The 72,089-nt window shown below is 37.0% G+C and overlaps 3 protein-coding genes, 1 long non-coding RNA gene and 2 other non-coding genes across 7 annotated transcripts in view; 4 read left to right on the top strand and 2 right to left on the bottom strand.

The window, feature by feature from the left end:
* Positions 1–2,083, top strand: part of LOC127120477 (calcium-transporting ATPase 2, plasma membrane-type) — a 5,527-nt gene extending 3,444 nt beyond the window's left edge. For both annotated transcript variants that reach the window (XM_051050914.1, XM_051050913.1), the window contains 5 exons: positions 1–286; positions 404–562; positions 684–855; positions 980–1,278; positions 1,430–2,083. The exon at positions 1–286 is cut by the window's left edge. In XM_051050914.1, the coding sequence (XP_050906871.1) occupies positions 1–286; positions 404–562; positions 684–855; positions 980–1,278; positions 1,430–1,669 (1,156 nt within the window). In that variant the 3' untranslated portion in view covers positions 1,670–2,083. The remainder of the gene's footprint in view (positions 287–403; positions 563–683; positions 856–979; positions 1,279–1,429) is intronic.
* Positions 2,084–2,340: 257 nt separating this feature from the next.
* On the bottom strand, positions 2,341–7,896 carry LOC127120476 (uncharacterized). The gene is made up of 5 exons (XM_051050912.1): positions 6,698–7,896; positions 5,825–6,289; positions 4,558–5,715; positions 4,025–4,202; positions 2,341–3,460 (listed from the first exon to the last, which is right to left on the bottom strand). Exons 1-5 carry the CDS (start codon positions 7,748–7,750, stop codon positions 2,493–2,495), a joined length of 3,822 nt encoding a protein of 1,273 aa, XP_050906869.1. The 5' UTR covers positions 7,751–7,896; the 3' UTR covers positions 2,341–2,492.
* A 20,462-nt stretch (positions 7,897–28,358) lies between these two features.
* LOC127124983 (small nucleolar RNA R71) lies at positions 28,359–28,465 on the top strand. The gene has a single exon (XR_007804452.1). It is a non-coding gene; the product is annotated as a small nucleolar RNA R71 (small nucleolar RNA).
* A 12,002-nt stretch (positions 28,466–40,467) lies between these two features.
* Positions 40,468–40,574, top strand: LOC127124982 (small nucleolar RNA R71). Its single transcript, XR_007804451.1, has one exon. It is a non-coding gene; the product is annotated as a small nucleolar RNA R71 (small nucleolar RNA).
* Positions 40,575–58,340: 17,766 nt separating this feature from the next.
* Positions 58,341–59,339, bottom strand: LOC127120475 (uncharacterized). The gene is made up of 2 exons (XR_007803209.1): positions 58,656–59,339; positions 58,341–58,563 (listed from the first exon to the last, which is right to left on the bottom strand). It is a non-coding gene; the product is annotated as an uncharacterized LOC127120475 (long non-coding RNA).
* Positions 59,340–65,769: 6,430 nt separating this feature from the next.
* LOC127123786 (uncharacterized mitochondrial protein AtMg00810-like) lies at positions 65,770–66,792 on the top strand. Its single transcript, XM_051053974.1, has one exon. It carries the CDS (start codon positions 65,770–65,772, stop codon positions 66,790–66,792), a length of 1,023 nt encoding a protein of 340 aa, XP_050909931.1.
* Positions 66,793–72,089: the final 5,297 nt, after the last annotated feature.

Here is a 72,089-nt window from a genome sequence, read left to right as displayed (position 1 = left end):
ATTGGAAAACGGGTTCTCTGCCGAAGACACCATTCCTGTTACTGGATTCACTTGTATAGGAGTTGTTGGTATCAAAGATCCTGTTCGTCCTGGTGTTAAGGAGTCTGTAGCACTATGTCGTTCAGCTGGAATAACCGTAAGAATGGTTACAGGAGACAATATAAATACTGCAAAGGCCATAGCCAGGGAATGTGGGATTTTAACCGATGATGGCATAGCCATTGAAGGTCCAGAATTTAGAGAGAAGAGTTTGGAAGAGTTGCTTGTGCTGATTCCCAAAATTCAGGTTTTTTTACCTTCTTCTATTGCCTACTTCTTGATTGCTTCATTACCAAATCTATCTTTTAGTTAAAGATGATTATGGGTGATACTTTAAGTAACATAAATGTTTATTTCCTTTTAGGTCATGGCTCGATCCTCGCCTTTAGACAAACATACCTTGGTGAAACACCTGCGTACCACATTTGGGGAAGTTGTAGCTGTAACTGGTGATGGAACAAATGATGCCCCGGCTCTTCATGAAGCTGACATTGGACTTGCCATGGGCATTGCTGGAACTGAGGTGTGTGTCAAATATCTGATACCAAATTAAAAGAAAAGGGGCTTTACTACATTTTAGTCACTGATTAATTTTCTATTGCAACGATAATATCAGAGTCCTGCTAATTACATTATATGTGCAGGTTGCAAAAGAAAGTGCAGATGTCATAATTCTGGATGATAACTTCTCGACAATAGTAACCGTTGCTAAATGGGGACGTTCTGTTTATGTAAATATTCAGAAATTCGTCCAGTTTCAGCTTACAGTTAATGTGGTTGCTTTAATAGTGAACTTTACATCAGCCTGCTTGACAGGTGAGAAAGTTAGATTAATATCTCTACTTTAAATTTGGACTTGATATCAGTTAGCGTGACGGGATATAATTTTAGAAACATTTGATTCCTTGTACTTTATGATATAATACATTTTTCTCTCCAGGAACTGCTCCACTGACTGCTGTTCAACTTTTATGGGTGAACATGATAATGGACACATTGGGAGCACTTGCACTCGCAACTGAACCTCCAAATGATGATTTAATGAAGCGTTCACCTGTTGGAAGAAAAGGGAACTTCATCAGCAATGTCATGTGGAGGAATATCATGGGACAATCACTGTATCAGTTTATGGTGATATGGTTTCTTCAGTCAAAAGGAAAATCCTTCTTTTCACTTAATGGCCCCAATTCGGATCTAGTGTTAAACACACTTATCTTCAACTCATTTGTCTTTTGTCAGGTACTTTTTCTGAAAATGTTGAACAACTTATTTAGGAATAATAATTATTGACTGTTTGAAAAATTAGGAAAGATCAAGTTAAAAAAGCATGTGATATTTTAACTGTCGTATGAATGTGGCTTAGCAGTTTTGGGTTGGTCTGGTTTTGCAGGTTTTCAACGAGATAAACTCACGTGAGATGGAGAAAATTAATGTCTTTAAGGGCATATTGGATAATTATGTCTTTGTGGGGGTCATCAGTGCTACAATTTTCTTTCAAATCATAATAGTCGAGTACTTGGGAAACTTTGCAAACACAACACCTCTCACTCTGCTACAATGGTTCTTTTGCTTATTTGTTGGGTTTATGGGCATGCCTATTGCTGCTCGCTTAAAGAAGATTCCTGTCTGAAGAAAGCAAATGAACAACTCTTAATCAAAATGCAATGAAGATTGTTGTAATTGTTAGTTGTTATGGTTACGGTTGTTAGACCTTAGATTGCACTCATTCGTGTATATTCACTAACTCATTTGGCATTGTTTCGAGGCTGCCTTGGGTTAGAATCAGAATGGAGCAGCAAAGTAGAACTCTAGAGCCTCGCTGCAGTAATCCTTAGGCGACTGATGAATCACCATTTAACAATTTTATGAAAACCTGAACTTGTTGTAGATATTGATGACTCTTGTTGCCTAGAAACAACTCAACACTGTTTTATCCAGAGTTTTGCTTGACAACCTAAGAGTAAAAATAACTATTCTTCAATTTGTGGCAATTTGAATGGACGCATCCTGTTTGTTAATTTTATGTTTAAGTGATTCTGAATCAGTTCTTTTGGCTTCCATTCTTTAAATAGCAGTTACCTTAATACTACCTTTAGTAGCAGTTACCTCATTAATATTATCTTAATCTCAATTAACCCAATTTGCATTTCAAGAATAATAAAGGAGAGTAAAAATTCCAAACAAGTCCTTTGTAACCCCTTTTCAGCAATTGCTGTAGGGAATAATTTTCTGTACATTGGAAACTTCTAATCAAGGAATGAGGAAAAACTCTAGTAACTTTCTGTGAAGAAAAAAAAAAGATGTTAACAAATTGTAAAACTAAATATCGTTGTGTTATACTTTCAGTTGCATTGCAAAAGCATACAGTATATACATCCGGTATCTAAAGGTCTTGGTAAATTGTACTGTCAAATTCCTACAAATAGACATACAAAACAAAGAAAAAACTAATTCTAGACATCAGTCATTTCAACCTTTCTACTTTCATATAGATGGTAGTTCCAGAGAGGTTCAAGCAACTCCTTTGCATGCAATAATTTCTCCAGTTCATCGTCGTTTCTATCTTCTTTCATTTGCTGCTCTATCTTATGATATATTTCTTGCAGAGAAGACAGCATCATGTCACCCCAATCCCTGTCATCGCTGTTAAACAACTTGGAACATACAAACTGCAAGAGTCCTAATGCCAGCTCAAAGTCCTTTCGTTCTAGCCCAACAAGTGAACAAACCAGGAAAACATTTCCAACTGCATCCATTATACTTCGATTCTTTTTTAGTAATATAATCAGCATGGCCAGAAGTTTATTGAATGCTGGGCATTTATCTGTCTGAGAACTTTCAACATCTCCTTCACCTTCATTCACTGCAGAGAGCACAGTTTTGACTACGACCAAAGGCCATTTTGGAAAACGCAACTTCATTTGTTCAGATACAGTTGCATGTTCGCTTTCACTGTCAGTATCTTGTAGAACACTTAGAGACCCCAATGCCAAAATCATATCAGGTAGCCAAGGCCTTGCTGCTGAAACAAGACGTGACGCATATACAGAGCCTAAACATGATTCTATTGAAACAATTAAATCAAGTAAGTTATTGGCAAGATTAAAGGCTTTTGATGCTGTAATGGAGGATCCATCAGAACCAGCCAGAATCACATTGAGTATCTTGGCAGCATAACTGAAAGAGCTTTTTAGGCAAATTATAGTATTTTTTTTATCTTCTTCATGGAATTGAATTTTGTTATGAAAAAGATGGTTCAATGAAGACACTATATGTCGAATGCATTTTGATGTATACTTCAAAAATAATCCTTGGTTATGAGGAGCAAAACACATTGCAGCAGTATCAGCAATGAACTTGAGAACAGCAGTAAGCATCTTCACCTTGCAAAGTACATATTGAGCTTCATTATGTACAGATCCTATTTAAAAAGATTTAGCCAATTAGTCACAAACATCGACTAGATGTATATCCAGAGCTGATATACATAGTTCAAAGCTTCAAATTGTACTAGTAATGTTTAATTAGAGTTAACAAAAAGAGTCACACAAGTGTTAAAACAAATGAAAACGGCTAGATGCATGATTCTATATAACCCTTATAGTGGGGATTAAAAAAGGGTCATAGTCCTTCATAAATGAAATGCCAAATAATGATTGGGAAATTCGATGGTCAAATGTCATAAGAGAAGAAACCAGTAGATAATGGCCAAAAAGCAAAATAGTACTAGAAATCTGTGAGCATTAACAACCATGTGTACCCAATTACCCATCTAACTATTTACTACAACAAAATCTTTTAAGAGAAAATTAAAAATTGACTGAAATGAAATCAATTGAAGCACTTGAATTGTGCTTGAGCTTTTTTCCAACTTTTGCAGTGTGCTAAGTTACATGTATTTGGTCAAAGCAGCGCATTCCATTATCAGACCTAAAATACATTATGACTATAATACATGAAATGAAATATGAATGTATTTTCTTACCTCTTGGGCAGCCAGCATTTGTCAGAGACACCCTTCGCCTATTTGTGGAATTTTGTTTTTTACCTGATGTTGATTTCAAGTTGGATGAACCCACCTTGTGACTTTGTATAGAGTCATCCGATCCAAATAGTTTTTCTAAGCAGTCCAGCATGTGTTCAATTGTCAGATCCAATACAGTCTGATTAAACAAGTTTTTTTATCAGAAGATCAGCCAAGCAAGAACTAAAAATAAACTGGTTATTCTAAGATAATAATATCAATTCATCAATACAATGGAAGGACTCAAGTTAAATGAATGCGTGAGCTAGGTATGTAGGGTTACAATATCATAACAATCATGCTGAAAACCTGAAAATTTCGAGGAAAAAACAATTTAATTTTTTCCCAGACCATTGAAATTTTTAGCAAATAACGAAATTTTTAGAAGATAACTGGGCAAGAGAAGATGCAAATAAAACAAAATTCCAGGAAAGAATATTTTAATCACTAAATCTACATGAAATTAAAAAAATTTGCAAAAAGAGTGTACTTGCCTCTGAAAGTAATGTTGAAGAATCAATGTTACATTTCTTCCTCTTCATGCCACTTTTTACCCTACTTCGGCCAACATTATCAACCGTCATTTGCAGAGCAAGGGCAATATATGCCAAAACAGGTGATACGTCTATATATTCATACTTCCCACAATTCACAATGCTGATTTCAGATACCATCTTAAGTGAAAAAAACAACTTTTCTAAAGGTTGAGATTTAAATATAGCTTTCCTGGTATCCTCATGCTGCAGCAAGTCTCTAATTTGCCATGCTACACCAACAGCTACAACATAATCATCTTCAAAAGATTGCTTTTGGTTAACTGTCTTTGGTTTAACTGAAAGTTTTCCAAATGATTTAGATTTAACACTTGATTCAACTGAAAGTTTTGCAAATGATTTAGATTTAACACTTGATTCAACTGAAAGTTTTCCAAATGATTTAGATTTAACTGAAAGTTTTCCAAATGATTTAGAATTAACACTCTGTGATGGCATGTCTGCACCAAATTTAACGTGACAGCGATAAGCAGCCTTATGCAGTAGGGTCGTTAATGCTTCGAACATGTCATCAAAACCTCCCAAAGAAAGCAACAACTTATGTGCAGACCTAACTTTAGATTGGCGATCAACATCTTCGGGTAAACCACTGCAGTTTGTGACAACACTCATGCCCTCCTCTAGAAGTCCTTCAACGTTATCTGGACAGACAGTGGAGAAAATGTTGAATAAAGATGATTGAGCTTGTTCAGTAGATGCCGCAGTCAGTAAACCTTTCACTTTCTCTGCAGTAATGAACTCTTTGAGGAGATTCTTATAGCATGCTTCACAGGTTAAGTTATCACAAAGGTAGCTAGCAGCGACAAGAAAGCCCTCTATCAGATCTGCATTCAGCTTATCTGGTGACAAAACCAAACTCAGAAATATGTTTACAAGTTCCATAAGACGAGTTTTAGACGCTCCTTCCAAGATGGCATACTTGCAAAATATTGCACCAGCCAGTGGAGCCCTTTTTACAAGTGTAATGCAGCGATTACATGCCTCCTCAAGGGGCACTACTGAGGGAAAGTAAGAAGGTATAAGAAGTTTAGTTATCTTCTGGGCTACAGAAGGTTGATCACTAGCAAGCTCGGATAAAAGCAAATTGAGATCCACCACCTGCAGGGCATACACCACAATGAGCAGCCAACCAGTGAGAATTGATGATATTTGCAAATAAATTAGATACAGAGATTTCTAAAAGAATTATGAGTTTAAGAATATGTACCTTATTAAACTGAAAATTTGGGACATCCTTTAGATGGAGCAAGAGATCTGCCATAGCGACTTGTACCGTGAGCACATTATCCTGGATTAAGTGCCCGAGTCTTGGACAGAGCACTTTAAGTACTTCATGCGAGTGGGGATTCTCAAGCAAATAAATGATGCCATTCAACGTAGAAAGCCTTACCTCGTTGCATACATCGTGAGACATGTCACCAATTATTTTTGAAAGCATCTTCGTAATAATTGGCGACGGGATAACTTCCCAAAATAGCTGAAGGACACGACACGAACCCTCAACAGCAATTGTTCTAATTTCCGGACAATCGTCGACAAGCAACCTTTCTAACAAAAAGAACTGTTTATCGATCAATGTATCCTTATCCCCTTTTGGGGCATCAGGATCTTCAAGGGGGAATACATCCAATAGCAGGTGCAAAGCATTTTGACGAACATTTGAGTTTGCAGCCTATATTGATAAGAAGGCAGAGTAAAATATTGAACATAGAAAGGAAAATCACAAACTATTTTAAATATTATAATTCATACACATAACTGATTATAATTTACAAAGTTGCTAATCCAAAAAAAAAAACTGATTATAGGCTGGTATACCAACCAGCCCTCGAAAGTCATATGCAGGTTTTTTCACCTTGCATACAAACAAGGCTCTATAAAGAGTTGTGAAACTCATAGGCATACAAGACAACACCAGTGTAAATAATCACTCTGATGAAAATTCAAGGACCAATTAAATGATGCATAATCATTTTCGCACCGGCATAATACAAATCTTTATACCAAAAGTTTAACAAACCAACATCCAAACACTATAAAAGGTAGGCTGGAAACAGTTGAATTTGACAAGGCAATTTACCTGTAGAGATCTAAATATGACAGGCTCGGCAAGTCGATAGAGTAGTTTCTCAATCCCGTCAACGGTCCTCTGGTTGATAAAACCTCCCAAAACCCTCCTAATATATGAAGCAAAAGATCCAGAACTTGCATGAATACAACCCTCAACCAAATCCTGCAAGAATCCGTTCTCAATTTCACTCCTTGAATCTTCCGGGGCAGCTTTCCATGCTCGAAACAATATATCTCCATAAGCCTCCAACATGGACTTCCTTCCAAACGGAATCTGCGAACGAATCATTGCCAACAGTTCCTTCCTAAGTTGATCACTCAGCCCAAAGAGAAACGACAGAAACTTTCTTCCATCTTCAGTTTTCAAAAATAAAGGCGAAATCACACTCCGATTCAGCAACAGCTTCAAATCCTCAATGCTATCATCTTCAAAATCAAACAGAGAAAACGCTTCACGAAGCATGTAAACCCTGTGCACATCCACTTTCTTCTTCAAAGTCAACGTCCTCGAGAGAAGAAAAGGAAGTGTCTGAGAAATCAACGACTCCCGACCTACTAAATTCTCCTTCCACCATCCTTCACAGAGCGTCCCGATCCCTGAAGACAAAACAGAATCTGCTTCCAACACAATTAAATTATCATGCAAAGCTTGAACTCCGGGAAGCAAATCGGAGGGACCGAAAACTTTCTTAGGGTGCGAAACGCATAGAGACAAAACGTGAGTGAGAATTTGAAGACGTTGGAGGAGTTTTCCCTTTTTATCGGGTCGGGGTTTTTGTTCAGTGCCGGCGTTGGGTTTGCGAGAAGAGCGGCGGAGAGTGTTGGCGAGAGGGGTTTGAGGGTTGTCGGAGTTGGATTGTAAAAGGTTCTGGAAGGATTGGATGGTGGAGGTGATGGAGTCGCAGAGAGACGGAGGGAGAGAAGAAATGAGATTGGAGGAGGGTTTAATGGAATGGATTAGGGTTTTGAGGGAGGGTTTTGAAGATTTTAGGGTTTGGATTATGGCTAAGGAGATGAATTCTTGAGGTGAAGAGTGAAGAGATGAACGAAGCTTCTTCTCCATTGCGCTTTTCTGCTTCAAACGTGATTCTCAGTTACCTGCGCTGCAAATTTTCAAAATCTATGGACAGTGTTGAGCTGCGATTTTTGAGAGGGAAAAAACAATTTTCAAATTCTTATTTCATGTAAAAGAAAGAGTTCAAATTTTTTTATCATTCATAATCAAAATATTGATCTAATAAACTAATAAATGATATTTTACTCAAAAGTAATGTTTGGATTGATGAAACATATTGACGGAGCGGAGCGAAATGAAATATGACGGATCAGATACTCTTAAATATGTATATTTAAATAAAAAATAGTTAATTATTTTTAAATATATAAATATTTAAATAATAATATCCATGGATATCCGTAAATATGCATGAGTATATCTAAACCCACGTATACCCATCTAGCGAATACTCGCACGGGCATGAGGTTGGCACGAGTATCATATTTACTAAACGGGGTGGGTAGCGGAAGAATAATGGTTGTCTTCATGGGTATCCATATCTTTGTTATACGTGATTACTTAAGGGTGTGGGTAAGAATATAACATATTATCAAGCTTGCCCCTATTACATTTGTTTCGTTGCAGAATCAGAAATGGTGATGATTGCAAAAACTACGATAGAACGGAGCTTCCGATGCACTATGTTGATGTGACCTCGTGGATCAAAGGTTGCGATCACAATGCTTCTTGCACTATAGTTATCGGTGTTGAAGCGACGTCATTTACGATGATGTTATCTCTTATACTATGGACCTAAGGGGGGCACATGCATGATTAACACTTCAACGCCTAAGTCAGTTTATGGTCCAAGATAGTGGAAATGAAAGTGAAATTATAGATTGTGTACCTTAGAACCATTTACGAAGATATTTATATATTGGTCATAGTGGAGTATGTTAGGTAATGGGCCTCGTGGTATTAGGCTTTTGGGCGACAGTGAGCAGTAGGTCCCGGGTATTTGACTGACAAGGAACAGTTGCCCCCAAGACTTGTCGGTCATGTTTGATGTCGGGGGAGTCTTTCAATGATAGTGGTCGACCTTAAAGTAATTTCATATAGGCATCGGTTGACATGCGCCGCGCCGCTTTGGTTTTGCCAAAGTGTGATACGAATGCGAGCATTAATTACAATCTCATCATTTAAATGTTTTGTCATTTTCTCTTTGACATGTGATTTGAAAACGCATGGGGTAACGTGACTCAATTTAAAGTCTAGTTGTCTTCCCCATATGAAATTTGACTGTCGATTTGTCTTCATTTCATGCTTTCGATCCTATCTGTTCAATTGCCTTTGCATATATAAAGATGGAGAGAGAACGTGGATGAACTTTTTAACCTTCTCGCTGACTGAGTTTCCCCTGATTATTTAAGTTTTTCCTTCTTCTTTAAGAGCATTTACTTCCTAGAGTAACTGCTGTCGCACGTTCATAGTTTTAAAGCACTAAAGCTTCGATTTTTCAGCTTTCATTCTCGTTTTAGTGTCTTTGCCTTCCTATTTTAAGGTGCATTCTCTTCTACTCAGCTTTTAATCAAGTTTTATCACATTTTCATTACGATGAATGGTAAACCTATTATTGTCGAGAGTGACTTATAGGGTAGTGTTTCTTCTTCTTCAAAAAGGGGAATGAGGTATAAGTCGCAATCCTTCCTCTTTATTAGTGGGAGTTTTGAATCAGGAAACATCGTTTTGAGTGATGATTCGAAGATGAAAAAGTTGTGTGGAGAAACTCTGACAGATGAAGCTCTATTCATGAATACTTCAGAAGTTCGGTTCCTTGTGAAATTCGATGGGGTGAAAATCTTGTCGAGAGATCGACGCACCCTCCTGTCTTAACTGAGGCAGAAATAGAGAATGCCCTTCAAAGGAGAAATGTGTCAGTCGCTTTGTTTAAAAATATCAGGAATCAGTTGTTTATGACCCTAGAGAAGCGAAGATTGCTCATCACTTGGAGTCTGAAGGGCAGCATGATATCGTGTCTTGGGTCAATCTCGGTGATCATCATAGGGCTAACGTATTGGCCCGTAGGGGTCTTCAATTCATATAGTCGACCAATGCGAGTAGATATTATTTGGTGGACGCTAAAATAGTTGGGACTCATTTGGTCCTGAACATTGTTGAAGTCATAACTCATGACAACATCATGATAAGTGATACCCCATATTTTGTGATTATATTGGTAGGTCCGAGTGATAGGGTATGCAACTCTTTTGAGGGTTGCTTGGTTCCCTTGTACGAGTGTCTCTTCACCCGATTGAGGATACATTTACTCTTCTCTGATTTTGAAGTGGATATGATGAACCATTTGAAAGTTCCCCCTTCACAACTTCATCCTAGAGACTGGGCCTTCATGTTGATGTTTCAGCTTTGTGCTGAGTGCAAGTCTTGGAAACCTTCATTTGGGCTCTTCTTCGGCCTCTTCTATGTGGCTCGTACTTCGCTGGATGATGCTCAGGATAAGGATTGGCCGCCTTTCGTCCCTAAGTACATTGGTTCAACTCATTTGCTTATGATTGGGGAACTTTATAGAGTGTTTCATATGGGTGAAACCCATCACTTCTGAGGGCGCATGTGGCCTTCAGCTTGTCTTTAGATCAGGTGGGAAATGCACGCTCTTGCAAAGGTAGATTTCAGAAATATTGGTCTAGAGCTCATTTCCACCGGTCTGTCTCTTCTTATCACTTTAGGCCAAATTCTCTGTCTCCCGAAGAAGTGAAAGTGAAAGAGGACTTACATGTCTGGTATCAAGGACTCGGATATGAAGAAGGGTTTGACCCATTTGAAGTGTTTTCCTTTTAGCAAAAGAAAATGTGGATATATACTCGTGCGATTAATGCATCTGGACATTCCGAGAGACAAAAACTCTTTGGTGAAAATGGGGATCTGGGCACCCTTTTTTTAACTGTGCAACTTATTCTTTCGCATATAACATGAATCAGTTGAGTCAATTGTTGAAAGCTTTGGAACTCACAGATGAGCAAGGCCTCCTTGTCCGCCCGTCCATCCTGGTGCCGGCTATAATACCCTAATTATGTGACTCAACATTTAGTAAGATAATTCAACTTTAACTTAACATTTAGAGTGTCATGCATGTGTTCACCAAACATGAAAATAAAACAAAATATAATCATGTGAATTAAGTAGCGGAACCAATAGAGTTTGTCATATAACTTATGAATAACAAATGAATAACAAAGTGGTTTAGCAACTTCAAAATGAAAAGACATGTAACAACGAAATATAGACAACCCATCCTCAGTGCTACATATCATAGCAACTCCGCTAAAAACTTGAACCATAAATAACTAAAGAGGCATCAACACCATCCTCTAGCTCAAGCAACTACTCTTCTACATGACTTTTTATACTCCATAGGAGCACATAAACCACAACAAACAAACATGGATGAGAATACGCTCAAAATATGTTAATGGTGTAAAAGTAATAAAAGGTAGTACACACCAAGCATCCACGCAATCATGTCATTCATAACTCTCACTAATCATCAACATATTTATAAAACAATCACAATCATCACCAATCATCTGTACATATGTATATGCAATGTACTATGCATGTGGTACCATCCTACTCACCAATTGGATGTCAGTGTTATGTTACTGAATAATCCAATCATCAATATTTGGACATCAGAGTTATATTACCGATTTAGTCTCATCACCAAATATCACCAATAGGTCGTATTTGAACCCCATTACTCACCATAATGCAACACTATATGATAACATTCACCAATATATATATATATATATATATATATATATATATATATATATATATATATATATATATATATATATATATATATATATATATATATATATATATATATAAAACATATTAATACGCAATAATATATCACTGACACAAATGATGCATGATTTATGCAACAACGACATACAAGGTAACACCACCATTAGTTCTACCTCGAACCGTACACAATACTAATTAAGGCAATCACAATAGTTCTCACTTTAAACTACACGCTTCAATATCAATAACATATAATTATATTCATCAACATGTAATTATAACAAGCCACAACTCATACATATAATTATAATTCACAACATATAATCATGTAAAACATATCAAATATTATTCATCTCAACATAAATATTAAGGTCATATAATTTCTCATCGGTAATCATCTCAACAAAAACATCAACATCCCTTTTCATGGGATAATCATTAATTAAATCAATCACAACAATCAAGACAAAATGTTTTCATTGTCATTAACCATTAATTAACATTACACAACAAGTAACACAGTATAATCACTTTTTTTCAATTACATTATTAGCCTCTTAGGACCTTATAATGAGGTAGTACTACGCGTTAGTTTTCCAATGCTTTAAATTGCGTCTCAATTGGAGTCACAGAACTCAAGTTATGACGAAAATAGTATCTGAACAAAATTAGCCTTACCCGATTCAAATCATGTTGATTTCCTGATTCGAATCAAATGGGTCAGAGGCATTTTTTTTTTCCAAATTGTGACCTGTGATTCAAATTATGTTGTAATATTGATTTGAATCAAACTTGCCTACATCATTTTTTCTGCTAATTTTTTACGAGAATCTCACTCTCATACCTAATTTCTCCAACCTAGACTTATCTCACTTCAGTTTGAACATGAGTAATCACACCTACTCATATAACAATTCAATTACCACACATATTTGGCATATTGACATCAATTTATCACAAAATCATCAATCTATTCCAAATCTAAGAACATATTTATCAAACCAAAACCTCATTAACATAAACATTCAAATTCAGATTTGCACATACACATCATACACGAAATTCATCAATAAAACAAATAAAATAAGGCACATATTTCATATGAATTACATCAAGCATGATAAGTTTCACACAATATCATTTGAAAACTCATAAAACACCAACAATATGGAAATAAATAAGAAAAACCTAGAGGAGGGTGGGGATCCCTCTATTATCCTTCATGCATTTGACACACATATAAGATTAGTCCCCCCCCCCCCCACACACACACACTTCCAATAATAATTCAAAGTTTTGGTTTGTCTTCTCCATCCTAGAGCTCTCTTTATGTTTTCCTTGCCTCTTCCTCCCTTTTTGTCTCTTTTTCCCAAAAGTCACGTAATGACCTTTTAACTCTCCTCACTTTTCTATTTAAGTGATAAAAAACCTAATTCTTATTTATTTTTATTTAATCCCACCAATTACACTCAAACCCCGTTAGTTCTCCCTTCATCCCCTTATTTTCGTTAAACTCTATTTTCACACAAGTCTCAATTATCTTATTCTTTTCTACTATTTTTAATTAACTAAAAGCTCTAATAATTCTACAAAAATCCTAATAACTCCCAACAACACCAAAAATATGCACAACCCACTGATAAAATCATTTAAGCACATAGAATATAATAAAATAAATTAATTTAAAAATTGGGGTGTTACAACTCTCCCCCACTTAAAGAATTTTTGCCTTTGTAAATTACTTGAAATGAATAGTTCCGGATACGAATCTCGCATTTGAATCTCTAGCTCTCACGTCACGCTCCCTCCAGCAGGTCCTCCCTACACTATCTTCATTGAAGTAATCTCTTTACCTCAAGTTCTTTAATTCGTTATCTTCAATCCACAAGGGTGATGCCTCAATAGTCAAGTTCTTTCTAACTTGGTCATCTTCTAATTGGATCACATGAGACGGATCAGGAATTTACTTCCGAAGTTGCGACACATTAAAGACATCATGAAGATTCAAAAGAGACGATGGTAATGCAACTCTAAGGCTACCTCTCCTACTCTTTAAAGGATCTGATACAGACCAATGAAACAAGGCGTGAGCTTTTGAGATTTCAACGTATAACCAACACCAATCATCGAAGTGACCCTCAAGAATAAATGATCTCCCTCTCAAAATTCAAGGGAATTCATCCGCTTATCATGATAACTCTTATATCGAATATGTGAAGCTTTCATCTTCTCCTAAATCATCATGATCTTCTCAATAGACTGTTGAACAATCTCTGGTCCAAGCACGCCACTTTCACCTGATTCATATCAACATAAAGAAGTCCTACACCTCCTTCCATACAAAGCCACATATGGTGCCATTCCAATAATCGAATGAAAATTTTTGTGGTAGGTGAACTCGATCAATGGCAAGTAGCCATCCGAACTACCTCCTTGTACCAAAACACAAGCTCGCAACAAATCTTCTAAAGATTGGATAATCCTCCTTGTCTATCTGACCGTCCGTTTGCGGATTGTAGGAATAACTCAATCTCAACTTAGCTCCCAAAGCTTCCTGCAAAGTCTGCCAAAACCTTAATGTGAACCTCAAATGTCTATCTGATACAATGCTCGAAGGAATGCCATGAATCTTCACAATCTAACTTATGTATACCTCTACTAGATTTTGCAATGGGTAACCGATCTTTATCGGAATAAAATGAGCCAACTTAGTCAATCTATCCACCAAATTGATTGATCAACACTAACTGGTCAATCAATGCCAAATCTGATTTATGGCCCTCTTTAATATCATCCAGAACATTGTTAGTTAACTTCAGCATACCCAACATAACACTTTGCAACGTTAGCTCGCCTACCAAACTATGATCTCATAACTTCTCAATCAAATCCATCTCTCAAACCATCATTAGTGACACATCCAAGGAGTTTCTACTCAAAGCATTTGCCACCACGTTAGCTTTACCCGAATGGTAACTCAACTTGAAGTTGTAGTTTTTAATAAATTCAAGCCACCTTCTATGCCTCATATTCATCTCCTTCTGATCAAATAAATATTTCAAACTCTTATGATCGATGAAAATCTCAAATCTATAGCCATACAGATAATGTTTCCAAACTTCAACCACAAACACCATAGTTACCAACTCTAAATCATGGGTAGGATAATTCCTCTCATTAACCTTGAGTTGTATCGAGGTATAATCTACCTAATAACCCATATTTTGTGAGTTATTATACAACCTAATCTATTGTTTTAAGCTAGTAGGTTTATCATTTTGTATTTGTTTTAATGCATTCTAGTTGTTTTATAGTATTTAGCTGAGAGCATAATAGTTGCTCTCTTTTGTAGTTTTTATATGTTTGTTGCTTGTTTTAAGTATTGTTCTGATGAGCTGAGGCAAGATAATCGGGGACAAAACCTAGGAGTTCAAGCTAGAACAAAGTTGAACTCAACTAAGGAATGAAATAAAGCAATCAGTCGGATCCCTAGGGCATGCATGGAAAAGGAGCTGTATTGGAAAGGAATATTTGTTTATTTGTCGGCAGAATTCTCTTAAGATAAATAGATAATACTCATGGCGCTAAAATATAGAAGAATATACAATAGCACGTCCTCTAAGAAGTGAGCAATGCAAAAAAGGACAGTGTCGCCTGCACCCCTTCCATTGCAGACTGTCACACTATACCTTATCCCCCACAATTATCCTTGTACCTAGTTTCTTCAAACGAAGCCGAAGGAAAGAATATAATATGCTGAAAATGATATTGGGCTTCATGTGATTTTTTTCAAAGGGCTCATGATCCAATACAACAGAAAAGAAACCCTAGCTAAAGGCTTATAAATATACCTTGTTGAAGATTGAGAAGGGAGTTCAGCACCTTAGAGAAAAACACATAGGAGAATAGCAAAGAATAATGGAGTTCCCTTGAGCTAAATGGATAAGACTCATGCCACTAAAAGACAAAAGAAGGTACAATAATATGTCCACTAAGGAGCGCGCCATGCAGAAATGGACAGTGCCTCCTACACCCCTACCACTGCAGACTTTCACACTACACCCTGTCCCCCATAATTGTCCCTGAACCTGATTTCTTGCAAATGAAGTTGAAGGAAAGAAGAGAATATGATGAAGTTGATATTGGGCTTTATGTAATTTTCAAAGGGAAGAGAACGAAAAAAGAAACCCTGGCTAAAGGCTTATAAATAGACCTTCTTGAAGATTAAGAAGGTCATTCAGCACCTTAGAGAAAAACACATAAGAGAATAGTGCAAGGAAGAGTGGAGAGAAAAGAGAGCTTCTTCTTCTCACCATTTCTAGTGCTAACTGCTAAAGCCTGGCGCGACTAGAGTTATCACTTATTGATTATCCATCATAATGAGGCTTCACATTACTCTTAGGTTACTATTTCTTTTTCATCTTTTATTTAAGAATGTTTCATTTTATAATAAGCTTTGTAAGTTGTACTCAACTCATTATGAGATAAACCATTTATTTGTTGAGCAATGAAAAGTTAATGTTATGTTGTTTTTATGTTAAAATGGCGTGATGTTAGTGCCTTGTTTTATTATGTGCTAACATGTTTAAATCTAATTCTTTGAATGATCAACTTAAAAGAGGATAAAAGCTTTTTGTTGTGAGAGATCCAACAACAAGTGGAGTTCATATAAAAGTAGTTAAATGAGTAGGATATAGATATTTACTCATTTATTTTTCCTGGAGATAAGAAACTATAACTATAAAGGAATTGCATAAGAGAAATAGATGTATCTTAGGGTTATAAGTGAGACTTAGAGATTTATTCCCTTTCCCTATTATGCATGCTTTTGATGTTGTAGAAATACACTCTTAGATCACTCACTGGCCTTTCTTGGCACAACACTTCACATCATATACACACATTACTTCATAATATTAATGGATTATATCTCAACTTACACTCTCTTGATATATTCACAACACTCTCTTTGTACTGTTAAGACATTGATTTAAGGAAAATTGAACTTGTGACAATCAACTATTCTTTTTAATCTTGCTCATGCTTATTTCCAAAGACAGTTACTTGCAAAATCAATCTAAGTTACTTCCATTCTCTGTGGCTATAATATCCTTACTTTTTTATCACTTGCTACTTTATAATGAACATGTATACTTGCATGTAACACATTCTCAAGCAACACTACCACATTACTTTTCTTCATAAGCATACCACCCAAACCCATCTTTGAAGCATCACAAAACGCCATAAAGGATTCAATAGCCTATAGTAAAACCAAATCTGGAGTTGTCGTCAACCCCTTCTTCAACTCTTAAAAGCTTTCCTCACAATGGGCATCCCATATATAAGCTTTTCCTTTTCAAGTCAATTGAGACAAAGGTAAAGTTAATCTCAAAAAGCCTTCTATAAAGCTAATGTAATGACCAGCCAAACCAAGAAAACTTCTAATCTTAGTAACAAACTTAGGAGTCTCCCACTACAACCATGTGTTTACCTTAGATGGATTGACCTCTATACCACCACTGGAAATCATGTAACTGATCGCTCGACTTTATGAGTCGAATTGGGGTACAAACTGCAAGTGCACAGTTCTATCGCGTAGTTTTAAAAGATATCGATCCCACAGGGACTTATGAATCGATATACCGTTATCTAAGGTTACTTCGTAAAGCTAAGGCAGGTAATACTTTGATTTTTGGGGGAAAAAACTAAAACTAAAATAGGATCTAAAGTTAATATCTAATAAGCGGATATCGGTACGTAATTCGTCGTAATTAGGGAATCAATTCTTTATTGGTTTCTTGGTTTTAAAAATAAATCTTTTCAGTTAACGCTATTGGTTAAAAGTTTTATCTCAAACTCTCGTTCTGTTGAATAAACTATGATTTTATATTAACGTAGCTGTCACTTATAGTCAAGTCAAAAACCACTTTTTGAAAACAATAGAATCCGTAGAAACTCCTTTTAAGAAAATACTAATCGTTTAAACACCCTTATCTCAAACTCTCGCTCTGTTGACTTAGGTTATATAATTAAATTCAAATGCTTAACTCTCGCCCTCACATTCAATCTTTAAAAATACTTTTTGAAAAAGGTTAGAATTTAATTAACTCTAAAAATTGCTCTCGCCCTGATCTAGAATTAATGTCCAATTTACACTGTCCAGTCAAAACCTCAAACTCTCGCTCTATTGATTTTAACTTCTTTATGTCTTTTACTTTCGTACAAAAACTTTGTTATTAAACCTGTAAATTGAGACCGTAAAAAGAGTGATTTTAATTTTAAACTTAAATAAACCAACTTAGTTTTGATTCCTTCATTCCGCTTACTTTACGTACCGATACCTAAATAAATTAGCCAGACATGCTAAACAGACTTAAATAAATATCATGCATAAACAGACTCATCGCAGGCAAACAATATAAATTAATAGTAAAAACAAGCATATATAAATTCAACAAATAAATATAGAACCTGAATAATTAAATAGCAGTCTTGAACACTCCACCACAGACCGGTTGGATTTGTTCTTGAATTCTTCAATCAGGCAGAAAAAATAAAACGAAGGAATAAAAAAAACTAGATTCTAACGTAAGGTTAGATCCGTTAAAAGGTACACAATAGTTCCCAGTGTAGAAACTATTGTGCGAAAAATTAATTAAGTGCTAGAAGAGAAAATAGAATTGCTAAAGAAACAATATAACAATTATAAAAGAGGTACTATAAGGAATATGCTTAAGCTGCTGGAAAAAGAAAAAATGCAAAGAAAAACTAAAACTGGAAAACTGTCTGGGAGCGTGGAACCGAGGAAGGGTTTGCAAAGCTGGTATTTATATTGGCACTTTCCGTAACGGTCTTCAGAAGTAGTCCGCGTCAAAGGGTCTTCACGTAACGGAGGTATAGGCGTGGAAATAGGATTCAGCGTGCAAATAGGACTCAACGTCTCTGAAGGCAAAAATGTAGGGGAATGGTGTGACGTCCGTCACACCATGTGTGACGCTCGTCACAGGCATGTATACAGCGTGCCGCTCGTCACAGCCTCTGTGACGCTCGTCACAAGCACAACACCTGTGCCTTCTTTGGACTGGGCTTGGCTTTTGCTATTTGTTTCCAAAAACTTCTTTTTGCACATCTTTTTCTTCCTTTTTTTTACTTTTGCTTCAAATAGATACCTGAGATAAATAGAAAGGAAATACCACGTAATATCTGATAAAATGAAATAAATTAAAGTAAATAATAATATAATTTAATTGAATTAAGTCCTAAAATGTGATATAATTTCATGTTATCAAACTCCCCCATACTTAGATCTTTGCTTGTCCTCAAGCAAAATACGGTATAGAACTTGTTTTAAAATTTTTAGCCAGATGAAATTTCAAAACACACATCAATTCGTACTAGGTTGCATGTAAACCTTGTTTAGAAGTGACTTGAGTTTAATCTTGACAACGACAACCACCGTCACAACCTCAGATAATCTCACCTTATGCAAACCAGTTCAAGTAATGCCATTATAGCTGTCCTAGTTCCTTTACTCTTATTTCACCCGTTTTCATTCTAGCGAAATCACATTAAGCCCTTTATCTTTTCGCGCACATAGTGGAGTAACCGGTTAGTGATTCTGATCCCCTTTCAGCTAGAAGTTCTGGTACATAAGTCGGATAACTTCGTTATTCAGTCCATTGCAAATTGCGGGGGATCGGACCGTAGTCCGCCCTACCAAGTTCAGTACCAGATACCTACTGAACCAACTCATAATGGATCTCTCGTATTATGCTTTTGTATGATCTGCAACTTTTAGATTAAATGATCTGGTAAGGATCACCTAACTTAATTAGTGCATTTCCTGATATGTATATATATATATATATATATATATATATATATATATATATATATATATATGTATATATATATATATATATATATATATATATATATATATATTTTGTTACTTTGGGAATCATTCACTTATATTCATCGGTTTTCCACGTAGTTTGCTATTAAGATGGTGTTGACTTCTCGTATAAACTACTCGGGGTTACTATAAAACTAAAAGTTCAAGGGATTGGTATAATAGGTACTTATCCTGATCTAACATGTTGAGGTTCTTAGAGCGTTGTTATGGTAATAATTTTTGTCTTGATTTCACTCAAGTTTTATAAAATAAGCAACTTTTATACTTACTGGGTGTGTTAAATTTCTGTTATGGCTCAAGAAAATTGAGGGGAATAGATAATACAAAATTTTCACACTCGGGACTTGACTTAAAATAAATTATTCTTATTTTTTATATATATATATATATATATATATATATATTTTAATTTTATTTTATTTTATATAAGGGAAATAACAATGAAAAGAAAGGTACATACTTGAAAAGGAAAATGGAGGATAGAAATGAAAAGAAATAACAATGAAAAGAAAGGTACATACTTGAAAAGGAAAATGGAGGATAGAAAGAACATGGTTTTCCCCCATACTTGAATAAAACATAGTCCTCAATGTTTGAAGGAAAAGAAATGAAATACAAAAAAGAAAGGAAAAAAGAAAAGTTAAGGTTGCCTTCCGCCTCTTGTTCTTGGGCCTGGTGATCGCTGACGTAAGTCTAAGTTGTCGAACTTGCTAAACAACTCAGTGAACCGCTGATCGGTTATGGTATTCCTCTCTGCCTGCTGTTGTTGCATTTGGCGCATCATTTGCATCATTTCGAGATTCTGTGCTTGCATACCATCAATAACATCCATGATGTCGTCGTTGGTTGCAGGCCTTCTTCGTCGACGACGTCGGGAGGATGGGCCAGCTGCAGTATCGGAAGGGTTGAGCGGGACTGATTGTTGTTCAGGAGCGTTATCACCTTGCTCCATTTCTTCGAACTCGTCTGTAGACGGGTTTGTATGCGAAGGCTCGGTAGCTTCGGGAGCATTCAGATCATAGAGGTGGCGGTTGGGATTGGTGACATCGGTTAGGGAAATGTTGGGGAGAACAACGCTTGGGACGGCCTGGTTATTCACCATAAGGTAATATTTTCCGCCTATTTGGTTCTTTATTAGGCGGCTGGATCGACAGTAGCCTATATCCATAAATAGGGGAGGTAAAGATTCTAAAGTTTGGAGTCGGTCCCCTAGGTTTAAGTCAAGTGCTATGGTGGTTATTAATCCACCAATTACAAAAGGTTGACGGCCTCTAGCGCATAAGGTGCGGATATGATGAAATAGGAAGGAGGCGGCGTTTACCTTAGCTTGCGGTTCGAAGACGCATTCGAGGAAGAAGAGTTCCTTTGCGTTGACCTTGCTGTTGTTCGGTCTTCCAAAAACGGTGTTTTGTAGGATACGGATAAAGTACCGTATAGTTGGGTTATGTATATGGGAAACAAGGAGCTCTTCCCAGTTGTTGGCATCTACTCCGGATATTTTCCTAAAGAGGTCGAAAGCAACAACTGTGCTCCAGTTTAGGTTAGGAGGGATTCTGGGGTAGACTTGACCTTCTGTGGGAAATTGTAGCATGGTACTCAATTGGTTTTGGGTTAAGGAGTACTCGGTGTTGAACATACGGAAGGTTGTGGTACCGGTTAAGAATTCGTCCTCACCGGCTGGAGTGCTGTACGCGTATGAACTTAAGAATTCTAAGGTTAGGGATGGGTAGGTGGGTTGATTATGCGTATAGAAAGGTTAGATCGGCAAGGCGGAGCATCCACTCGATACCTTGAAGTAATCCTAATTGTTGTAAATAAGTTGAATCAGGATACCTGGTAGAGATGACGCCTCGCTGTTGGAAGCGCTCGAATTGCTCCCTTTGATAGTTTTCATCTCCGGATCGGAAGATGATATTTCCGAAATTCTGATTTCCCACCATACTGATGAATGAATTTAAAGGAGTAATAAAGGAAAGAAATGTATTTGATATTAGAGAGTGGATTGTGGTGAATGGAGGGGGGTTTTGATGGGTATTTATAGGAAAAGAATTTGGAAGTTGGAAAGGAGGTGGTTGAAAAGTGAATAAGTGTGGGTTAATGGGAATAAATGGGGAAGGTAAAAAGTGAAAGGGTGTAACGTTCGTCTCCAACGGCACTGTAACGTTCACCTAGTCAAAAAGGTGTTACGCTCGTCACAGGGGCGTGACGGTCGTAACAGGTACTTGGCATGCCGTCCGTCATAGATTGTGTGACGCTCGTCACACAGTCTTTTTGGCATGGCTTCAGCTAGCGTTCTTCAGAATAACTTGGTAATTTATTTTTATTTTTATTTTTGTTTTGTTTTGCTCCAGATTATTTTATTTTGCTATTTAATTTTCTTGCACGTCATTCTACTTTGCACAATGATGCATAAATATATTGTTCTTTAATAAGTCATGTAGGCAGCAACAGTAGAGAGCATAATAGATATTACATAATAAAATGAATAAATAGCTTCAATAAAATAATCATAATGTAACAATGGAGAAAAACAAAAGTGCGAAAGAGAAACAAATACGAACATAATTTGAAATAACATTAAATAATTAATCTAACTTAAGACTAAATAACTAAGAAAAATAAATAAATTCTATCCGTCTGCACGATCTCTGGCCGGAGGAGCAAAGGAGTTAACACGGTATAGCAACTCGTGAAACTGGTTTGTCATACTGTTCATGTATCCCAGAAATTCGTGCCTTAAGCTAGTGAATTCTTCTCTGAGGGCATCTTGTTCTGACATCAAAGCTTCCATGGCAGTGTTATAATCAGTTCCGGGCATATGATGTCTAAGGTCGGGTATTGCCGATTCTTCGGTCTGAGCAGGTTGAGGAGGAGGATCAATATCATAATATCCAGATGGTGTCTGAGGATCTGATTCAGCATAAGGAATCTGGTCATCATAAATCTCATAGTCATCACAAATCTCATAGTCCTGGATGGATTCAGTGGATCTAGCAGGAGAGGGGGTTTCGTTCAGGTTGTAGAGCCAGTTGTTGCGGTTATGAACACTAGTCCTAGGATCGGGCATGGTGAATAGGCAAAGAACTTGGTTATCAATAATAAGCTCAAACTCATCAGACCCTAGGTTTGCTATAAACAAAGTGTTGAAAAGGAAGGGTATACTCATAGTAGTAATGCCACAAAAAGGGCTTAAGTCAAGCATAGGTTGACGTAATCCAATAGCATTACCTATCATAGTTATCAAACCGCCTATTCGAATTGGTGCTCGCTCATCTTGGATAAGGTGGTCCAAATTTGCTAACATAAAAGTGGCACCGTTTACTGGACGGTTCTGAGAAGCGCAAAATATGATGAAGAGTTCATCACGTGAAACTGTGGTACTGTTTGGCTTCTTCCCAAATAAGGTGTGGGTCAGGATCTTATGGAAATAACGAAAGGCCGGATTATGTATGTTTCCAGAGAGAAACTCATGTTCCTCGGGATCGTCATTTCCAGTCAAGTTACCCCAAAAGTGTTCGAGTTCTCTATATTCGAAAAGTTCCTCTTGGCTCACTGTTAATGTGTCAAAGGATGTAGGGAAGCCTAAAAGGTTGGTAAAATCTTGAATATTAAATTGGTACTCCATGTTAAACATTCTGAACTGTATAAAACCTCTGCTTATTCCTTTTCCATGGCTGGGTAGATAGATCAGAGAACTAAGGAATTCTAGAGTCAGTCTCCGGTAAGTGACAGATTGTCTACGGATAGGAGCGGTTTCCCACCCTATCTGATTCAGCAAATACAGGACACTTTATCTTAGTCCAAGGGCAGTCATTGCCCAGTCATCAGCATACAGGCTAGGTAGCATCTTTCTCGTGGCTAGTTCCTCAAACTTTTGTTTCTGAGCTGTTCCTCTGAATTTAATACCCATACGATCAATATGTCCCATCAGGTTAGTGTTAGCTAGAGAAAAGAAAAACAAGAGTTTTAGTCAGGATTTGGCCAAATGCCGAAAGAAGAGAAAAGTTTTTAATAAATTAAGATAAATTAAGAATGAATACTAAACAGAAATTAAAAGAATAATTAAGGAAGAAATAGAAAAATAATAATAATAGAATAAGGAAATAATAAAATAATTGTGGGTTGTCTCCCACTAAGCGCTTTGTTTAATGTCGCAAGCTCGACATAAAAACAATCAATTATAATCTATAATTTCTGGAGGCATTTCGTCTAAGTGCAAGACTTGCGAATCTTCATTGTTTTCTGCATAGTGATAATGTTTTAGACGTTGCCCGTTTACGGTAAATGGTTCCATAGATTTGCCTTTAATTTCTACTGCTCCATTGGGAAAAACATTGGTGATTTGAAAAGGACCTGACCATCTAGATCGTAGTTTTCCCGGAAATAACTTTAGTCTGGAGTTAAATAAAAGGACTGTATCGCCTTGTTTGAAGATTTTCCTCGATATTCGCTTGTCATGCCATTGTTTTGTTCTTTTTTTGTAAATTCTGGCATTTTCGTAAGCGTCTCTTCTGAGTTCCTATAATTCGCTTATATCAAGGATTCTCTTTTCACCGGCGGCTTTATAGTTTAAATTTAGATTTTTAATAGCCCAATAGGCTTTATGTTCTAATTCTACCGGGAGGTGACAGGATTTTCCATAAATTAGCTTAAATGGGGTTGTCCCTATGGGTGTTTTGTAAGCAGTTCAGTATGCCCATAAAGCTTCTGGTAATTTCAATGACCAGTCTTTCCTTGAAGTGGCGACTGTTTTTTCTAGTATCTGTTTGATTTCTCTGTTAGATACTTCCACTTGCCCACTGGTTTGAGGGTGGTAAGGTGTCGCTACTCTATGTCTTACGCCATACTTAAGTAGTAGTTTTTCGAGTACTTTGGATATGAAATGCGATCCACCATCACTGACTACTATTCTTGGGACACCAAACCTTGGAAATATTATATTCTTAACGAGTCTAGTTACTACTCGTGTGTCGTTAGTTGGGGAAGTTATAGCTTCAATCCATTTTGATACGTAGTCAACTGCCACGAGTATGTATTTGTTGCCGAAATAGGATGGAAAAGGTCCCATGAAGTCTATTCCCCACACGTCGAAAATCTCTACTTCCAAAACGCCCTTTTGTGGCATCTCGTCACGTCTAGATATGTTTCCTGTGCGTTGACATCTGTCACATTTCTTAATAGCTGCATGCACATCCTTCCATATACTTGGCCAGTAAAAACCGGCTTGTAGGATTTTAGAGCAGGTCTTGGATGTACTTGCGTGTCCACCATAAGGAGCGGAGTGACAGTGTTGGATTATACTTTCTGCCTCTTCTTCGGGTATACACCGACGAAAAATACCATCGGGACCTCTTTTAAAAAGTAAGGGGTCATCCCAGTAATAATGTTTTATGTCGTAGAAGAATCGTTTCTTCTGTTGGTAGGATAAGGTAGATGGAACTATTCCGGCAGCTAAATAATTGACGAGGTCAGCGTACCACGGTGTAACAGATATTGCTAAGGTAGTTTCTACCTGTTTATCAGCGTTATTTTCTTCTAAAGTAGCTATAAGCTTATCGTATGAGAAATCATCGTTAATTGTTGTTCTTTCCGGTTCAAGGTTCTCAAGTCTAGAGAGGTGATCTGCTACTACGTTTTCAGTTCCTTTCTTGTCTTTGATTTCCAAATTGAACTCTTGTAGTAACAGGATCCACCTTAGGAGTCTAGGTTTTGCATCCTTTTTAGTTAAGAGGTATTTGATAGCAGCGTGATCAGTGTAGATGATTATTTTGGCTCCGACTAAGTAAGAACGAAATTTATCTAGCGCAAACACTACTACTAGAAGTTCTTTCTCGGTTGTGGCGTAATTCATTTGTGCTTCATCTAGAGTTCTACTTGCGTAATATATAACATGAAGCTTTTTATCCTTTCGTTGTCCTAAAACAGCACCTACAGCGTAATCGCTGGCATCACACATTATTTCGAATGGTTCATTCCAATCTGGTGTCTGCATTATGGGTGCGGAGATCAGTGCTTGTTTAAGCGTTTGAAATGCTTCTAAACATTTATTGTCGAATATGAATTCAGCATCTTTCATCAATAATCCGGTCAACGGTTTAGTTATTTTAGAGAAGTCTTTAATGAATCGTCGGTAAAAACCGGCATGTCCTAAGAAGCTTCGTACTTCTCTCACAGTCTTCGGAGGTTGAAGGTTTTCGATTACCTCTATTTTGGCCTTGTCTACTTCAATTCCTCTATTTGAGATGATGTGTCCTAAAACAATTCCTTCTTGTACCATAAAGTGGCATTTTTCCCAATTAAGTACTAGGTTTACTTTTACACATCGCTCTAGAACTTTCTCTAGGTTTTCAAGACATTCTTCAAAGCTTTGTCCGCATACGGAAAAGTCATCCATAAATACTTCCATGATGTTTTCTAGAAAATAGGCGAATATTGCCATCATGCATCTTTGGAAAGTTGCAGGAGCATTACACAAGCCAAACGGCATTCGTCTATAAGCGAAGGTACCAAAAGGGCACGTGAACGTTGTCTTTTCTTGGTCATCAGGGTGAATTGGTATTTGAAAGAAACCTGAGTAACCGTCTAGATAGCAGAAATGTGAATGTTTTGCTAATCGTTCTAATATCTGGTCAATGAATGGTAAAGGGAAATGATCTTTTCGGGTTGCTTTGTTTAGTTTCCTATAGTCAATGCACATTCTCCATCCCGATTCGATTCGTTTGGTTATAGTTTCTCCTTTTTCATTTTCAATGACTGTTATACCTCCTTTTTTTGGTACTACGTGTACAGGACTAACCCATTTGCTATCAGATATAGGATATATGATACCTGCCTCTAATAACTTGGTTATTTCCTTCTTCACTACCTCACTCAGGATCGGGTTTAGTCTTCTCTGGTGTTCCCTAGAAGTTTTACAGTCTTCTTCTAACATGATGCGGTGCATACAAATAGAAGGACTTATTCCTTTAAGATCGGTGATGTTGTAACCTAGTGCGGTTGGATATTTTCTTAAGATATGCAGGAGTTTTTCTGTTTCGAGCTTTCCTAGGTCAACATTAACTATCACTGGTCGTTCAAGCTCTAAGTCTAGGAATTCATATCTCAGATTCTTGGGAAGTGTTTTCAGGTCTAAGGTTTGGTTTCTTAAGGCATTGCGTAGGGTCCGGTGTTATTGCTAAACATTGGTTAAGTTTGTCTTCTACAAGATAGTCAGATGATTTGTCTTTTTCTAACTCCGTTTCTTTTATGCATTCATCGATGATATCCATGAAGTAACATGTATCTTCTATTGCAAGTGCTTTCAAAAATTGGGAAAGAATGAACTCAATTTTCTCTTCTCCTACTTCGAAAGTGAGTCGTCCTCGTTTTACGTCTATGATTGCACCGGCAGTTGCTAAGAACGGTCTTCCCAGTATAATGGGTGTAACTTCATCTTCTCTAATATCCATAATTATAAAATCCGTTGGAATGTAGAATTGACCTATGCGCACTGGAACGTTTTCAAGAATTCCTACAGGATATTTTACGGAACGATCTGCTAGTTGCATAGACATTTTAGTTGGTCTTAATTCTCCCATTTCAAGTCTCTTGCATATGGATAAAGGCATAACACTAATACCGGCTCCTAAATCGCATAAGGCTTTGTCAATGACAAATTTTCCTATGTGACAGGGTATAGAGAAACTACCTGGGTCTTTAAGTTTAGGAGGCATATTCTGTATTATAGCGCTACATTCAGCAGTAAGTGTAACGGTTTCGCTATCTTCAAGTTTTCTTTTATTAGAAAGAATTTCTTTTAAAAACTTGGCATATGAGGGCATCTGCGTAATAGCTTCTGTAAACGGAATTGTGACGTTTAATTATTTTAGTAGGTCGACAAATTTTTTAAATTGGCCCGCATCTTTGGTTTTAATAAGCCTTTGAGGGTAAGGGATAGGTGGTTTATAAGGTGGTGGAGGTACATAAGGTTCCTTCTTTTCTACGGTTTCCTTATTACTCTCTGCCTTTTCCTTAGGTTCACTTTCCTCAGTTGACCTTTTAGAGTTTTGGTTTTCTATCCTTGGGTCAGACGGTCCTTCCACTTCTGTTCCACTTCTCAGTATAATTGCATGAGCGTGGCTTCTTGGGTTAGGTTGGGGTTGGCCAGGAAATGTACCAGTTGGGGCAGCAGTAGGCGCTTGTTGTTGAGCTACTTGTGATATTTGCGTTTCCAGCATTTTGTTGTGAGTAGCCAGGGCATCTACTTTACTTGCTAGTTGTTTAATTTGTTTGTGTACATTCTGGTTTAAGAAATCTTTATTGGTTTGCTGTTGAGAAGCTATAAAGTTTTCCATCATGATTTCCAAGTTGGATTTCCTAGGGGCGTTATTGTTAGATGTAGATGGGGTCGGCTTCTGATATCCCGGAGGTATAGCTGGGGCTTGATTTGGAGATTGTCCAGGTGCATATAGAGCATTATTACTCTTATATGAAAAATTGGGATGATTCTTCTAATTTGAGTTATAGGTGTGCAAGTAGGGGCTTCCTTGAGCATAGTTTACTTGCTCCGCTTGGATTCCTGTTAGGAGTTGACAATCTGCAGGAGTGTGACCTTGGATTCCACAGACTTCGCAATTCTGAGTTATGGCAACTACGGTGGCTGGAGGTGATACATTTAAACTTTCAATTTTCTGGACCAGAGCATCCACTTTTGCATTAACATGATCAAGGTTACTTATCTCGTACATGTCAGTTTTCGTTTGAGGTTTTTCCACCATTGTTCGTTCGGTTCCCCACTGATAGTGGTTTTGAGCCATGCTTTCGATAAGTTGGTAAGCGTCAGCATAAGGTTTGTTCATTAGTGCACCACCTGCGGCGGCATCTATTGTTAACCTCGTGTTGTACAGGAGACCATTATAGAATGTATGAATTACTAACCAGTCTTCTAAACCATGATGTGGACAAAGTCTCATCATGTCTTTGTATCTTTCCCATGCTTCGAAAAGAGACTCGTTATCTTTCTGTTTAAATCCATTTATTTGGGCTCTTAACATAGCTGTTTTGCTTGGCGGAAAATATCGAGCAAGAAAAACTTTCTTCAACTCGTTCCATGTGGTGACTGAGTTGGAAGGAAGAGATTGAAGCCATCTTCTAGCGCTATCTCTTAGTGAAAAAGGGAAAAGACGAAGTCGAATTGCCTCTGAAGTGACACCATTAGCTTTAACAGTATCAGCGTATTGGATAAATACGGATAAATGAAGGTTAGGATCCTCGGTAGGATTTCCAGAGAATTGGTTCTGTTGCACTGCCTGCAACAGTGAAGGTTTGAGTTCAAAGTTGTTTGCTTCGATTGCGGGTGGAGCAATACTTGAATGCGGTTCATCTTGCGATGGAGCGACGTAATCTCTAAGAGCACGAGCTGGTTCTGCCATCTCGGGTATCGAAGGGAAAATATTTTTGAAATCAGGAAGTTCTACAGGAGGTAGATTGTTTGCAGCACGATATTCCCGAATTCGTCGTAAGACTCGGAGATATAGTTCGATATCGTTGATTCGTAAGTAGAGCGGCTCGCCTTGTGAGCGAGTGCGTGGCATACAAATCAACGAAAGAAAGAAAAGAGAAAGAAAAGCCTTAGTCTCTACAGCGTAACAGGAGAGTTACGATATCGACTAAATAAAAGTCCCCGGCAACGGCGCCAAAAACTTGATCGCTCGACTTTATGAGTCGAATTGGGGTACAAACTGCAAGTGCACAGTTCTATCGCGTAGTTTTAAAAGATATCGATCCCACAGGGACTTATGAATCGATATACCATTATCTAAGGTTACTTCGTAAAGCTAAGGCAGGTAATACTTTGATTTTTGGGGAAAAAACTAAAACTAAAATAGGATCTAAAGTTAATATCTAATAAGCGGATATCGGTACGTAATTCATCGTAATTAGGGAATCAATTCTTTATTGGTTTCTTGGTTTTAAAAATAAATCTTTTCAGTTAACGCTATTGGTTAAAAGTTTTATCTCAAACTCTCGCTCTGTTGAATAAACTATGATTTTATATTAACGTAGCTGTCACTTATAGTCAAGTCAAAAACCACTTTTTGAAAACAATAGAATCCGTAGAAACTCCTTTTAAGAAAATACTAATCGTTTAAACACCCTTATCTCAAACTCTCGCTCTGTTGACTTAGGTTATATAATTAAATTCAAATGCTTAACTCTCGCCCTCACATTCAATCTTTAAAAATACTTTTTGAAAAAGGTTAGAATTTAATTAACTCTAAAAATTGCTCTCGCCCTGATCTAGAATTAATGTCCAATTTACACTGTCCAGTCAAAACCTCAAACTCTCGCTCTATTGATTTTAACTTCTTTATGTCTTTTACTTTCGTACAAAAACTTTGTTATTAAACCTGTAAATTGAGACCGTAAAAAGAGTGATTTTAATTTTAAACTTAAATAAACCAACTTAGTTTTGATTCCTTCATTCCGCTTACTTTACGTACCGATACCTAAATAAATTAGCCAGACATGCTAAACAGACTTAAATAAATATCATGCATAAACAGACTCATCGCAGGCAAACAATATAAATTAATAGTAAAAACAAGCATATATAAATTCAACAAATAAATATAGAACCTGAATAATTAAATAGCAGTCTTGAACACTCCACCACAGACCGGTTGGATTTGTTCTTGAATTCTTCAATCAGGCAGAAAAAATAAAACGAAGGAATAAAAAAAACTAGATTCTAACGTAAGGTTAGATCCGTTAAAAGGTACACAATAGTTCCCAGTGTAGAAACTATTGTGCGAAAAATTAATTAAGTGCTAGAAGAGAAAATAGAATTGCTAAAGAAACAATATAACAATTATAAAAGAGGTACTATAAGGAATATGCTTAAGCTGCTGGAAAAAGAAAAAATGCAAAGAAAAACTAAAACTGGAAAACTGTCTGGGAGCGTGGAACCGAGGAAGGGTTTGCAAAGCTGGTATTTATATTGGCACTTTCCGTAACGGTCTTCAGAAGTAGTCCGCGTCAAAGGGTCTTCACGTAACGGAGGTATAGGCGTGGAAATAGGATTCAGCGTGCAAATAGGACTCAACGTCTCTGAAGGCAAAAATGTAGGGGAATGGTGTGACGTCCGTCACACCATGTGTGACGCTCGTCACAGGCATGTATACAGCGTGCCGCTCGTCACAGCCTCTGTGACGCTCGTCACAAGCACAACACCTGTGCCTTCTTTGGACTGGGCTTGGCTTTTGCTATTTGTTTCCAAAAACTTCTTTTTGCACATCCTTTTCTTCCTTTTTTTTACTTTTGCTTCAAATAGATACCTGAGATAAATAGAAAGGAAATACCACGTAATATCTGATAAAATGAAATAAATTAAAGTAAATAATAATATAATTTAATTGAATTAAGTCCTAAAATGTGATATAATTTCATGTTATCAAACTCCCCCATACTTAGATCTTTGCTTGTCCTCAAGCAAAATACGGTATAGAACTTGTTTTAAAATTTTAGCCAGATGAAATTTCAAAACACACATCAATTCGTACTAGGTTGCATGTAAACCTTGTTTAGAAGTGACTTGAGTTTAATCTTGACAACGACAACCACCGTCACAACCTCAGATAATCTCACCTTATGCAAACCAGTTCAAGTAATGCCATTATAGCTGTCCTAGTTCCTTTACTCTTATTTCACCCGTTTTTATTCTAGCGAAATCACATTAAGCCCTTTATCTTTTCGCGCACATAGTGGAGTAACCGGTTAGTGATTCTGATCCCCTTTCAGCTAGAAGTTCTGGTACATAAGTCGGATAACTTCGTTATTCAGTCCATTGCAAATTGCGGGGGATCGGACCGTAGTCCGCCCTACCAAGTTCAGTACCAGATACCTACTGAACCAACTCATAATGGATCTCTCGTATTATGCTTTTGTATGATCTGCAACTTTTAGATTAAATGATCTGGTAAGGATCACCTAACTTAATTAGTGCATTTCCTGATATGTATATATATATATATATATATATATATATATATATATATATATATATATATATATATATATATATATATATATATATATATATATATATATATATATATATATATATATATATATATATATATATATATATTTTTGTTACTTTGGGAATCATTCACTTATATTCATCGGTTTTCCACGTAGTTTGCTATTAAGATGGTGTTGACTTCTCGTATAAACTACTCGGGGTTACTATAAAACTAAAAGTTCAAGGGATTGGTATAATAGGTACTTATCCTGATCTAACATGTTGAGGTTCTTAGAGCGTTGTTATGGTAATAATTTTTGTCTTGATTTCACTCAAGTTTTATAAAATAAGCAACTTTTATACTTACTGGGTGTGTTAAATTTCTGTTATGGCTCAAGAAAATTGAGGGGAATAGATAATACAAATTTTCACACTCGGGACTTGACTTAAAATAAATTATTCTTATTTTATATATATATATATATATATATATATATATATATATATATATATTATATTTATTTTATTTTATATAAGGGAAATAACAATGAAAAGAAAGGTACATACTTGAAAAGGAAAATGGAGGATAGAAATGAAAAGAAATAACAATGAAAAGAAAGGTACATACTTGAAAAGGAAAATGGAGGATAGAAAGAACATGGTTTTCCCCCCATACTTGAATAAAACATAGTCCTCAATGTTTGAAGGAAAAGAAATGAAATACAAAAAAGAAAGGAAAAAAGAAAAGTTAAGGTTGCCTTCCGCCTCTTGTTCTTGGGCCTGGTGATCGCTGACGTAAGTCTAAGTTGTCGAACTTGCTAAACAACTCAGTGAACCGCTGATCGGTTATGGTATTCCTCTCTGCCTGCTGTTGTTGCATTTGGCGCATCATTTGCATCATTTCGAGATTATGTGCTTGCATACCATCAATAACATCCATGATGTCGTCGTTGGTTGCAGGCCTTCTTCGTCGACGACGTCGGGAGGATGGGCCAGCTGCAGTATCGGAAGGGTTGAGCGGGACTGATTGTTGTTCAGGAGCGTTATCACCTTGCTCCATTTCTTCGAACTCGTCTGTAGACGGGTTTGTATGCGAAGGCTCGGTAGCTTCGGGAGCATTCAGATCATAGAGGTGGCGGTTGGGATTGGTGACATCGGTTAGGGAAATGTTGGGGAGAACAACGCTTGGGACGGCCTGGTTATTCACCATAAGGTAATATTTTCCGCCTATTTGGTTCTTTATTAGGCGGCTGGATCGACAGTAGCCTATATCCATAAATAGGGGAGGTAAAGATTCTAAAGTTTGGAGTCGGTCCCCTAGGTTTAAGTCAAGTGCTATGGTGGTTATTAATCCACCAATTACAAAAGGTTGACGGCCTCTAGCGCATAAGGTGCGGATATGATGAAATAGGAAGGAGGCGGCGTTTACCTTAGCTTGCGGTTCGAAGACGCATTCGAGGAAGAAGAGTTCCTTTGCGTTGACCTTGCTGTTGTTCGGTCTTCCAAAAACGGTGTTTTGTAGGATACGGATAAAGTACCGTATAGTTGGGTTATGTATATGGGAAACAAGGAGCTCTTCCCAGTTGTTGGCATCTACTCCGGATATTTTCCTAAAGAGGTCGAAAGCAACAACTGTGCTTCAGTTTAGGTTAGGAGGGATTCTGGGGTAGACTTGACCTTCTGTGGGAAATTGTAGCATGGTACTCAATTGGTTTTGGGTTAAGGAGTACTCGGTGTTGAACATACGGAAGGTTGTGGTACCGGTTAAGAATTCGTCCTCACCGGCTGGAGTGCTGTACGCGTATGAACTTAAGAATTCTAAGGTTAGGGATGGGTAGGTGGGTTGATTATGCGTATAGAAAGGTTAGATCGGCAAGGCGGAGCATCCACTCGATACCTTGAAGTAATCCTAATTGTTGTAAACAAGTTGAATCAGGATACCTGGTAGAGATGACGCCTCGCTGTTGGAAGCGCTCGAATTGCTCCCTTTGATAGTTTTCATCTCCGGATCGGAAGATGATATTTCCAAAATTCTGATTTCCCACCATACTGATGAATGAATTTAAAGGAGTAATAAAGGAAAGAAATGTATTTGATATTAGAGAGTGGATTGTGGTGAATGGAGGGGGGTTTTGATGGGTATTTATAGGAAAAGAATTTGGAAGTTGGAAAGGAGGTGGTTGAAAAGTGAATAAGTGTGGGTTAATGGGAATAAATGGGGAAGGTAAAAAGTGAAAGGGTGTAACGTTCGTCTCCAACGGCACTGTAACGTTCACCTAGTCAAAAAGGTGTTACGCTCGTCACAGGGGCGTGACGGTCGTAACAGGTACTTGGCATGCCGTCCGTCATAGATTGTGTGACGCTCGTCACACAGTCTTTTTGGCATGGCTTCAGCTAGCGTTCTTCAGAATAACTTGGTAATTTATTTTTATTTTTATTTTTGTTTTGTTTTGCTCCAGATTATTTTATTTTGCTATTTAATTTTCTTGCACGTCATTCTACTTTGCACAATGATGCATAAATATATTGTTCTTTAATAAGTCATGTAGGCAGCAACAGTAGAGAGCATAATAGATATTACATAATAAAATGAATAAATAGCTTCAATAAAATAATCATAATGTAACAATGGAGAAAAACAAAAAGTGCGAAAGAGAAACAAATACGAACATAATTTGAAATAACATTAAATAATTAATCTAACTTAAGACTAAATAACTAAGAAAAATAAATAAATTCTATCCGTCTGCACGATCTCTGGCCGGAGGAGCAAAGGAGTTAACACGGTATAGCAACTCGTGAAACTGGTTTGTCATACTGTTCATGTATCCCAGAAATTCGTGCCTTAAGCTAGTGAATTCTTCTCTGAGGGCATCTTGTTCTGACATCAAAGCTTCCATGGCAGTGTTATAATCAGTTCCGGGCATATGATGTCTAAGGTCGGGTATTGCCGATTCTTCGGTCTGAGCAGGTTGAGGAGGAGGATCAATATCATAATATCCAGATGGTGTCTGAGGATCTGATTCAGCATAAGGAATCTGGTCATCATAAATCTCATAGTCATCACAAATCTCATAGTCCTGGATGGATTCAGTGGATCTAGCAGGAGAGGGGGTTTCGTTCAGGTTGTAGAGCCAGTTGTTGCGGTTATGAACACTAGTCCTAGGATCGGGCATGGTGAATAGGCAAAGAACTTGGTTATCAATAATAAGCTCAAACTCATCAGACCCTAGGTTTGCTATAAACAAAGTGTTGAAAAGGAAGGGTATACTCATAGTAGTAATGCCACAAAAAGGGCTTAAGTCAAGCATAGGTTGACGTAATCCAATAGCATTACCTATCATAGTTATCAAACCGCCTATTCGAATTGGTGCTCGCTCATCTTGGATAAGGTGGTCCAAATTTGCTAACATAAAAGTGGCACCGTTTACTGGACGGTTCTGAGAAGCGCAAAATATGATGAAGAGTTCATCACGTGAAACTGTGGTACTGTTTGGCTTCTTCCCAAATAAGGTGTGGGTCAGGATCTTATGGAAATAACGAAAGGCCGGATTATGTATGTTTCCAGAGAGAAACTCATGTTCCTCGGGATCGTCATTTCCAGTCAAGTTACCCCAAAAGTGTTCGAGTTCTCTATATTCGAAAAGTTCCTCTTGGCTCACTGTTAATGTGTCAAAGGATGTAGGGAAGCCTAAAAGGTTGGTAAAATCTTGAATATTAAATTGGTACTCCATGTTAAACATTCTGAACTGTATAAAACCTCTGCTTATTCCTTTTCCATGGCTGGGTAGATAGATCAGAGAACTAAGGAATTCTAGAGTCAGTCTCCGGTAAGTGACAGATTGTCTACGGATAGGAGCGGTTTCCCACCCTATCTGATTCAGCAAATACAGGACACTTTATCTTAGTCCAAGGGCAGTCATTGCCCAGTCATCAGCATACAGGCTAGGTAGCATCTTTCTCGTGGCTAGTTCCTCAAACTTTTGTTTCTGAGCTGTTCCTCTGAATTTAATACCCATACGATCAATATGTCCCATCAGGTTAGTGTTAGCTAGAGAAAAGAAAAACAAGAGTTTTAGTCAGGATTTGGCCAAATGCCGAAAGAAGAGAAAAGTTTTTAATAAATTAAGATAAATTAAGAATGAATACTAAACAGAAATTAAAAGAATAATTAAGGAAGAAATAGAAAAATAATAATAATAGAATAAGGAAATAATAAAATAATTGTGGGTTGTCTCCCACTAAGCGCTTTGTTTAATGTCGCAAGCTCGACATAAAAACAATCAATTATAATCTATAATTTCTGGAGGCATTTCGTCTAAGTGCAAGACTTGCGAATCTTCATTGTTTTCTGCATAGTGATAATGTTTTAGACGTTGCCCGTTTACGGTAAATGGTTCCATAGATTTGCCTTTAATTTCTACTGCTCCACTGGGAAAAACATTGGTGATTTGAAAAGGACCTGACCATCTAGATCGTAGTTTTCCCGGAAATAACTTTAGTCTGGAGTTAAATAAAAGGACTGTATCGCCTTGTTTGAAGATTTTCCTCGATATTCGCTTGTCATGCCATTGTTTTGTTCTTTTTTTGTAAATTCTGGCATTTTCGTAAGCGTCTCTTCTGAGTTCCTATAATTCGCTTATATCAAGGATTCTCTTTTCACCGGCGGCTTTATAGTTTAAATTTAGATTTTTAATAGCCCAATAGGCTTTATGTTCTAATTCTACCGGGAGGTGACAGGATTTTCCATAAATTAGCTTAAATGGGGTTGTCCCTATGGGTGTTTTGTAAGCAGTTCAGTATGCCCATAAAGCTTCTGGTAATTTCAATGACCAGTCTTTCCTTGAAGTGGCGACTGTTTTTTCTAGTATCTGTTTGATTTCTCTGTTAGATACTTCCACTTGCCCACTGGTTTGAGGGTGGTAAGGTGTCGCTACTCTATGTCTTACGCCATACTTAAGCAGTAGTTTTTCGAGTACTTTGGATATGAAATGCGATCCACCATCACTGACTACTATTCTTGGGACACCAAACCTTGGAAATATTATATTCTTAACGAGTCTAGTTACTACTCGTGTGTCGTTAGTTGGGGAAGTTATAGCTTCAATCCATTTTGATACGTAGTCAACTGCCACGAGTATGTATTTGTTGCCGAAATAGGATGGAAAAGGTCCCATGAAGTCTATTCCCCACACGTCGAAAATCTCTACTTCCAAAATGCCCTTTTGTGGCATCTCGTCACGTCTAGATATGTTTCCTGTGCGTTGACATCTGTCACATTTCTTAATAGCTGCATGCACATCCTTCCATATACTTGGCCAGTAAAAACCGGCTTGTAGGATTTTAGAGCAGGTCTTGGATGTACTTGCGTGTCCACCATAAGGAGCGGAGTGACAGTGTTGGATTATACTTTCTGCCTCTTCTTCGGGTATACACCGACGGAAAATACCATCGGGACCTCTTTTAAAAAGTAAGGGGTCATCCCAGTAATAATGTTTTATGTCGTAGAAGAATCGTTTCTTCTGTTGGTAGGATAAGGTAGATGGAACTATTCCGGCAGCTAAATAATTGACGAGGTCAGCGTACCACGGTGTAACAGATATTGCTAAGGTAGTTTCTACCTGTTTATCAGCGTTATTTTCTTCTAAAGTAGCTATAAGCTTATCGTATGAGAAATCATCGTTAATTGTTGTTCTTTCCGGTTCAAGGTTCTCAAGTCTAGAGAGGTGATCTGCTACTACGTTTTCAGTTCCTTTCTTGTCTTTGATTTCCAAATTGAACTCTTGTAGTAACAGGATCCACCTTAGGAGTCTAGGTTTTGCATCCTTTTTAGTTAAGAGGTATTTGATAGCAGCGTGATCAGTGTAGATGATTATTTTGGCTCCGACTAAGTAAGAACAAAATTTATCTAGCGCAAACACTACTACTAGAAGTTCTTTCTCGGTTGTGGCGTAATTCATTTGTGCTTCATCTAGAGTTCTACTTGCGTAATATATAACATGAAGCTTTTTATCCTTTCGTTGCCCTAAAACAGCACCTGCAGCGTAATCGCTGGCATCACACATTATTTCGAATGGTTCATTCCAATCTGGTGTCTGCATTATGGGTGCGGAGATCAGTGCTTGTTTAAGCGTTTGAAATGCTTCTAAACATTTATTGTCGAATATGAATTCAGCATCTTTCATCAATAATCCGGTCAACGGTTTAGTTATTTTAGAGAAGTCTTTAATGAATCGTCGGTAAAAACCGGCATGTCCTAAGAAGCTTCGTACTTCTCTCACAGTCTTCGGAGGTTGAAGGTTTTCGATTACCTCTATTTTGGCCTTGTCTACTTCAATTCCTCTATTTGAGATGATGTGTCCTAAAACAATTCCTTCTTGTACCATAAAGTGGCATTTTTCCCAATTAAGTACTAGGTTTACTTTTACACATCGCTCTAGAACTTTCTCTAGGTTTTCAAGACATTCTTCAAAGCTTTGTCCGCATACGGAAAAGTCATCCATAAATACTTCCATGATGTTTTCTAGAAAATAGGCGAATATTGCCATCATGCATCTTTGGAAAGTTGCAGGAGCATTACACAAGCCAAACGACATTCGTCTATAAGCGAAGGTACCAAAAGGGCACGTGAACGTTGTCTTTTCTTGGTCATCAGGGTGAATTGGTATTTGAAAGAAACCTGAGTAACCGTCTAGATAGCAGAAATGTGAATGTTTTGCTAATCGTTCTAATATCTGGTCAATGAATGGTAAAGGGAAATGATCTTTTCGGGTTGCTTTGTTTAGTTTCCTATAGTCAATGCACATTCTCCATCCCGATTCGATTCGTTTGGTTATAGTTTCTCCTTTTTCATTTTCAATGACTGTTATACCTCCTTTTTTTGGTACTACGTGTACAGGACTAACCCATTTGCTATCAGATATAGGATATATGATACCTGCCTCTAATAACTTGGTTATTTCCTTCTTCACTACCTCACTCAGGATCGGGTTTAGTCTTCTCTGGTGTTCCCTAGAAGTTTTACAGTCTTCTTCTAACATGATGCGGTGCATACAAATAGAAGGACTTATTCCTTTAAGATCGGTGATGTTGTAACCTAGTGCGGTTGGATATTTTCTTAAGATATGCAGGAGTTTTTCTGTTTCGAGCTTTCCTAGGTCAACATTAACTATCACTGGTCGTTCAAGCTCTAAGTCTAGGAATTCATATCTCAGATTCTTGGGAAGTGTTTTCAGGTCTAAGGTTGGTTTCTTAAGGCATTGCGTAGGGTCCGGTGTTATTGCTAAACATTGGTTAAGTTTGTCTTCTACAAGATAGTCAGATGATTTGTCTTTTTCTAACTCCGTTTCTTTTATGCATTCATCGATGATATCCATGAAGTAACATGTATCTTCTATTGCAAGTGCTTTCAAAAATTGGGAAAGAATGAACTCAATTTTCTCTTCTCCTACTTCGAAAGTGAGTCGTCCTCGTTTTACGTCTATGATTGCACCGGCAGTTGCTAAGAACGGTCTTCCCAGTATAATGGGTGTAACTTCATCTTCTCTAATATCCATAATTATAAAATCCGTTGGAATGTAGAATTGACCTATGCGTACTGGAACGTTTTCAAGAATTCCTACAGGATATTTTACGGAACGATCTGCTAGTTGCATAGACATTTTAGTTGGTCTTAATTCTCCCATTTCAAGTCTCTTGCATATGGATAAAGGCATAACACTAATACCGGCTCCTAAATCGCATAAGGCTTTGTCAATGACAAATTTTCCTATGTGACAGGGTATAGAGAAACTACCTGGGTCTTTAAGTTTAGGAGGCATATTCTGTATTATAGCGCTACATTCAGCAGTAAGTGTAACGGTTTCGCTATCTTCAAGTTTTCTTTTATTAGAAAGAATTTCTTTTAAAAACTTGGCATATGAGGGCATCTGCGTAATAGCTTATGTAAACGGAATTGTGACGTTTAATTGTTTTAGTAGGTCGACAAATTTTTTAAATTGGCCCGCATCTTTGGTTTTAATAAGCCTCTGAGGGTAAGGGATAGGTGGTTTATAAGGTGGTGGAGGTACATAAGGTTCCTTCTTTTCTACGATTTCCTTATTACTCTCTGCCTTTTCCTTAGGTTCACTTTCCTCAGTTGACCTTTTAGAGTTTTGGTTTTCTATCCTTGGGTCAGACGGTCCTTCCACTTCTGTTCCACTTCTCAGTATAATTGCATGAGCGTGGCTTCTTGGGTTAGGTTGGGGTTGGCCAGGAAATGTACCAGTTGGGGCAGCAGTAGGCGCTTGTTGTTGAGCTACTTGTGATATTTGCGTTTCCAGCATTTTGTTGTGAGTAGCCAGGGCATCTACTTTACTTGCTAGTTGTTTAATTTGTTTGTGTACATTCTGGTTTAAGAAATCTTTATTGGTTTGCTGTTGAGAAGCTATAAAGTTTTCCATCATGATTTCCAAGTTGGATTTCCTAGGGGCGTTATTGTTAGATGTAGATGGGGTCGGCTTCTGATATCCCGGAGGTATAGCTGGGGCTTGATTTGGAGATTGTCCAGGTGCATATAGAGCATTATTACTCTTATATGAAAAATTGGGATGATTCTTCTAATTTGAGTTATAGGTGTGCGAGTAGGGGCTTCCTTGAGCATAGTTTACTTGCTCCGCTTGGATTCCTGTTAGGAGTTGACAATCTGCAGGAGTGTGACCTTGGATTCCACAGACTTCGCAATTCTGAGTTATGGCAACTACGGTGGCTGGAGGTGATACATTTAAACTTTCAATTTTCTGGACCAGAGCATCCACTTTTGCATTAATATGATCAAGGTTACTTATCTCGTACATGTCAGTTTTCGTTTGAGGTTTTTCCACCATTGTTCGTTCGGTTCCCCACTGATAGTGGTTTTGAGCCATGCTTTCGATAAGTTGGTAAGCGTCAGCATAAGGTTTGTTCATTAGTGCACCACCTGCGGCAGCATCTATTGTTAACCTCGTGTTGTACAGGAGACCATTATAGAATGTATGAATTACTAACCAGTCTTCTAAACCATGATGTGGACAAAGTCTCATCATGTCTTTGTATCTTTCCCATGCTTCGAAAAGAGACTCGTTATCTTTCTGTTTAAATCCATTTATTTGGGCTCTTAACATAGCTGTTTTGCTTGGCGGAAAATATCGAGCAAGAAAAACTTTCTTCAACTCGTTCCATGTGGTGACTGAGTTGGAAGGAAGAGATTGAAGCCATCTTCTAGCGCTATCTCTTAGTGAAAAAGGGAAAAGACGAAGTCGAATTGCCTCTGAAGTGACACCATTAGCTTTAACAGTATCAGCGTATTGGATAAATACGGATAAATGAAGGTTAGGATCCTCGGTAGGATTTCCAGAGAATTGGTTCTGTTGCACTGCCTGCAACAGTGAAGGTTTGAGTTCAAAGTTGTTTGCTTCGATTGCGGGTGGAGCAATACTTGAATGCGGTTCATCTTGCGATGGAGCGACGTAATCTCTAAGAGCACGAGCTGGTTCTGCCATCTCGGGTATCGAAGGGAAAATATTTTTGAAATCAGGAAGTTCTATAGGAGGTAGATTGTTTGCAGCACGATATTCCCGAATTCGTCGTAAGACTCGGAGATATAGTTCGATATCGTTGATTCGTAAGTAGAGCGGCTCGCCTTGTGAGCGAGTGCGTGGCATACAAATCAACGAAAGAAAGAAAAGAGAAAGAAAAGCCTTAGTCTCTACAGCGTAACAGGAGAGTTACGATATCGACTAAATAAAAGTCCCCGACAACGGCGCCAAAAACTTGATCGCTCGACTTTATGAGTCGAATTGGGGTACAAACTGCAAGTGCACAGTTCTATCGCGTAGTTTTAAAAGATATCGATCCCACAGGGACTTATGAATCGATATACCATTATCTAAGGTTACTTCGTAAAGCTAAGGCAGGTAATACTTTGATTTTTGGGGGAAAAAACTAAAACTAAAATAGGATCTAAAGTTAATATCTAATAAGCGGATATCGGTACGTAATTCATCGTAATTAGGGAATCAATTCTTTATTGGTTTCTTGGTTTTAAAAATAAATCTTTTCAGTTAACGCTATTGGTTAAAAGTTTTATCTCAAACTCTCGCTCTGTTGAATAAACTATGATTTTATATTAACGTAGCTGTCACTTATAGTCAAGTCAAAAACCACTTTTTGAAAACAATAGAATCCGTAGAAACTCCTTTTAAGAAAACACTAATCGTTTAAACACCCTTATCTCAAACTCTCGCTCTGTTGACTTAGGTTATATAATTAAATTCAAATGCTTAACTCTCGCCCTCACATTCAATCTTTAAAAATACTTTTTGAAAAAGGTTAGAATTTAATTAACTCTAAAAATTGCTCTCGCCCTGATCTAGAATTAATGTCCAATTTACACTGTCCAGTCAAAACCTCAAACTCTCGCTCTATTGATTTTAACTTCTTTATGTCTTTTACTTTCGTACAAAAACTTTGTTATTAAACCTGTAAATTGAGACCGTAAAAAGAGTGATTTTAATTTTAAACTTAAATAAACCAACTTAGTTTTGATTCCTTCATTCCGCTTACTTTACGTACCGATACCTAAATAAATTAGCCAGACATGCTAAACAGACTTAAATAAATATCATGCATAAACAGACTCATCGCAGGCAAACAGTATAAATTAATAGTAAAAACAAGCATATATAAATTCAACAAATAAATATAGAACCTGAATAATTAAATAGCAGTCTTGAACACTCCACCACAGACCGGTTGGATTTGTTCTTGAATTCTTCAATCAGGCAGAAAAAATAAAACGAAGGAATAAAAAAAACTAGATTCTAACGTAAGGTTAGATCCGTTAAAAGGTACACAATAGTTCCCGGTGTAGAAACTATTGTGCGAAAAATTAATTAAGTGCTAGAAAAGAAAATAGAATTGCTAAAGAAACAATATAATAATTATAAAAGAGGTACTATAAGGAATATGCTTAAGCTGCTGGAAAAAGAAAAAATGCAAAGAAAAACTAAAACTGGAAAACTGTCTGGGAGCGTGGAACCGAGGAAGGGTTTGCAAAGCTGGTATTTATATTGGCACTTTTCGTAACGGTCTTCAGAAGTAGTCCGCGTCAAAGGGTCTTCACATAACAGAGGTATAGGCGTGGAAATAGGATTCAGCGTGCAAATAGGACTCAACGTCTCTGAAGGCAAAAATGTAGGGGAATGGTGTGACGTCCGTCACACCATGTGTGACGCTCGTCACAGGCATGTATACAGCGTGCCGCTCGTCACAGCCTCTGTGACGCTCGTCACAGGCACAACGCCTGTGCCTTCTTTGGACTGGGCTTGGCTTTTGCTATTTGTTTCCAAAAACTTCTTTTTGCACCTCCTTTTCTTCCTTTTTTTTACTTTTGCTTCAAATAGATACCTGAGATAAATAGAAAGGAAATACCGCGTAATATCTGATAAAATGAAATAAATTAAAGTAAATAATAATATAATTTAATTGAATTAAGTCCTAAAATGTGATATAATTTCATGTTATCAGTAACCAAGGAAGCTCACTTCACATAACCAAAACTTACACTTGGACAACTCGCATAACTTCTTCTCTTGCAAACTCTGCAACGCAACTCTCAAATTTCCTGCATGCTCTTCATTCGACTTCGAATACACCAAGATTCCGTTAATGAATACCATAATAAACTGATATAAATATGGATGAAATATTATGTTAATGTACTCCATAAACACACATGGCGCATTAGACACATCGAACGACATCACTGAGTACTCATAGTGACCATATCGGGTTCTAAAAAAAGTCTTAGGAATATCTTCAACCTTCACTTGAATTTGATGATAACCCGATCTCAAACCAATCTTACTAAAAATACAAGCACCTACTAATTGATCTATAAGGTCATCAATTCTCAAAAGAGGATACTTGTTTTTAATTGTGACTTTATTCAATTGTCGATAGTCAACACATAACCTCATGCTACCATCTTTCTTTTTCACCAATAACACACGTACTCCCCATGGTGACACACCGAGTCTAACAAACTTCTTATCAAGTAGATCTTCTAACTATTTCTTCAACTTGCCTAACTCTGATGCACACTTTCTATATAGAGCCACCGACACATGTATAATATTAGGTATTAAATCTATGGCGAACTCAACTTCACGTTCTAGAGGCATGTCACAAATATCTTCAAGAAAAACATCAGGAAATTCACACACGACTGACATATCACTAGCCGCCACCTTGTTCTCCACTCTCAAAGAAGAGAACATCATAAGTACTTGATCATTCTCCCTCAAGACATCTCAACTCGACCGATAAACATGAATCTCAAATTTGTACTCTCTTTGGGTTTGGGAAACAACACAACCTCAACAACACCTGCACTCTTACAATTAATGGCACACTGAACCACCCTCCACACCTGAAACATCTCAGAGAATCAAAAGCTTCTCCCCCACTTATTTCAATCCCAATTCTGCTTGCAAGCGGTTAGAAAAATAAATGAGCATCGACAAAGTTTCACACACATGTCACATACCAGGAAACAAACAAAATTACACAACCTGACCATATGGACCGACCTACTATGATACCATTATGTAACACCCTAATTCCCCGACACAATATTTAATAAGATAATTCAACTTTAACCCAACACTTAGAATGTCACGCATGTTTCACCAAACATAAAGAAACAAAAAAATATAATCATGTGAATTAAGCAGCAGAAACAATAGAGTTTAACATATAACTTAACAACAACAAATGAATAACAAAGTGGTTCAAAAACTTCAAAGTGAAAAGTACATGTAACAATGAAATATAGACAACCCGTCTTCAATGCTACATATCATAACGACTCCACTAAAGACCCGAATGATAAATAACTAAAGAGGCTTCAACGATGTCCTCTAGCACAAACAACTACTCCTCTACTTGATTTCTTATATTCTAGAGGAGCACAAATAATACAACAAACAAACAGAGGTGAGAATATGCTCAAAATATGTTAATGGTGTAAAAGTAATAAATAGTGGTACACACCAAGCATCCACGAAATCATGGCATTCACAACTCTCACCAATCATCAACATATTTATAAAAACAATCACAATCATCAGTACATGTGTATATGCAATATACTCATCTCCTCATCACCAAATGCACATGGTACCATCATACTCACCAATTGGATGTTAGAGTTATGTTACTGAAAATCTCATCACCAATATTTGGACATCAGAGTTATATTACTGATTTAGTCTCATCATCAAGCATCATCAAACCATATCTCTAATATACATGATGCATGAAAATGCTATAACAATGTAATATAAAAATAATCAACAATAGGTCATATTTGAACCCCATTGCCCACCATAATGCAACACGATATGATAACAGTCACCAATATACATATAACATATTAATATGCAACAATACATCACTGACACATATGATGCATGATTTATGCAATAATGGCATATTGGGGTAACAACATCATTGGTTCCACCTCAAACTGTACATAATACTAATAGAGGTAATCACAGGAGTTATCACTCTAAAATACATTCCTCAATATCAACAATAGATAATTATATTCATCAACATATAATTATACCAACAATCCATAACTCATACACATAATTATATTTCACAACATATAATCATGTAAAACGTCTCAAATATTATTAAACTCATCATAGTACTTTATGTCAACATAAAAATCAAGGTCATATAATTTCTCATTAGTAATCATCTCAACATCAACATCAACATCAACATCCCTCCTCATGGGGTCATCATTAATTTAATCAATCACAACAATCAAAACAACATGTTTTCATCGTCATTAACCATTAACTAGTGTTACATAACAAGCAACACCATATAATCATGTCCTCAAGTACACTATTAACCTCTTAAGACCTTACCATGAGGTATTACTACAAGTTAGCTTTTCAATAACTTAAATTGCGCCTCAATTGGAGTCACGAAACTCAAATTATAATGAAAACAATATCTGAACAAAATCAACCTTGTCTGATTTGAATCATGTTATTTTCCTGATTCAAATCAAATGGGTCAGAGGAGTTCTTTTCTCTCTAATTTTTTACTAGTGATTCGAATCATGTTGTAATATTGATTCGAATCAAACTTGCATGCAACATTTTTCTACTAAAGTTTCACGAGAATCTCACTCCTAAATCAAATTTCTCCAACGTAGACTTATTCCACTTCAGTTTAAACATAAGTAGTCACACCTACTCATATAACCCATGAAGTACCACACATATTTGTCATATTAACATCAATTTATCACAAAATCATCAATCTTTTCCAAATCTAAGAACATGTTTATCAAACCAAAACCCCATTAACATAAACATTCAAACTCAAATTTGCACATACACATCATACACGGAATTCATCAATAAAATAAGTCACAAATTTCATATGAATTACAACAAGCATGATAAGTTTCACACAATCTCATTTGAAAACTCATAAAACACCAACAATGGGGAAATATATAAGAAAAACCTAGAGGAGAGCGAGGATCCCTCTCTATCCTTCATGCATTTAACACACATATAAGAGTAGTTCTCACCCTACCTTAATTTCCAACAACAATTCAAAGTTTTGGTTGACTTCTCCTTCATAGAGCTCTCTTTATATTTTCCTTGCCTCTTTCTCCTTTTTCGCCTTTTTCCCCTAAAGTCATGTACTGACTTTTTAGCTCTCCCCATTTTTCTATTTATGTGATAAAAAACCTAATTCCTATTTATTTTTATTTAATCCCACCAATTACCCTCAACTTTTGTTAATTCTCCCTTCACCCCCTTATTTTCACCTAATTAACTAAAAACTCTAATAATTCTACAAAAATCCCAATAACTCCCAACAACACCAAAAATATTCACAACCCACCAATAAAATCATTTAAGCGCATAAAACATAATAAAATTAATTAATTTAAAAATGGGGGTGTTACACTGACAACACCTATCGTTGTTTGTAATTTTGTTCTAGAGGCTCAGATTCCTGTTGTGGTAGCTTCCCCTGAGATGGTTAAAACTATTGTCCCAATTCAGACACATGAAAGAGGTCAGTCGGTTGTTGTTGCAACTGGTTTATCTGCTCGAGGACCTTCACCTTCTTCTTCCCTTAGCAATAGGAGTCGGGGTGACAATTCGTCCACTCCTTCTAAAGGACATTCTCCTAAACGGTCTCATTTGATGGATGATGATGAGCGAGTTGCTCTGACTCCTTTCTTCCGGCTTCCTGATATTCTCCATTCCCGGGTACCTAGAGCCCCGAAAGAGTTTACTATTGTCGTGGCTGCTGAAGACCTAGATTTCATCAGAGATTTATCTGCGACTGACAGGCGGGGCTTTTTTGCATATGCCTCATGTACTTTGTTTAGGGTTAGGACCCTTATTTCTATTGTAGTTGTTGACCAAGATGATGTTCTGGGCTTTAGTGAGATTTCAAGGGAACAAGATGACTTAGGGGAGAGATGTGAAGTCCTTGAGCAGCAAAATTACGATGCTGAGAAGGAATTATCTGAGCTCTAGGAAAATGCAGATGCTCTTAGCTCTTTGCATGAAGAGGCGGTTTGGTATGACCGACCCTCCATTTTTGCTGCTCGGATAGAGGAGCTGAAGGCTTCCCTTGTCGCAAGAAAGCAACATAATGAGAAGGTTTATACGAATGTGGCTGAAGCATGTTGGGTGTTTAAAGAGGATCAAAAAGTTCTTTAGCGGAGGAAGGAGGATCAGGATAATGTTTTAGAGAGTCTCAAATAGGAGGTGGTAGTTGCTCTATAGAAATCTCAACAATCTCTTGAGCGGGCAGTAGAAGCCTTGGGTATGGACCGAGACAAAATGTTGGAGTAAGCTCGAACATTATATCCTTGTATTGCTATCACTGCAGATCATCTGAACTCTTTATCTGACTCATCTAAGAGGGATACCGAAGATGGTCCAAGATCTGAGAAGCTGAGTACTGACATCTGAACACCATTTTGTTCTTTTCCATTTTCCTTTGCTCCTATAATATTTGATCAGACATTTGTGCCTCGGCTTGTAAACAATATTTGTTACATATGAATTTTAGTTTTTACCTTCGAGTGTTTACGCTTTTTGGTATAATGTTATTCCTTTTTAAACTGACGTAATTTCATGGTTGGGATTTGAGGATAGCTAAGGATTGCTCTCAGAATCCTGCAATTTGTGTTATTATTTGTTGTAAAAAGCAATAAATAATAGTTGCTTAAAGTGTAAATGACCTTAAGTATTTGCCTATCCATGTGAGGTTGTTTCACTCTTAGACGAGTTGCAACGAGGTGCACGCGATGTGGTGGTAAAATGTTAAGGTAGTAGCACATGGTTACGCTCAGAATGAGCTTGAACAGAAGAAGCATTATTGTTGTTTTAAATGTTTGTATGTCAGATTGAAAATGGTGGAACACGAGTTTGGCTCATAGAATTTATGCTCCTAGTTGTACTTCTGTCTATTTCATGCCAAACCAGCTAGACACGATTATGCCTTAATCATGTTTACATTGATTAGGTATGAGTCTGGTTAGTCGTGTCAGTGTTTCGAATTATAATTATAGATGAAGGGCATGAAGTCGGTTATATGTGGGTATGGTTTGAAATGCACTCTTCGCCACAAATGATCTTACCCGTCAAAAGGTAGAGGATCATCATCCCTGCCCCGAGGCTATAGCTTAGATCGAGGTAGACGTCTCCAGACTTCACTACGCTCGCCCTCAGATTGGCTAGATCTATAGGGGGTACGCTAGCTACATGTGAAAGCGTGTATTTCTCTGGTATGGGGTATTTAAATGTTATATTCGTACGTGTAAAGCGTATCCGATAACACCCCTGGGGTAATTAGTTGTTATAGTCGGGCGTGCAAAACGTCTCTGATAGCTCCCCTGGATTCTGAAAGCGCACGAGGCACTGTAGGAAATCAATTATTATAGTCAGAGGCTAGAAGTGTATTCGACAATATCCCTGACTTTTAAAGGCACACGAGCCATTGTGGGAAATTGATTATTATAGTCGGGGTACTCAAAGCATATTCAACAACATCCTTGAGTTTGTGTATGCAAGTTGATCGAAAAAAATAACAAGTGTACTATTTTGCCTATTGTAGTAATAAAGTGGAAATTCCCCAAATGTCGATCTCAAGGACTGCAAGTTAATATCGAGTTCAAATCATCGTTCAATTAAACAAAAACTAATGTTGGGGTTTTTAAATTCAAAATTTTAAAAAATAAAGGCAAAATAAATTAATGCTGTAAAATAAGGGTTTGCAAGGGAAAATGAACAATGTCAAGGAAGATGTATAATTTGTCACTGTAACAACTCCGAGTCACTATTGCATCAACAAATATCAATTACTACAAGTTCTCAAGGGTATTTTCTCCCAAGTCGTTGGTGAGAAAATCTTTAATCATTCAACCCTAATTTCTATGTCCATAGGAAATTATCAGTGAAATTAAGCCTTATTATATCAAGAATGCTCTTATTCATACAGGGTATCCCTAGTCCTAGGTGATATCTATTGCAGAGTAATCTTATGAAAACCTTACCAATGATGGTCCAGCCTAATTGATAACCATCAACAATCTCAATTGGTCCGAAGAGAAAACATTAAACACATCAAAAGATTACCATAAAAACAATATTATAAATGCAATCATAAACTCAAAGTCATTACAGATCTAAGTCAGGGACACCCCCTAGCATTGGGGGATTTAGCTACTCATATTGTTCAAAACATATTCAAGATAAAAAATTCACATTACAAGTAATTGGATGACTTGGATCTTCATGTCCTTTCGCTCATGAAAATCTTCCGCTCTTTGAATTCCTTGATCTCTGTAATTCTCGATTGTCTGACAATTCTTTATGCTCTCCTTGTTTCAAAGTGTCTTCTTCTCTCGTAGAAACTCTCCTAAAATAGTGAAAAATCCTTTGGCAAAGGTTGGAAATCCCCAAAACGTCCTTGCAGCTCAAGCCCGGGTAAAAAGCCCAAAAATTGGAAGATTTTACGCTTGGGCTGACACGACCCGTGTCAGCTGACATAGGTGGTTGTGTCAGCTCCCTGCCTTGCCAAGTCTCTCCTGACACGCCCCAGGTGACCTGACACGGGTGGCCGTGTCAGGCCCCCGTCTTGGCCATTCCTTGTGTTTGATTTGCCTTTATCCTGACACGGCCCGTGTCAGGCCCCCTGTGTTGAGAAATCCTCTTTCCTAGAACTCCAGAACTTTCCACTTTCTCGCATTGAGTCCGTTGGATCTTCTACGTGGACCTGGAGGGCATAAACACAAATAACCAAAGCATAAAATCCCAAAAATATAAAATGAAACTAAAAATTGATAAAATGCTTAAATAACTTACGAAAATGAAAACTAACTCAAAAGGTACCATAATGCATACAATGTGTTCCCGAATCCTTGGTTTCTTATCGAATAAGTAATGAAAACATAGTGAAAATGGTGATCGATCACAACCCCAAACTTAGCTCATTGCTTGTCCTCAAGTAATATTCTACATGAAAAAGTGTTTCACTTCCCAAAATTGAATTCTTACCACAATACTGCTGAGATCTTTCGCCAACGCGTTCATTCTCCCTTTCATAGTCCCTGCATTTCCTAATGAGTTTTCTGTTGCATTTCCACATTGACATACTGCTTCACATGTCAGGTTATATCACACTCTCACCAAGTCTCTCCGGGTTAAAGTGTTTACACTCACATTTTAGAATATGCAATATCAACTCATAAATTTGAATAGTTTCTCCTTTCGTATCAACTACTCATAACACACACTTTTTGAGGTCTTTTGGGTTGTAACGAGGCTTGGGTTACGGTGGGGTAAATACAAACAAAAGGGGAAATAAGTGGTTTGGGTCTAGAGCCAATGTCATTATTCTTTTCACTGTGTTTGTTTTACATCTCATTTCTTTTTCTTTTTCAGTTTGTATTAATTCTCTTTTTTTCTTTGATTTTTTTTTCAACTGAGTGTTGCTCATTCGGTGAGTGCGTTTCTCGTACCACGAAAGATTTTTTTTTCTTTTTTTTCTCTTTTTTTTTTCGATGGTCGTTTTTCTTGATTTTTTCCGCATTCACCTTACTTTCAGATACTTATGGGGTTACCCCAAACTTAAAATTTAACATAGCTTAAAGACATAACATTGACTCTGAACAGGGTAAGGAAGTGTTTGGGCCGTGGGTTATATTTATGTGGTTATATAAACAAACAACTGATACAAGCTCAAACGGGGTTAACAAGGGATAATGTTAAAGGGATGATTAGAAAGGCTCATGGCTATTATTCAAACAACGTGCCTCAGTGTGTGTATATATGTAGTGATATTCCCAGAAAACCTACGCAAAGTCATAGTGATACAGACATACCTGAATATCGCTCATGATGACAAATGTGTTTGGCTTTTTATGCACTTACTATGTTAGGTAAAGCTTGATAGCCTCCATAGTACTTCTAGTATGGTGTGTCTTCTTACTCAACTCGCAATGCACAGGAAACCTACGTTAGTCAAGCTTGAGAAGTTGCGTCTGATCTTTTCTTCAACAATATCAACTTTTTAGGAAGATCCTTCACAATAAGCAATAGTAAGTGGAATGGTGATTTCATCCACTACCACTAATGGTAATCACCTAATCCAATAATAACACCAAGAACCTAAAATACATGCAGCAAATGATACTCAATAGTAAAAACAAACCAAATGTAAAATAGTAAAAAAAAAGGAAATAATAAAATAAAATAAAAACATAAAACAAAAAGCATGATAAAACCTCCCTCACACTTGAACTAAACACTAGCCTCAATGTTTTAGAACAAGATAGAATTAGGGTGACTCACAATGCCCTACTAAGGAGAATGGGGCAAAAAGTGCAACATCAACTATCGCATCATCAGGTTCATCTCATCTAACAATGCCCTACTGATGGAATGACTATTGGGGAGGGGGTACAAACGGATCTTGATGCTGCTTATCTTCATTCATCTGTTCACCTATAACCTATTCACCTGCAACCAGATTTTTAGCATTGTATCCTTCCTATGTATCAGGGTCAACACTCACATACAACCAATTAGCACAATCAACAATACTTACTCTGTCAGGATCCGGAAGTGCAATGATAAACCTTTTATGAATAGAACATAATAGTAATTATGTGCAACAGAAATCATACCTTGCTGGATGAGAGCTGCCATATCTATTTTTGCCTTACCTGTCACCGGGGTGTCTTCAAGCAAAACCGCATGATAACCGAAATGTTCAGTAATCTAGGTAATCATGCCCCCAATAGAAATACCCCTGAAATCTGCCCGGCCAACTCTCCCTAAGTAATTAGCTGCAAAGGCAGCAACATTGATGGCCTGATTTTGTGCCATCGAGTACATGAAGAACAAATCTCGCTGAGTTGCCACGACCATGTTATTACCCCGTCCAAACAAAGTGTACGCCATACCTTTTTAGGCATAGCGGAAGCACGAGTTCTGGATGCCGAATGCTTTTGCGCCTTTTGAGGTGTAATCAGTCATCCCAGTAATGGCAGTCCATAAATCTTTTGGAGAAAACCCATCAGGGACCGCAACTGACCCGTATAGTGGAAGTCAGAGAATACTTACCAACTCCTCAACAGAAAACTCATGATGATTATTAAAAAGGCAGAATCGGAGAGTACCATAGTAGTACCCCGTCGTGTTAATCCACCGTTTCTCCAGTTGCAATTCTAGTATGCTCAAAAATTCAAGTGTGATACGCTCATAGGTCTGCGCTTCGAGGCTCATGAATTCCAACATACCCAGTACATGGAACATCCTATCAACTTCAATTTTTAGGCCTAAATCATTAAGGGTTTGTTCGCACATATACCTGGTGGGGGTGAGCTTCCACTTTCTATGAACTGAGTACCGTTGCTCTTGCTCTGAATTATCGAAGACAATGTTGTGCGGGTTCAGATTCATGTTGCTCCTCTTTCGTGGCCTCGAGGTCTCGGCCATTTGTTGCTTCCCCTGAACAATCTTCCTTGGGGGCATTTTCGTACCTGTAAAATTGAAGAGAAATTTGAAATTGGAATTAGAGAAAATAGACACCGTGGTTGTGATGAGGGCGAAAAATGGAAAAGGACTTGTGAAGGGAGTTTGTGATTTGGGTTTGTTGTGGTGGTAAAGGTGGAAGCTTTATGGTGTGGTTTTAATGGAAGGGGAGGGTTTTTGAGAGAGAGAAGGTGGAGAAGATGATGTTTGTGAGAGATAATAAGTGGAAAATGGAGAAGATGATGTTTGTGAGAGATAATAAGTGGAAAGTGGAGGAAATCAGAATTTTGGGAAGGATAAAGTGGGTGGAATGGGTGGTTAGTGGGTATTAATGAGGGGTGAGTCCCACACAAAATTTAAATTTTTCAAAAAAAATTCAAATCTGCAGGCTTGACATGGGTTGTGTCAGCTGATACAAGCGCCCGTGTTAGGCCCCTGTCTCATCAACTCTCATGGGCATGGTCTTCAGTATTCCTGACACGGGTTGTGTTAGGCTTATGCTAAGGTGCAATTTCCTCATGTCTTTAGTGCTCCTGACATGGGCCGTGTCAGCTGACATAGGCGGCTGTGTTAGGCTGCTGTTATGCTCAATTTTTCAGACTTTTTCCATGGTCCTGACACGGGCCGTATCAGCTGACACTAGAGGCCGTGTCAGGATACTTGTTACTCATCAAAGATTTTCCTTTCTCTTATTCTCAGATATGGTTCTTCCTTCTGGTACGACTTCCGTATTTTATGTGAGTACCTTCACCCTTTTATACAAGGCACTGTGCAAACCTAAAATAACAAACAAACATAGAAAATAATTAAAAATAAACACGTATGGGTTGCCTCCCACGAAGCGCTTTGTTTAACGTCACATGGCTCGATGATTTACCTCACTATCCGTGTGGATAAACATTCTTTACCATGCCAATTCCCCATCCTTGAGGATAAGACTTCTGCTTATTTCCTTGTTCGTTTGGGCTGGAACTAGGAGTTGGAGTTTCTAATAGAGGTGGGGATACTTGGGAAGGCCTTCTTATATCTTTTTCTAATGTTAGTGTGTTACTTTGCCTTCTTACCCCTATCCTGATCAAGCCTACTTGAAAGTGATGTTCTTTTTCTACCTCTAGCTCCTGGTCTTCAATAACATTCAATGTTATTTCTTTATCGTAGACTTTTAAGGTTAACATGCCCTGGTCCATGTCGAGATTGCATCGACTTGTCTGCATGAAAGGTCGACCCAGAATGATGAGTGTTTCTTCATCTTCAGGTATGTCTAGGATCACAAAATCAACAGGAAAACTCAAGTCCTCTATTTTCACCAGCATGTCTTCTGTTATACCATATGCATCCTTTCTCGAGTGATCCGCAAACTTCAGATTTGTCTTTGTATCATTGACATTTTTAATACCTAACTTGTGATAGATTGATAATGGCATCAGACTCACACTAGCTCCAGAATAAGTTAGTACATTTTATAAAATTCTTTCTATAATTGTGCATGACACTGTTACCGTTCCAGGATCCTTCTGTTTGTTTGGAATTTTCTGCTCCAATGAATTTGCACTATACTTTTCCTTCAAGGCTACCGATTTTTCTGCTGTTGGTTTCTTTTCAGCCATACCTCTTCCATGAATTTTTGTACATGGGCATTCTCTCAAGTGCTTCAAATAAATACATATGACCCTCTATCTATTTGAACATTGTCATGAATTTCTCAAAATCTGACTTACTTGGATCCTTCTTTTTCACTCTCTGAGGGTAGGGTAACTTAATCACCGGTTTAGTATTCTTTTTATTTTTCTCTTCAGTTTGCTTTCCAGGTGGTATGATTTTTTTTTATCTTTAGCGGCCTTCTCCCTTTCCGTCATGACAGTATTAACATTCTTATGGTTTCTTGGATTTTGAACTGTTTCACTTGGTAAAGAACCTAGTGTTCGAGAGCCTGCTATTTTTTGTGCTATCTAACCCAACTGAGCTTTAATATTTTTTTATAGAGGTGGTAGTGTTTTTATAATTGTTTCTCGTCTCTACTTGGAATTGCATATTGTGAGCAACCATGTTTTCAATGGCAATCTCCCAGTACGCTTTCTTTGGAGCTTGTTGTTGATATTGAGTCTGATATTGACCTTGACCCTATTATGACACATTCCTTCTCTGATCTTTCCAGGAGAAGTTTGAATGATTCTTCCAACCTGGATTAAAAATGTTGGAGTATGGGTTATTCCGCTTCAAAAAATTTATCTCTTCAATTTGTTGAGGGGTGGCAAAGCAATACACAGTGTGGTACGAGCCATTACAGATTTCACAAGTGATGGTCTGAGCAAGTTAAACTTGAGTTATCTGTTGGGTACATATGTTCATAGCTTTCAATTTCTTTTCCACTGCGGCAGTTACTATATCTTTCAACCAGGTTTTATTAGTTTCCAACTTTAGATCAAGCACTCCATCAGGTTTACTAGTACACCTATCATACAATTCCAGATGCTCATTGGCAGCTATCGCTTCAATAATCTTTTTAATACCGGTGGCTGTTGAGAAATTTGTTAAGCCATGACTGTTGTATCAATCGACTGTTTTGTCTTTATTTTCAGCCCATTAACAAACATCTACATCTGTTCAGTCTGATCCATATTATGGGTTAGGCAAGCTACTAAGACCCTTTTGAATCTTTTGTAGGCATCTCCCAAAGACTCACCATGCTTCTGTTTGAAGTTCAAGATTTCATGCCTTTTTCTTAGAAATACCGATGCTGGAAAATACTCATTTAAGAATGTAGTTTCCATCTCTTCCCATGATGTAATACTGCCTGCTGAGAGAGAATATAACCATTTTTCTGCCTCTCCAGCTAAACTAAACGGGAACATTCTTAACTTCTTTGCTTCGTCAGTACGACACCCAATTTTCAAAGTAGTACTCATGGTCAGGAATCTCTATAAGTGTTTGTTTGCATCCTCATTTACCTTTTCGGTGAAATATTTTTGTTCAAGTTGATTAATTATGCTAGGGCGCATTTGAAAATTAGTTACATTCACCGCTTGGTTAATAATGCTCAATCTACCACCCAACGCATTTGCACCTCCATAGTCACCTAGGAGTCTTTCCGGAGGTGGAGGAGGTGGAACTGGAGGAATTTCAACCATAATCTCTTTTTCTGAATCTGAGTGATCAGAGGGAACTTCTTTTTTGGAATTCAATCTAGCGTTTCTGCATCTCCGGTGAAGGGTTCTCTCAATTTCTGCGTCAAAAAGAAACTCATTTGAGGGCTTTCCTCGCATACACAGATTAGTGAATAAAATTATATAAATGATAGAAAAATAATTTTAATTGAACTAAAATTAAACTATATATTTTAGAAGTCCCCTGCAACGGTGTTAAAAACTTGATCGAAAAAATAACAAATGTACTATTTTGCCTGTTGTAGTAATAAAGGGGAAATTCCCCGAATGTCGATCTCAAGGACTGCAAGTTAATATCGAGTTCAAATCATCGTTCAATTAAACAAAAACTAATGTTGGGGTTTTCAAATTCAAAATTATAAAAATAAAGGCAAAAAAATTAGTACTGTAAAATAAGGGTTTGCAAGGGAAGAGGAACAATGCCAAGGAAGGTGTATAATTTGTCACTGTAATAACTCTGAGTCACTATTGCATCAACAAATATCAATTAATATCAATTCTCAATGGTATTTCTCCCAAGTCCTTGGTGAGAAAACCTCTAATCATTCAACCCTAATTTCCATGTACATAGGAAATTACCGATGAAATTAAGCCTTATTATATCAAGAATGCTCTGATTCATACAGGGTATTCCTAGTCCTAGGTGATATCTACTACAGAGTAATCTTATGAAAACCTTACCAATGACGGCCCAGCCTAATTGATAACCATACAACAATCTCGATTGGTCTGAAAGAGAAAGTATGAAACATATCAAAAGATTATCGTAAAAATAATATTATAAATGCAATCATAAACTCAAAGTCATTACAGATCTAAATCAGGGACACCCCCTAGCATTGAGGGGTTTAGCTACTCATATTGTTCATAACCGATTCAAGATAAAAAATACACATTACAAGTAATTGGATGACTTGGATCTTTAATTGCTTCCGCTCATGAAAATCTTCCGCTCTCTGAATTCCTTGATCTCTGTAATTCTCGATCGTCTAACAATTCTCTGTACTCTCTTCGTTCCAAAGTGTCTTCTTCTCTCGTAGAAGCTCTCCTAAGATAGTGAAAAATCCTTTGGCAAAGGTTGGAAGTCCCTAAAACATCCTTGCATCTCAAGCCTAGATAAAAAGCCCAAAAATTGGAAGATTATGCGCTTGGGCTGACATGACCTATATCAACTGACACAGGTGGCCGTGTCAGCTCCCTGCCTTGCTAATTCTCTCTTGACATGCCCCGGGTGACCTGACACGGGCCGTATCAACTGACACGGGTGACCATGTCAGGGCCCTGTCTTGGCCATTCCTTGTGTTTGATTTGCCTTTATCCTGACACGACCCGTGTCAGGTGACACGGGTGATCGTGTTAGGCCTCCTGTGTTGAGAAATCCTTTTACCTCGAACGCTGAAACTTTCCACTTTCTCGCATTGAGTCTGTTGGATCTTCTACGTGGACTTAGAGGGCATAAACACAGACAACCAAAGTATAAAATCCCGAAAACATAAAATAAAACTAAAAATTGATAAAATGCTTAAATAACTTAGGAAAATGAAAACTAACTCAAAAGGTACCATAATACGCACAAAATGTTCCCGAATCCTTGGTTTCTTGTCGAATAAGTAATGAAAACATAGTGAAAATGGTGACCGATCACAAGTGCCAGGTTTTTTTTTCATGGTTGTAGCCAGGCATTCGAAGCTTATCCGACAGCACCCTCGAATCCTTGGGACGAGTATCAACTATATCAGTTATTCCGCGGTTCACTGCAACATGCATTCGCGTATCAGTGTCCTAAAATGGGACAAGGGAGGAAGCAAATCAACAAGAGCATAATAACAATATACATATATTATTTCAATAAGATCTTGGTCAAAGTGAAAGTCCAAGTTGGAATTTGCCCATTTTTATCCTATTTTTGCATTTTTTGGTCATTTTAAAACCATGTTCAAGGATTAATAAAAAAATATTACTTTATTCATTTTCCTTTTTTATCCTATCCCTTTATTACACATTTGCATTTTTAAAATTTCCGGGACATGTTTTAAAAAGAAATAAGAAAAATAGTGCTTTTGTTTGTCTTACTCCTTAGTTCATGTCATTTTTCATTTCACTTATGCATCATATAAAAAATATTAGTTAGTTAATTACCATCATTTCATTAGCCATGATTCATCATTATCATTTTCCATAACATTGATCAAAAGCAACTTAATTGAAATCTAGTTTGCAAATAAACTTTGAAAATAAAAAAAATGTTACAATTGATCAAAGCGTTTACATTGTATTGAGCTCACATGAACTACACTAGATATTTACATAATATACTTGAAAGCCACAACCATACCATATCATCTATAACATTCCATTCACATGTTGAAAAATAATTTTGATAGAGTAGAGATGAATTGAAAAATAATTTGAACTAAAATGGAGAATTTGTTGGCATTACATTAACATCATGCATTACTTGGCCTCAATTCATCACATACACATCATGACATTACCAGCAAAGACAATTTTTTTATTATTTTTTTGAACAAAATGAAATTTATACAACAACAATGTCACATTTTCTCTAACTATCATACCACATCCATTTCATCATCATAAAACATAAAATTCCAGCCATTTGAAATAAGGAAATGTAATTGAATTTTATTACAAAAAGCATGTTACAAAACAACATCGACATTACAACATCCATATTACATGGCATTCATTCTTCATCATTCATACAAGTAATTTGAAGTGAAAAAAGAAAAGAAATAAGTTGCTTGCTACAAGGAAAGTATGAGAACATCCACAACATTGCATCATCATCAACACATCCACCACATGACATTCATCATTCATCATCCCTACATGACATTAAACAAAACAAAATGAAAAAAAAGAAGAAAAAAGAAATAGTTTGAATCAGTGAAGGACGCGTGTAACAACATAACATGACCTTGACATAGCCATCACCATCTTCCATCATACATCCATACAACTCACACCCTAAGGTCACGCAATTCTTCACTCCTCACGCTTTGCAGCACCCTGCTCACACGATCACGAAGAGATTTACCCGAGGTAGCAACTCATCAGAGTTTCAGACTCCGGAGAGGCTCTATTATTAATTTTTTCTTCGTTTTCCACGCCTTTACATATTGCTTTATCATTCTCGTTACTCCCCTTGATATAATCCCTATGTAATTGCACTAAATAATGAGAAATTTGAGGTTTAGGGTATGTTTTAGGCAAGTCTGATTTGGGCTTAGGGTTCATATTTTGAATGTTTGATTGATGTATTCATGATGAGGGAGAAATTTAAGTAAGGTTTGTGTTTGCAATTTTTGAAATGGTTGAGTTCTAGGAAAATCTGGAAATTGGATCATGGTGTTCATGTGGTGTTCATCACTGAACCCCCATGTAGATCCAAAAATGAAAGAAAAAGAATGTTGGATTGTGTTTACATGGTGGAAAGAGAAGGGAGAATATGGCTTGAGATGAGAGAAAGAGGGAATGGAGATGAGACTCACATGAGTCTTTTGCTGCTTTCGATCAGCTTCTTTTCCTTTCTACTAGGACACGTGGCACAGTTTGTGCCTTTGATTGAGCATACTTGGACCTTGACCCAGGGTCCAGTGTGGTGTCCCTCATTGCATTACCATGGTATCCATCTCATCACCCCTTGATTTTGTGGTATTCTGATCCCATATGTAAGGTTGAGTCAACAAAGTTTAACCCAATCTTTTTGGACCGGGCCAGCGTTGGGCCTTTCTGCTCTTCGCCCCCCTTATTTTCTTTTTGTGTTGTATTTTTTTTTATTATGTTGGGATTTTGTTGTTTTCCCCCCTTATTTAACACATTAAATTATCTTTTTCTCACCTCCTCGCAATCGAAAATCCTTTCACAAACGGAAAATGTTTTATCCATTATACCACGATACAAACAAACGTTTAAGACTCCAATTGCAAGCATTCAAGCAACTAATCGCTAGAATGAGACCCAGGAATTCATTCACTAAAATAAACCAACAAATACATGATTTTCTACTCAAAAATACGTAGCTCTGAATTCCTCATCGTACTTGAAGATATGTAGGAGCAAGACTCATAACCTTGCCAATCACCCTAATAAAAAAACCTTTTTGAGACATTTTTTATTTCCTTTTAACCTTTTAGTAACTTGATGAAAATAAATAATATTACATTAACATTCTATTCACAAATCTAACTAAATGGTTCTCGTTGAGTACAACAGATGTGACAAATGCTAATACTTTCCCCTTGCATAACCGACTCTTGAACCTGAATTTGGTTGCGAAGACCATTTATTTTTTTTCTTTAAGGGTTTTATCGATATTTTCCCTTTCCTTCTGGAATAAATAAAGTTCGGTGGTGAATATGTTATGATCTTAAGCGTGCGAGCGCTCATGTATTTTTTGTGTCGCGACAAAGAGCTCTTGACTTGGAATGTGTCCAACCTCTGTTATGTTTTTTAGTCTTCTTTCAGAGACTGTAATGACTCGGTCTTCTTAGGCCTGAACTTTCTCCTTCGATGCACCCGAGGGTGCTTGTATTGTCTCGGGCTGAAGGGAATCTTATTGGAATTTGTTGAGACATATAACTCTTCTAACATACTTTTATCCTTAAAGCTTTCAGAATCTCCCAGGTAGTTGTTCCCCGACATGCTCTATTAGGTGCGAGTCTCATTCCTCCTCTATTAACACCCTGGACAATCGCCTAGCCCCCATTTTAGATTAAGGATGGGGTATTAGGAGGTTCTCCTACCAATGGAAAGTAGTGTATCCCTCACTTACTCCATTAACGTGACTCTCAGTTGGCTGGATGGTCCCCCAAGTTGCCTTATATTCAGGAATGTCTGTCATCTCACAACTCCCTAATCATTTAGGGGTCCTAAAGCCTTGTTGATTGTCTGGTATTGAGATTTTGTTGTTACGATGATGAGATACCCGATAACGGTTGACCATAATAGTACTAGTGTCGTGCCATTTTTTGGAGGTGGTTTCTTCTTTCCTTGTCAGACCCGATATGAGTTTTAGGTTGGATTTGACGAGGGATGTATGGTGAATGTGGATCCCGCCTGACCTTGCAAATTTAAACCTGAATCAGAGGGAACTCATCGATTAAGTTTCCTGAGCACTTGAGGCCGATGCACCCAAATGATCGGGATGTCCCCAAATGGGACTTCAACCCGAGGCTCCTTTTGGTGTCAATCAGAGGTGGCTCAAAATTGACGTAACTACTTGTCTAACGTCAAATTGTAATTCGGTGGATCCAAACAGCTCAAGTAAGAGATTTCAGTTTCTTGAAACTTCATTTTCTTCCCTGAAAACCACTTTGGAGCCCAGATATGAGAATTGTACGTGAGATCATAGAAATAGTAGGAATCATAAGTCGATTCCCACAGACGGAGCCACTATTCTGTTACGGAGCCATAAATAATGATGATTGCGGAAACTACACTGAAATAGAGCTTTCAATGCACTACGTGTTGGTGTAAGCTCTAAAGGCCAATACTTTTGGTACTTGTATCGAATTATTTATTAATAATAAAAGGCTTTTTCTTTATTATGTTTGTTTAATAGAGTCCCTAGAATAGATAGTCCGTTTTGTATTTTCAAGCTTCTCCAAAATTGCTTAAAGACTTTGTTTTGATGAAGACAACATATTTCAAGAATATCAAAAAGGATGAGCCAAGACAAATTGCATAAGAATCAAAGCTTGCTTACAAATTTCATGAAGAATTAAAGACTCAAAGTAATTGATCTTCAACTTATATGGGTACAAGCTAAAACTCTTTGCATTGATATTTGTTAGTGCTTAAAACATTTAGTCGAATGCATTACCAAAACATCAAATACATACCATAAACACTTACCCTTTTACAAAACACTATTTTTGGTCTTTTAAGTTCATGTAACCGGTTACCAATATCATGTAACCGGTTACATCCCTGGCAGTAGCAAAAAAAACCTTTATATTTGATCATTTTCAATATGATGTAACCGGTTACATCATTTAAGTAACCGGTTACATGATCTAGTTTTTGAATTTCTGGGCCATAACGTAACCATGTAACCGGTTACATCCTTCAGGTAACCGGTTACACCTGAACCAGTGGCACTTCTTCATTGTTATTCAGTGCCATACAAATTCATATCTCTTGCCTTTGACCATTGCATTGTTCCACTAATATGCAGCCTTTCTAAAGGGTATAGAGTCTCCTATATATACTATACTTTTCAGATTTTATCTCTCACCTCTTTCATAAAAATTACAAACTTCAAATATACCAACTTTTAACCAAAGTGTTCATATATACATCAACTTTCATTGAGATATTTTTCCAACATTGTTACATACATATTTCAGAAAAATACTCTCATATACTCATACACATTGAGCACTAATATTATCCTTGTGATTTGTTTTACTTGAAATAGAAGATCAATCAAGTGATTGATATATTTCATCTATTCAAACTCTTATACAAAAATTATACTTGTTGTATATTTGCTTTCTAGGATTGTTAGGAAGCAATATTAGTCACATTGAGAGGATTGTTCTCATAGGGTGACTTAGTGAAAATCCAAGAGGATTGTTCTTGGTTTTTGGTTATTTCTTGTTCAAGTTACCAAACATAGTGAAAATCTCTTACTGCGTAAGGGGACTGGAGTACTCTCGGATTGTGAGGGGAACCAAGATATATCCTTATGTCATTTATCTTTCCGCCTTTACATCTTTCATAAATTTCCAAACCAGAAATATTATCAACTTCATATCATAAAACCGGATAAAATTTTAAAGAACCTAATTAACCCCCCCCCCCCCTCTTAGGCGCACTTCGTTCTTACAATTGGTATCAGAGCAGGTTATAGGTAACCTGTTCCTAAAAGATCCGCATGGCTTCCGCTAGCACGAATCCGGTTTTTAAAGACGGTGGAAGTAGTAACAAACCACCATTATTCTTTGGAGAATATTTTGATTTTTGGAAGATCCATATGAAGGCACATCTAGAAGCCCAAGGAGAACACATATGGGAAGCCGTTGAAAACGGTCCACATAATCCTACGAGTGTGATCAATGGTGTTGGTATTCCAAAGATAAAGAGTTCGTACGATGAAGATGATAAGAAAAAAATCTTAAATGAAAAGAAAGCAGTAAACATTCTTCAAAGTGCTTTAAGCATGGATGAGTTATTCCGCATATCTCAATGCAAGTCGGCACAAGAAATATGGGACACCCTAGTGGAGACACATGAAGGCACCGCCGAAGTAAAGAGATCAAGGTTGAATACATTAAGTCAAGAATATGAGATGTTTAGAATGCTGCCCGGAGAATCCATCGTGGCACTACAAAAGAGATTTGTTCACTTGACAAACCACTTGATTGCTCTCGGAAAAACATTTACAAATGACGATCTCAATCTTAAAGTACTAAGATCATTGACTCGAGAATGGCAACCGAAGGTGACGGCTATCTCCGAAAAGAAAAGTCTCTCAACAATGACGTCCGCATCTCTCTTTGGCAAACTTCAAGAACATGAGTTAGAACTCGGTAGGCTTGAGAAACATGAAAGCCAAGAAAATAAATCTAAAGGGATTGCCTTGAAGGTAGACGCAAAAGAAGATAAAAATGATGACGCATTGGAGGAAGATGAGAATTTTATGCTCCTTGTTAAAAGGCTCGGTAAGTTCTTCAACAAAAATGATAAACCCTTTAACGCTAAAAAGAATAGACATTTCAGGAAAAAGGAGGCCACCACATCTACGCAAGATGTAACATGCTACGAATGTGGAAAGCAAGGCCACATAAAGCCGGAATATCCTAAACTCTCAAAGAAAGAAGGATTCAAGAGCAAGAAGGACTTCAAGAATAAAAAGGCATATCTTGCATGGGAGGACAATGAAATTAGTTCTTCATCCGGATCGGATAGCGAGGAATGTGCAAACTTGGCGCTAATGGCTTCACATCATTCCGATGATGAAGAATAGGTATGCTTGAAGGCCACAACAAATCTTTGGTATTTGGATAGTGGGTGCTCCAAGCATATGACCGGTGATATGCACAATTTTTCAGATCTAAAGCTTAAGGCCAAGGGTTATGTTACTTATGGAGATAACAACAAAGGAAGAATTCTTGGCATAGGCAAAGTAGGTGCACCAAATTTCATATCCATCGAAGATGTGCTATATGTCGAAGGACTAAAGCACAATCTCTTAAGCATAAGCCAACTTTGTGACAAAGGATTCAAAATAAGGTTCACAAAAGATGAATGCTTAATTGAAGACGAAATCACACAAGAGGTAATGCTTATAGGTAAGTGAATTAATAATATTTTCATGATTTCCCTTGACGATGTTTCTTTGAAGGTTAAGTGTCTTGTGGGAAATAACAACGACTCATGGTTATGGCATAAGAGATTTGCTCACATTCACATGGAGCACTTGAATAAGTTAGTAAAACATGACCTTGTCATTGGATTGCCAAAGATAAAATTCATCAAAGATAGGCTTTGCGATGCATGTCAAAAGGGGAAGCAAACCAAGTCATCTTTCACATCCAAAAATGTGGTGTCCACTTCTAGGCCACTACAACTGTTACACATGGACTTATTTGGTCCATCAAGAATAAGAAGCTTCGGAGGTAATTTATATGCTTTAGTTATTGTTGATGATTTTTCTAGATACACTTGGACATTCTTTTTAGTGCAGAAAATTGATGCATTTAAGGCATTCAAGAAATATGCCAAATAAATTCAAAATGAGAAATCATTAACAATCGCCTCCATAAGAAGTGATCACGGTGGAGAATTTCAAAATGCTTCGTTTGAAGAATTTTGCGGAGAACATGGAATATCTCACAACTTCTCGGCACCAAGAACTCCTCAACAAAATGGAGTTGTTGAAAGAAAGAATAGATCACTTGTTGAACTTGCAAGTACAATGCTTAGCGATTCAAATCTTCCTAAGTATTTTTGGGCGGATGCGGTGAGCACGGCATGTTTTGTAAGTAATAGAGTTAATATTTATCCTATCTTAAAGAAGACTCCATATGAACTATTTAAAGGTAGGAAACCAAACATTGATCATTTTCACATCTTTGGATGCAAATGCTTTGTCCTTAACAATGACAAAGATAATCTTGGTAAGTTTGACGAAAAATCCGATGAAGGTATTTTTCTTGGTTATTCTTTTACTAGTAAAGCTTTTAGAATTTATAACAAAAGAACTTTAAAAATTGAAGAATCAATGCATGCATCTTTTGATGAATCTAACCCATCCAAGGAGGATATTATTATATGTGATGATGATGATGATATAATAGAAATCCCTCAAGAAATCTCTTCCAAAGATACCAACAAAGATCCATCGGAACAACAAGAAGAAGTTTCACAACCAAATACAAATGTCAACGATCTACCGAAAGAATGGAGAACTCATAGAGATCATCCAATTGATAAAGTTATTGGTGACATTAGTCAAGGCACTACAACAAGACTAAATCTTCAAGATGCTTGTTTGAATACGACGTTTGTTTCTCAAATTGAACCTTCCAAAGTTGATGAAGCCTTAGGAGACGATCAATGGATAATTGCTATGCAAGAAGAGTTAAACCAATTCGAAAGGAATCAAGTTTGGGAACTTGTTCCTAGACCAAGTGATAAACACATCATAGGTACAAGATGGGTGTTTAAGAACAAGCTTGATGAGAATGGTATAATTGTTCGAAACAAAGCAAGGTTGGTGGCTCAAGGGTATAATCAAGAGGAAGGAATCGACTTTGAAGAAACTTTCGCTCTCGTTGCAAGGTTAGAAGTTATTCGTCTTTTACTTGCTTATGCTTGCTCTTTAAATTTTTAGCTTTTTCAAATGGATGTCAAGAGCGCATTCTTGAATGGCTATATCAATGAAGAAGTCTATGTCAAACAACCCCCGGGCTTTGAAGACTTCAAGCGTACCTCACATGTCTATAAGTTGAAAAAGGCACTCTATGGATTAAAGCAAGCACCAAGAGCATGGTATGATTGTCTTAGCAACTTTTTATGCGAACATGGCTTTGAAAAAGGTAAAGTTGACATTGTTCATAAAGAAAATTAAGAACCATACTCTATTAGTTCAAGTATATGTTGACGATATCATCTTCGGATCAACCAACAAAGAATTATGTGAAGAATTCTCATCCATAATGCAAGGAGAATTTGAAATGTCCATTATGGGAAAGATGAACTATTTTCTTGGACTTCAAATCAAGCAACTAAAGGATGGCATTTTCATCAACCAATCAAAGTATTGCAAAGAGTTGTTGAAAAGATTCGACATGGATAGTTGTAAAGCAATGTCTACACCAATGGGATCCGGAACTTATGTTGATCAAGACGAATCCGGTGTCTCTATTGATATTACAAAGTATCGAGATATGATCGGTTCGTTATTATATTTGACGGTAAGCCGTCCTGACATAATGTTTAGTGTTTGTTTATGTGCTCGCTTTCAAGCAAACTCGAAAGAATCTCATCTCATGGCGGTGAAAAGGATTATGAAATATCTGAAGGGAACAACAAACGTCGGATTATGGTATCCTAAAGGTAGTGTATGTAATTTACTTGGTTATTCTGACGCGGACTATGCAGGTTGCAAAACTGACCGCAAAAGTACGAGTGGAACATGTAACATCTTAGGAAATGCTTTAGTTTCATGGTCATGCAAGAAACAAGCCTGTGTAGCACTTAGTACGGCTGAAGCAGAATACATTGCGGCCGGTAGTTGTTGCGCTCAAATCTTATGGCTAAAACAACAACTTAGTGACTACGGAGTAAATCTTGGTTGCATACCTCTTCGATGCGACAACACAAGTGCGGTAAATATTACAAAGAATCCGGTCATGCATTCTCGTACCAAACACATAGACATTCAGCATCATTTTCTTCGCGATCATGTGCTTAAAGGAGATGTTGAAGTCACTTTTGTAGATACACATAATCAGTTAGCAGATATCTTCACAAAACCGCTTGCCAAAGAACCCTTCTTCAAGATTCAGAGAGAACTTGGGATTTTGGACGAACATGACGTATGACACGCATATTCATCACTTAAGGTGCATGCTATATATTCCTCTACCTTAATAAATCTTCACAATTTCATTTGTGAAGGTTCTATATGTGTTACATGTGCAAAAATATGTTTTTATTGCTTTTAATTCTCAATTTTTGCATCCTGTAACCGGTTACATAAGGTAAGTAACCAGTTACATCACTGTGCGTATATGTATTTTTGCCTCTGTTTGGTCATCTCTGCACCATGTAACCGGTTACATGAAGTAAGTAACCGGTTACATCACTGTAACTTACATTTTATTTGATTCTGTTTTTCTTTTTTTTCACACCATGTAACCAGTTACATGAAGTAAGTAACCGGTTACATCACTGCGTTTTTGCCATAAATGCTGTTTTATATATACCCTCTATATTATTTGGTAAAAATTGTTATATCTTCGTTTCCCCATCCTTTTTGATAATTCCAAAGGGGGAGAAGAGCTTGGTTGGTATGTATAATTCTTGTATGTTGCCTTTTGTCCAACTTTTATGCAGTCCATATATAAGTAAAGAAAGGCTATCAAGATAGGGGGAGATATCAAGATAGGGGGAGCATATACTCTTGGACAAAAATAACAAAGCTCAAAGGCTCATTGGTTGTCATCATCAAAAAGGAGGAGAATGTATTTTCAAGCTTCTCCAAAATTGCTTAAAGACTTTGTTTTGATGAAGACAACATATTTCAAGAATATCAAAAAGGATGAGCCAAGACAAATTGCATAAGAATCAAAGCTTGCTTACAAATTTCATGAAGAATTAAAGACTCAAAGTAATTGATCTTCAACTTATATGGGTACATGCTAAAACTCTTTGCATTGATATTTGTTAATGCTCAAAACATTTAGTCAAATGCATTACCAAAACATCAAATACATACCATAAACACTTACCCTTTTACAAAACACTATTTTTGGTCTTTTAAGTTCATGTAACCGGTTACCAATATCATGTAACCGGTTGCCAATATCATGTAACCGGTTACATCCCTGGCAGTAGCAAAAAAAACCTTTATATTTGATCATTTTCAATATGATGTAACCGGTTACATCATTTAAGTAACCGGTTACATGATCTAGTTTTTGAATTTCTGGGCCATAACGTAACCATGTAACCGGTTACATCCTTCAGGTAACCGGTTACACCTGAACCAGTGGCACTTCTTCATTGTTATTCAGTGCCATACGAATTCATATCTCTTTCCCTCGACCATTGCATTGTTCCACTTATATGCAACCTTTCTAAAGGGTATAGAGTCTCCTATATATACTATACTTTTCAGATTTTATCTCTCACCTCTTTCATAAAAATTACAAACTTCAAATATACCAACTTTTAACCAAAGTGTTCATATATACATCAACTTTCATTGAGATATTTTTCCAACATTGTTACATAAATATTTCAGAAAAATACTCTCATATATTCATACACATTGAGCACTAATATTATCCTTGTGATTTGTTTTACTTGAAAGAGAAGATCAATCAAGTGATTGATATATTTCATCTATTCAAACTCTTATACAAAAATTATACTTGTTGTATATTTGCTTTCTAGGATTGTTAGGAAGCAATATTAGTCATATTGAGAGGATTGTTCTCATAGGGTGACTTAGTGAAAATCCAAGAGGATTGTTCTTGGTCCAAGAGGATTGTTCTTGGTTTTTGGTTATTTCTTGTACAAGTTACCAAACATAGTGAAAATCTCTTACTGCGTAAGGGGACTGGAGTACTCTCGGATTGTGAGGGGAACCAGGATATATCCTTGTGTCATTTATCTTTCCGCCTTTACATCTTTCATAAATTTCCAAACCAGAAATATTATCAACTTCATATCATAAAACCGGATAAATTTTTAAAGAACCTAATTCACCCCCCTCTTAGGCGCACTTCGTTCTTTCACGTTTAATGTATCAAGTGTGACTTAATCATGAGATCACATTAAACATAAGGACATTATTCTTAAAGTATCCGTAGTCGAGCTTTATTGTGAAGTGGGATAATATTAAAGTATTAAGACTATTATGTATATAGACTGATGATCACATCTCATGGATCATGGATAAGGAGTTATCAAGTCTTAAACATAGGTATGAATATTAAGAGTAATACTTATACTGGATTGACCCGCTATGAGAATACTATATAAAATGTTATGCAAAGTGTCATAAGTTATTCTCATGGTGATAATGGTGTATACCACCCTTCGACCTAAAACCACTATGGACCCTAGATGTAGAGTCAAGTGCCTTATTGCTGATCAAACATTGTCCGTAATTGGATGACCATAAAGACAGTTAATGGGTACTCCACGAAGCATGCTAAGGTACATGAGTGACCTAGATGGAATTTGCCCATCCTGCGTAACAGGATAAATGTCTATGGGTCCAATATTGAACTGGACAAGGATGACACGGTTTATGCCTTGTGTTCAATATAGACATAAGGGCAAAAAGGTAATTATACACATACTTATTATCACAGAAGGATTTGTCAGATCACATGACATTTTCGTGTCTTGGGTAGCAGTGATGTGTTGCTAGATACTGCTCACTGTTTATTATGTTAAATACGTGATTTAATATAATTGCCAATGTCGTGAAAACCTACAGGGTCACACAGAAAGGACGGATTGATGAGAGATAGAGTAACTAAGGAATACCGTAATGTACGGTGCCCTTAAGTGAATTGTAGAACATCGTAAGGTACGGTGTACTTAAGTAGAATACGAAATATGGTAAGGTACCACGCACTTAAGTGATTTTTGACATATTATAAGATATGGGCCATATACACTTGAGTGGACTTTTTAGCTTGCAACCCACACAAGTGGTTCTATAAACAGAACCCTTGTGTAGAAGCATTAGTGCAATTGCAATTTCGTTTCTCTCTCTCTCTCTCTCTCTCTCTCTCTCTCTCTCTCTCAAAGCCTTCATTCGTAGCAGCTAGTATTGAGATTGAAGGAATCCGTTCGTGTGGACTGGGTAGAGGCGTTGTCATTGTTCAACGTTCGTGATCACTCCGTAGATCTGCATCAAAGGTTACAATCGCCACAAGAGGTAACGATTCTATCACTGATCATGCCCATTCGTAAGGATCATTAAAGGAGAAATTTTAAATTCCGCTGTGTCTTGGATCGCCCTTCTCCTTCATTATGTTGATGTGACACCGTGGATCAAAGGCTGCAATCACGGTGCTTCTTGAACCAGAGTTTTCGGTGTTGATGCGACATTGTTGAAAGTGTTCGTATCTCCGATATGGTGGACCTGAGAGGATACCTTCATGGTTAGCACTCCATCGCCCAGTCAGTTTAGGGTTCAAGATAGTAGAAGTGTAAGTGAGATTGAAGATTTTGTATCTTAGAACCCATTATAAATTTATTTATACCTTGGTTCTGGTGGAGTAGACTAGTATTAGGTCTTGTGCTATCGGACCTATGGCTGACACTGAGTTGTAGGTCCGGGGTCTTTGACCGGAAAAAAACATTTTTAACTATAAAAGACTTAAGTTTTTTAATAATATTTGTTTGATAAAAAAATCCATAGCATTGATCATAATAAATAAATAAATAAATAAATCACATTAGAGCATAAATATCGGAATTTCTAAACAATAATTAATGTCACCATCAAAATAGATGGATAATTGGAAAAACAAAATCGTTCCACGTATATGAATAGATGAATAATTGAAAAAAAAAGTTGTACATGTGAATATTTTCTGATAGGAAATAAAGTTTATTAAATATTATTAAGTGTCTGTTGTATAATATTAAATATTTATATATTAATAATAAATATGTCAGATTGGAAGGATAATGCAATTGTAATAAAGGTAACACTATAATCATGCAACATATGGAAAATTGACAACGGAAATAATTTGAAATATAATAATAGGTCACTCATTTTATTACAATTTTCATTCACAATTAGTCTAATTTTGAACTATTTATTTATCTTGTTTTAACTTTTTTCTTATACTTTATTCCAAATCAACAAAGCAAAATGCACCTCTTATCTTAAATTCCCACCATAACCCAAAATTTCATAACTTTTCTTTTATCTCAAATCCACAAAATAATTCACATTTTAAAAATTATTCATATTATACATCACCTTATCTAGATCAATATCAACAATTTTCATCTCAATCAAGTAACTCCACTATGCTTCTTGAAGCTCAAATAGATAATAATGACATGCAATCAAGTGATCAAGAACATGAAACATAATAAATTTGTATTCAAGGTAGCTTAGAAACTATTAAACTTGGTGAAGAAGTTACATCTGTACTGGTTGTAAATATGTCTAAACAAAGGTTCCAACAAAAAGAGGATGAAGTTCTCATTCAATCACGACTCAACGTTTCAAAGGATTCAATTGTTTAAATTGATAAAAAAGGAGATAACTTTTGGAAAAGTATTGGTGATACTTATAACAAGCATCATGACATCAATTACAAAGAGAGGAAATTAATGACACTAAAAGATCGATGACACAAAATTAATCCATTTGTTCAAAGATTTGTTGTATGTTACGAACAAGTCATGTCTACATAAAAAAGTGGAAACTCGAAGAGCAATATCATGCAAGTTGCATGTAAAATCTATTTCCAAGATGAATGTGAAAATTTTATATTTGAGACTGCATGGAGATTATTGAAATATGAACCTAAATGACTCGTAGGTTCATCACAAGCTTCTACAAAAAGAACAAAGAATTCAACTTTAGGAGCATATTCTTCATCTTCTAATCCACTGACACTAACGAGTAATCTATACAATCCGCCACCGCCTACTTGGTCACGTCGTCCAATCGGTCAAAAGGCAGCCAAAAGGAAGGAGAAAGAAAAGCCAGTGGAAATGTCTACTACTCCCAATGTCAAATATGATTATTTGACATATGACTTTAAAAAAATTGATTTGATGTCAGCGGTTGTACGAGACTGCACGTATTGGGGGTGTAAAAACCGAGATAGAGAGAAAAATGTCAATGTAAAGATTAAGAAGACTGAGAGTGCTGAGGAAAGATTGAAGATTAATGATCTGTATATACTCTTAAAATATACATTAAATATGAATACAAGACAACTATAAGCTGATGAATTTTTGTGCACCATGATTAGAGAAAAATATAGACTTAATTAGTATGATTATGGATTTTGGACTTAATCAGTATGATTAAGTATTTTAGAGTTAATTAGTATGCTTATGTAATTTTGGACTTAATTAGTATGATTATGTAATTTTGGACTTAATATGTATGATTATGTATTTT

The sequence above is a fragment of the Lathyrus oleraceus genome, chromosome 2 (assembly GCF_024323335.1).
Source record: "Lathyrus oleraceus cultivar Zhongwan6 chromosome 2, CAAS_Psat_ZW6_1.0, whole genome shotgun sequence".
Taxonomy (NCBI): domain Eukaryota; kingdom Viridiplantae; phylum Streptophyta; class Magnoliopsida; order Fabales; family Fabaceae; genus Lathyrus; species Lathyrus oleraceus.
This window is presented reverse-complemented; position numbering and strand designations above follow the sequence as displayed.

What these genes read in the sequence shown, in the direction of transcription:
- LOC127120476 (XM_051050912.1), bottom strand. Translation starts at nt 7,750, where the DNA reads ATGGAGAAGAAGCTTCGTTCATCTCTTCACTCTTCACCTCAAGAATTC. An exon ending in CAAATTTTCAGTTTAATAAG is followed by an intron (nt 5,716 to 5,824) that starts GTACATATTCTT and finishes TATGCCCTGCAG; the next exon opens with GTGGTGGATCTCAATTTGCT. An exon ending in AAATGCTGGCTGCCCAAGAG is followed by an intron (nt 3,461 to 4,024) that starts GTAAGAAAATAC and finishes CTTTTTAAATAG; the next exon opens with GATCTGTACATAATGAAGCT.
- LOC127123786 (XM_051053974.1), top strand. Translation starts at nt 65,770, where the DNA reads ATGGCTTTGAAAAAGGTAAAGTTGACATTGTTCATAAAGAAAATTAAG.